Source organism: Lygodium microphyllum, chromosome 28, assembly GCF_053477565.2.
Source record: "Lygodium microphyllum isolate KBCC chromosome 28, Lygodium_microphyllum_v1.1.10, whole genome shotgun sequence".
Taxonomy (NCBI): domain Eukaryota; kingdom Viridiplantae; phylum Streptophyta; class Polypodiopsida; order Schizaeales; family Lygodiaceae; genus Lygodium; species Lygodium microphyllum.
The window spans coordinates 28,073,658-28,145,746 of record NC_141162.1 but is presented as its reverse complement, the minus strand read 5'-3'; the positions used below and the strand labels follow the sequence as shown (position 1 = coordinate 28,145,746).

Genomic DNA, 72,089 nt, shown 5'->3' with positions numbered 1-72,089 from the left:
ATACATCCAACTGATGCCTTTTCATATCTAATACTTCCTAAGGCTTAAACTAAGTACTAAATAATAATAGATAACCCCTAAGGTTATGCCTCTAACACTGGCACACCCGGTGGATACTATTTTCCCAAAATAGTTGACCCGGACCCACAAAATCCCTTGATCTTGCTGTCTTCAAATTCTGCTCACTTTTCAGTACTAGTTTACTTTTGGTGTATCTTCCATCAGCTGTGCTTCCTCTATGGAGAAATCCACATTTGCCTCCTGCACATTTGTAAAAACAATATCCTGTTGAATTGGTACATTGTAGACATCTCCAACAGGAATAATTGCCAATCTTTCCTGAATCAGATTTTCTTCCTGAATTACTTTCTCACTGTCTTTCATCACTTCCTCAGGCTCCAAAGTATCGGAAAAATTCTTCTCATCAGAAAAATCCAATAACCATTGCTGAATATTCTTCCACTCCTCTGATTCTGACACATCAGTGCTCCCTCTAAAAACACTTCTGTGTTTACTAACAAACTGAATCAGTGCTTTGAATTTGTCTTCATAGTCAGATTGACTACTTTCTGCCTCTTCAGATTTCTTCTGAAACAAATCTGCCTTTCCTCTCTGAACGTTCTCTGAATCCAATTTTTGAATTGTCAGGGTATGTTTTTGCATTTCCACTGTACTCAACAATTCCTTATTTAACATATTCAGATTAGCTTCTGTTTCTGACTCATCCTTAATCTGAATCATGCCATAAGGTTTTTGCATTACCCCTTCCATCTTTTTCTGTATAGAATCCCAAACCATATCTCCATTTTCCAATACTTCATTGATGACCAGATGATTCAAATCATTTCCTGTCAAGAATATTGCATCTACATCGACTTCATCTGAATCAACTGAACCTTTTAATTGATTCTCCACATCCTCCAACACCTTTAGTCTGTCCTTTAGCACACCACATTCTGCCATTAACCTTGTGTTTTCTTTTGACAATTTAGTAAGCTCATTGTCAAAGGTTAACTTCAGATCTTTTATCCATTCCCTCACTGTATTTGCTTTGATTTCTGCTTCTGACAGCTTCCTATTCATCATTACAATGGTCTCTTCTTTTTCAATAATCTGACTTCTGAAAAACTCTCCTAATTCCTGAACTTTTTGTGACAACACATCAAAGTTCACAGTTTTAGCTCTTTCATCTTGCATCATAGACACCAATGCTGTATTTGAATCCTTCAACATCTGAACAGTCTAATTCAAGTTGTGAGTATGAACTTGCTGTTTTTCAATGAACACCATAAGTTCCTGTAGTGATTTAACAGCCAATGAAGCTGTCAAATTCTCCTGATCCTTCTTATCCACATTTACTGAAATGTCCAAGTCTTCAATTTTCTGTTTCCCCATCAAAACATCTGATTTCTTCACTAAGTCCGTTTCAGGCTGTACATTTTGCTCCTCTTTCTGCTTTTTGCCCAATCTGATTGATATTTTCTTCACAGGAATCCCTTGTACTTGGCCTTGCCTGCTAACAGGTCTTTTCAACTGACTTTTCAAATCTGTCCCCCATTCACCTGTTTCTTCAGTCTGAATCTGAACTTCACTGCCCTGATCCACAAATTCTATTTTCTGATCATGCTTCTGACTTTCAACTGTTGTCTCTGTCTTTATCTTCTTGGTTGGTGGTTCTGACTCATCAGGCACAGAAGTAGAGATAGAAGTTCTTCTAGTACTCCCTGCCTTTCTGTTTTTACCCAAACCAGAACTTGACAATGCTAACTGAAAAGAATCCACTTTGGCCCCCTCAAAAATCATTCCTACAATGGCTGGAATTTTGCTATTAGCAGATTGCTTTCTTTTGTCTGTACCATGTACTTCCATAACCAATCTGTTGTACATGATATGTGCCCAATTGAACATAATGCCTGATTCTGCAGCTACCAGTAAACCAAATGTATCTTTGCTCATGTAGTCGAATTTCACCAAAAGTAAAATCCTCTCCATGAACCATGTCAGCTGAATTCTTCTGTTTTTACTCTTAACCTTTTTGATTACATAATAGTTCCTGCTTCCTTCTGCAGCTCCAAACTTAGCAACCATCTGCTCATCTGATGCTTTGCTCCATTCTGTTTCTCCTTCCATTGGCAATTTAAAAACTTTGGCTAAAAACTCAGGTGTCACTGCCTTATGACAGGAAGGTACATCAGCTGACTACAAACAGGCCAACTGAGTGGGTGCATAAATGTTCTGTTCATACTTCTCCCATGGCAATCTAGCATACTCAGTTAGCTTCATCTGCTCCAGCCATAAAACATTATCTTCCTGCTCAATATTCATCTGAACCTGAAAATCTTGTAAATGATACATCAATTTCAAGGCCAAATCTCTCACGGCACGCGGTTTCATTTCATAATTGGTAAGATCCTCCTCGCTAGCATCTGAGTCATTTGCATCAGCCTGTGGTAATTTCTCCTTACCACGAGTAGAACGCCGGACTGGCTCATCAGCCATCTTCTCTGGTGAACTGAGTTTTCTCCTCATAGCGAGCAGCTTCGGAAAGAAAAGAACTCGCAAACAAGCACTGAGAACGAAGTAGAAGTATAGCAGAACGCTCAGCAGAACGTCACAGAAAACGCTAGGCCTTGAAAACGCAGAACGCGAATGAATCCTTTGTGCGCGAGTAGATTCCAGTTTGAACAGCCGTTTGCATGCGCCAAACTTTGGAAAACCCACCTCAGCACATGTGAAGACTTGACGTTTGCCATCATCTCTTATTCTCCTTATAATGCGCTTGTCACCCCAGTCAGTTTCAACAATAGAATAATAATATTGTCCTTCAAAATTAGAACATGAGATCGCTCCCACCAAGTCACATTTGCACATCTCTAGTGCCGTGAAACACACTAGGCAAGAATTTCTTCAACCGGAAACCATTAACAGGTTTTTTAAGCAAATTCCCCTCCAAGTCAGACAAAATAAATGTTCCCTGACCAATGTCCTGAAAAATTGTGTATGGCCCCACATACCTGAGTTTGAGCTTCCCAGGATGCTTGCCCAATTTGGAATTGTACATCAGAACTAAATCCCCTTCCTTCAATTTTTTCTTCTTCAGATATTGGTCCAACCATGCTGACCTCCTATTCTGAATCACCGTTGCCACATAAGGACTATGAAACCTATCTTCATCCAAAGTCAACAACTGATTTAATCTGTGTTGCAATGACTCATCCTATGGCAATCTGTGTTGCACCGCCACCCTCAAAGATGGCACAATGAACTCCATTGGCACTACAACTTCCTTTCCATAAACCAATCTGAATGGTGTAAGCCCTATACCAACTTTAAAAGCTGTTCTGAAAGCCCAAACTGCTGAATTGAGTTTCAGATCCCAATCCTTCCTGTTTTCTGCAACTGTCCTCTTCAAGATCTTGACCAAGATCTTATTGGTACTTTCAGCTAACCCATTTGCATGTGGATGATATACAGAAGACATATTGTGACTAATCATATGAGTTTCCGTCAGTACTCTAATCACCTTATTCAGGAAATGAACTCCCTGATCTGAAACCAGTTCAATGGGACACCCAAATCTTGTCATAGTATTGTTGTACAAGAAGGAGGCTACACTCCTGGCCTTGTTATCCTTCAGAGCCACAGCTTCCACCCATTTAGTACAGTAATCTGTTGCAACCAAAATATACCTGTTTCCTGTATTTTGTGCAGCTGGCTTAAATGGACCCATGAAATCCAAACCCCACTTCTCAAATGGGCCTAATGGCAAGACAGGATTTTGAATCATCCTATCCTTGTTTTTAGGGTAACCATCCCTCTGACACTTCTCACAACTCTTGGCAAACAAATGTGAATCCTTAATAACTATGGGCCACCATAGACCACTCTGAAATATTTTTCTGCTGGTTATTTCACCTGAGAAATGTCCTCTAGCATCTCTTGTATGTGCCTCAGCCAACACTGTAGTTTGCTGACTATTAGGAACACATCTTCTGAGAATCTGATCCACTCCCTTCTTATAAAGATACCCTCCAATGACAGAAAAAGTGCTGCTTCTAAGTACCGTCTTCCTTCTGTAATCTGATGTCATCCCTTTAAGAAACACTCCCTCTGTAAGATAATTCAACATTTGATCATACCAGTCCTCTGATCTAGTTGACTGAACCTGAAATAGATCAGCATAAGGTAAATCATCTGAAATTCCTTCTGGAGGTTCTCCTGTCTCCAACCTGCTCAAATAATCAGCAAATGTTCTCTGCCTGGCCTATGAACAATAGTATAATCAAACTCCTGTAGTAGCAAAATCCATCTTGCCAATCTACCAGTTGGTTCAGGCTTGTTCACCAAATAAATAGAAACCTACTATGCCACTTAATCTGTCCCACAAATCTGCTTAACTCCTTCAGATTAGTTGGTGCTTTAGCCTTCTGAATTGCTACCACCTTTTTAGGATCCACCTGCATTCCTTCTTTTGAAATAATATGGCCCAGTAAAATACCCCTTTTAACTGCAAATGCACATTTGGCAGGATTCAGGCTCAACCTAGCCATTCTGCATCTTTCAAAGCACAATCTGAGATGTTTTAGATGATCTTTTGTCTTTCCAAAAACACTAAAGTCATCCAAAAATACCCTCATAAAAGTTGTCAAATATGGAGCAAAAACCTCCTGAACCCATTTCTGAAATGTGGGAGGAGCATTCTTCAACCCAAAGACCATGACATTACTTGCATACACACCCCATTCTGTCACAAATGCTGTTTTCTCCCTATCTTCCACAGCCATAAGTATCTGATTGTAGCCACTAAAACCATCCAGAAAACTATACATCTGATGTCCTGCAACAGCATCTAGCAATGTGTCCTGAAATGGTAAAGGAAATGGATCTGCTACAGTTGCTGCATTGAGTTTCCTGTAATCCACACAGATCCTGAGTTTGCTATTCTTCTTAGGTACCACCACTATTGGTGACAACCAAGTAACTTTCTCTACAGGATAGATAAACCCCACTTTCAATAACTTGTCCAGTTCCTCCTTGACAGCTTTGGCATAATTAGGATTCATCCTGTACCTTTGGGAGATAACAGGAACAACATCCTTTTTCAAATTAATCCTGTGCATACAAAAGCTTGGATCTACACCCTTCATATCAGTATAAGTCCAGGCAAAAATATCCTTGAACTCCTTGAGTAATTTGCCTAAATCTGTTTTAAACTGTCCCTGTGCATGGACACTGACTTTTACCATCTTAGGCTCCTGTTCAGAACCCAGATTCATATCCTGTAGGTCATCTTCTTGTACCCTAGCTGTTTTAGCCATTTGTTCCTCAAAAGCTTTCTCTGCCTGTAAGATCTGCTGAATATGCATCTTCTCTTCCTCCTCAGATAGTTGCTTATTAAAAACTTCCTCCACGTCAGGGGCTTCCTGTTTAATTGGAACCTGTTTTTCAGAAACTGTAAATTTCCTCTGTTCCTTCAGGTTTTCCAAAATTCTGACAACATCAATGTCAAACACAGGTACAATTGATTCATTCACTTTAAGAAAAGCATCCTCTTCATCATCCTCTACTTCTCCAACCATGTTTATACCCTGTGCATACAAAGCTCTAGTGTCTTTTGGAAAAACAGCACAAGGTACCATATTCAGATGAATTCTCTTCTTTCCCTTCTTGATTGTTACCTTTGCAGCACCCCAACAGGCAAGGCCTTCCCAACAAAAGTGGATAGGGACTATCCCCTTCATCCATCTTGAGCACTACAAAAGTTACAGGAAAGGTCAAACCTGAAATTCTGATTTGCTGATTCCTCAGTATTCCAAGAGATTGGATCCTTCTCTGATCAGCCATCTTCAATTGAAATGGAGCTTCTTCCAATTCAGGGAGATTAAGCTTTGTATATAGAAACTCAGGTAAAATATTCACACCTGACCCTCCATCCAAAAGTGCTCCCTGTATTTCCTGATTTTTGACAAGTCACAATGATTTTATGAACTTTATAGTCCACATCCTCAGCTTCAACTTGACATACATCAGGCTCACCAGCCTAGTCATCCTCCCCAGCAAGGCTTTTAAGCACCTGTCTTTTAAATTCAGGCACTAGACTCAATATCTGATCCATAGTGACTGTGGTATTCTTCAGGACTTCTACTGTTAACTGACCCTCCTTGTCTTCCTGTTGCAGAATCTCCTCCTGAATATCCATGTGCTTGCCTGTCTTCTGACCTTTCAAATCAATACTCTCCTTTTTCTGCTTTTTCTGAATCAAATTCAGACATTCCTGTCTGACTTGTTTCTGTGTATCCCAAAAATGAGGGTTTTTCATCTCCTTATGAGAGACAACAGGGTCGGCAACATACTGTGCCCCTGATTTGGTGACTACCAAAACTGGTGCTGCTTTTTCAGGAACACCTTCCATCTGCATACAGTTAGAATAATCACAATGATGCTGAAATAAGCCATGCCCAGTTTTCTAATTCTCTTGCCATCTATCTTCAGAACTTTGCTTTGACTCTTCCACAATCACAACATTGGCTTGTGGAGGCCTATTCTGCTGCACTTGTGCAGGCTGTCTCTGATTATTGTATCTGATAATAGGTATCCCCCTTTCTTCCCTATGCTTGCACCACAGAGGGCAATTTGGACCTTGCCTATGCCCTGTCTGAGCACAGTAGGTACATGGATCTTTAGGTCCTTGTAGGTTGGGTGGCACCCAATTGTTCCTTCCTTGAAATCTTCTGGGGCCTTCCCCTCCTCTGTTCCTGTCTGGTTCCACAGCATTGACAGCTGGTCCATTAGCTCTCTGTGCTGATGGTCCAGGATTTGACCTGTTATTAGGATTATACCAATAGTTTGCATTTGTATGTCCCTGTTTCTGACAAGTGTTGCAATAGGGTCTCTCTTTTTTAGTGGAAGTAGAGATTCCCATACTCTTCAATGTTGCAGCAATCTCCTTGCTCAAATTTTGCACCTTGCCTTTGGACTTACCATTACCATTCTTATCCTTTCTTGTTTTGCTCCTGCCTTTATGTTTCTGCTTCCTCTTCTTTTTCCTGCTTTTAGTATTCCTGTCCTCAGTATCAGAACCCTCTGAATCTGAGTCAGAATCCTCATCTTCTGAATCTGTGTCTGAGTCAGTCTCTGAATCTGAATCTGACTCTGTATCTGAGTCTGAATCACTATCCTGTTTCTTCTTCTTTCTGTATTTAACACTTCCAATCTTTTCTCTGCTCTTCTGGCAGCTGTTACCAATTCATTGAAGCCTCCTGCTCCCCCAGGGATGTCTGTACTTGCTACTGCAGTTCGGAGAGTGTCTCTCAAACCATTACAGAAATATTCCCCTAACATTTCATTAGTAGGTCTCTCTGCTAGTGCCAGCCTCCCATTCAAGTCCAGGAATTACTGTGCATAATCCTCCACCAGGAGCCTCTTTTGTTTCATTGTTTTCAAATTTTTCAGGATATCAGTTGGAGTCTTCCACCTCCTGAATCTTGACAAAAAAGCTCTCTGCAAAGCTTGTGTGTCAGGAAAATGTGCTGCACCATACTGTATGAACCAGTTCATGGCCTTATCCTCCAGTGTGGTAGCAAACTGCTGCTTCTTCACATCATCCCCATACAATACTCCTAGTCCACTTGCCTCCCATTTTGTGCTAAATTGAACTACATGGGCATCATGGTCTTTCTTCTTGGATTCACCCTTGAATGTGGCAAATTTAACTCTGAGATTTGCTGGGTTAATAGGTTGTGCCATTGGTGCTGGTATTACTGTTGCTGCAGTCTGTTTCCTGATCACTGGTTTAGACAATGGATTAAATTTCAGCTTCCTCCTTGTCTGTTTATGAATCTGAGTTAGTGCCAATGCACCCAAGAATCTGTTTCTGTCCCTTTCTTCTGATCCTGGTGTGAGTGGTATTGCCTGAACAACATGTTGCTGAGAATCCTCTGCATTTCCTGATCTCCGACTTGGTCCTACCTCCTCTGCCTGGGCTTCTTGATCACTCAGATAACCCAAATCCAGGGTATCAACCTGACTTCCACTATTTGACCTTTGATGCTCCTTCTGTTTTTGCTTCTCTTCCTGTTCTAATTTGGCCTGTAACCTAGTATAATAAGGTCCAAACTCCTCACCTCTGTACTTTTCAGCAGACATGCACTACACATCTTCAGGCTTATCTGTCTTCAGTTCCAAGGGAAACAATACTCACAGCAGTGCAGACACACCCATAGACTTTAGACCAAGGCCCCTTTCACTTTCTAGGTGCATCCCTCAAGTCATATGAATGCTGAAATCTGCATAAGCACTGTTCTCCCCAAAACCTTTCCCAGGCTATTTCCAGAGACTTGGTAGGGAATAACTTAAAATGTTTGAATTTCGCCTTCCACACCAGCCCTTTAACTTTTCTGCCAAGGTCTCTAGGCAACTCAGGAAAAGCAACGTTCAGAAATACCGGATTATACAATTGAATCACCTCTTGCTCTGTTTGCCAGTACTCAAATTCATGCAGCAGGGCTTGGGCACATTCTTCAAACTCCTCTTCCACAGTGGTCCAGTGCTTGAATTCCTCAAGCCAAATTTCCATTGCCACCTGCTTGTTGAAACTTAATTCCTGCACTAACACGGTTCATTCTCTGTATCTCCGCCTATCGCCCAATGAAGATTTGCAGGATCGCCAAGTGTTAAGGGCTAATTTCCACCCTTAATATACCAAACAAATACAGAACTTCCATAGCAGATAATTAGAATCTAGTTTTGAATGTTGACAATCTAACTTCTCAGATACACATTCTGATCACGACACACTATTCAATATTCATTATTCATCATCATTAACCTTATCCATGAAATCAGATAATTCAGAATACAGCACAGAGAATTAAATACACAGGCGAAATCAAGTAACAGTCTCTCATTATCAAGAAAGCATAACTGTCTTCTACAGCAGCGCATTCCCATTCTCTCTTCCTTCCACGAATAGCTACATCCAAAAAAGGTTCATGACTCTTCCCAAAAAAATACATCCAACTGATGCCTTTTCATATCTAATACTTCCTAAGGCTCAAACTAAGTACTAAATAATAATAGATAACCCCTAAGGTTATGCCTCTAGCAGTTGTTCTTGATTGTAGGTCACTAGGCTTCGAAAAGCTTCATGCGCTAGTCTCCTCTCCTCTCCTAGGTCTGTTATGACATCCTTTGACGTCCTATCCTGATGGTCTGTCTGGGCTTGTAAGTCGTAATTGGCAACCAATCGTTGGATTTTAGTTGGTAGACCTCCTAGGTCAAGCTCCTCATCCCATCCGTGGTTTGTGCTTGTCTCTGCCATGTTCATGGTCTCTCTCTCCACCAAATTTTCGATGAGATTGATTAGATCAGGTAGATCCACTCCTCCAATGTGACTGTTCCTCTTGGATTCCATGCTATATCTTCTACTTGGTCCTACACTTGGGGTTTCAACCACCCGACTATGTTTTCAAATTTCCTCCTACTAGTGGATCAATTCTTGGGTTATGTCTAGGTGAGTTCCTTGTTATTTACAAGCAATTCTCAATTTATAGTCACTTGGTGTATGTGGGTGTACTCTTTTCCATGCACTGTGTGCAGTCAGAGGCTTTCAGCTCTTACCAAGTGAACTTCAAGTACTAGAAAACAATATGAGTGCAAAGACAAGATGACTATTTAGCTTCTACACTCCCTCTTGTGCTCATGACCTAATGGGGCTCTAAGCTTGGTTTCTGGCCTTCCTAGCCACCTGTTAGGATCTGCATTGAGTTGTTCAGCTTGTTCAAGGTCAATTTGGGGTCTTACAGTCAACCTACAACACTAAGCATGCCAAGTTTGTTGAAATGTGCATTAGTACTATTCCTGGCTGTTCGGCTACGATTTCTAGGTCTATAACTGTCTGTAAGGCATTCGGTGAGTTCTCATGGTATGGGTCATGCTCTTCGTTGGTCGAGGTTTGTCGAATTTCTAGATTTTGTCACTTGAGCTATGTCCGATTTACCAGAGTCTATTTCTGAGAATCAAATGTGCGATTTAGGATGTGTCCGATTCTAGGAATTGGACAGGGTCAGGTATAATTGTCACAATCGGATAGGATATGTCCGATTAGACAGTGTGGGGTGGTCCGATTTGAATATGTCCAATTTTAGGAATCAAACAGGGGTGCTTGGTCTGATTAGGGTTCGCGTTTAATCGGACAGGTCATTGGGTCTGATTCTATGGTCCGATTATTGTTATGATCAAATAGGTCGAGAGCATCCGATCGGACGAGGTGGTGTGTCCAATTCCCTCCTATCCGATTCTTAGAATCGGACATAGGTGGATTGTGTGAGTGGTGACATGGAAAGTTCGATCCTAAGTGTCTAATTTTGAAAATTACACAAGGTGGTCCAAGCGTTAGATTTTGAAAATCGGACACTATTACAGTCGTTTAATTCCAGCAGCCGAAATGACAACTTGAGCACGATTCAATCAAAAGTTACTGGTATGAGCAATTCTAGCACTCTAGATTTTCTATAACACAAGTAGGAAAGTAGAGGAAGGGTCTCATATACCTGGATGTCACAAAACCTCTGGTAGCTCAATCGATCTGTTGTTGCCAAAAAGTAGGGGCCTCCAAGATCTCTCTCTCACTCTCTCACACAATGTTACAAATGAGGCTTTTCCTTGCCTCCCGGGGTCTTAAACCCTTGTTGAGTATAACCTGAATTTCACAAATCACTCCCCTTGCTATTCCAACACATCTAATCACTCTTTTTTTCCATTTTTTCTCTGTTTAGGCCTGTTTTACAGCAGCAAACCTTAAGCTTTCCGCTTCGATTTCTCGAGCCTAACCTACTCTAAATGCAAAAAAAATCAAAAGCAAAGTATTGAAATGGTTTCTCCTACTCAAGTAATCATCTAAAACCAAAAATTCTTACTTGTAGCATGGAGTAAGAACCCAAAATCTCCTATACATCTCTAGCTCTAATTGTTTGGGGATGAAACCCTTACCTTTCGATGCTCGATTTGAAGCGCGCAAGTGCTCAAGCTTGAATTTGTTGGTCTTGACCTCGTCTTAGCAATGGAACCAAAATGTTGGGAGCTCACACTCAACCACCAAGACCCACAGGCCGCTAATTGTTCTAGCATTTCAAGCGAGTACTAATGGCTGCCTCTCACACAGCCAATGCGCTATTCCTCTCTACGAGTGTAGTGAGCTTATCTTGATGCCTGATTGAGTTGCTTCCTCTCTCAAGCACTTCAATAGCTCCACGATTCGTGATGCAAGCTCATGCATCCTCAAGCCTCTTCCTCCAAGCTCCATCCTCCATAGCCACGTGTGAGACAAGAGAAAAGAAGAGAAGAGAATAAGAAGAGAGGAGATGGTAGAGGGCTTCACGTCTAAGATCCCTCACCCTTACACACTCACTTCCTCACTCACTCACACTCCCTCCCTCAAGCACTCACAAGCAAGCAAGCAAGAGAAGAGAAGGAGAGAAGAAGAAGAGTCCACTTTGCCACACACCAAAGAATGAGCTCTTCATTCACTTTTCAACTTTATATACAAAACCCTAAATCCCTTTTGGGTGATCATTCCCTTATTCCCTTTTTTATATAACCGGGCGTTGTGGCAAGATCATTCTTCCATTTTCTTATTTGTGCCTTCTATTTGCATTATTTCTTACCTATGCCCACCTACCTTTTACAATTTGCACAGAAGGGAGCCTAATGCTCTTTTACAACAGTTTTAGGGGCACCTTGTGTTTAAAAATGCACTTTTTCCTTTGACTTGATTTTAGAGGCCAGCCTTGTGCTTTTAGTCATTTTTCATCCTGCCTCTTCCACTGTGTCTGATTCCTTCCTAGGCTACCTCTTTTAGGTAACTCAACTTGTGCTTTCCACTTTTTCTGCTTTCTTCTTGTGTGTTGAAGTTAATAAACCTACACATGGGATGCTCTAAATCTTTATAACCTATTGGTTGCTCCATATGCATCTCTTCTTATTCACCATGCAAGAAGGCATTCTTAACATCCATTTGCTGCAAACTCCAACCTTTGGTTGCTAGCAAGGTAATCACGTATCTAACAATTTCCATCCTAGCAACTGGACTGTATGTCTCTTCATAATCTATGCCATATGTTTGGGCATAGCCTTTTGCAACCAGCCTAGCCTTATACCTGCTAACCAAACCATCTGCATTATGCTTAACTTTGTAAACCCACTTATAGCAGCCAATAGCTTTCTTGCCCTTAGGCAAGGGTAGCAAATCCCAAGTCTTATTGGCTTCTAATAATGCAACCATCTCCTCATCCATTGCTGCATTCCAATGACCATGACCAATATCATTCTCAAAACAAGTGCGCTCAACATCCTGAACTACCTTCACCACATATAAGCATAATGGTCAGCTATATAACTTTCAAAGCCAAATCTTTTAACAGGGTATTTGACCTTGCTAGACCTATGTACCATTGGATCACTTAGTGGAGCCTTTTACATTACTATGTGCTCTCTATACACCTGGTGTCCTAATTGAAGGAATACCAAGCTCATCATCCAAACTCTCTAAACCACTAGAATCTCCATCAAATTCCAAGTGACTAGTAGATGCATCATTACTATCCAACACCTTCTTCTTTCTTTTGTCTTTACCTGTAACACTTATAGATCCACTTGAAGATGTGGTGCTACTCCTTAGTCTCCCAAACCAAGGGCTAATTGTGGGTGTAGCACTAGAAGATGTTTCTAGTCCACTAAGGCTCCATGATTCTTGCTTTTCTTTCTACACATAGCTAACATGATCACTATCATTAGATCATAATCTAATATATCACTAGCAAGTGTATACCAACTACTCATGTCATAAAAAATAACAATAGTGCTCACTCTAAACTCATCTCTGACAGGGTTATAACAACGTACCCTTTTTGCTCTAAAGAGTATCTAGTAAAAATTCATTTTTTAGCCTTTGGATCAAGCTTCTTTTGCACCTAATCTAGCACATGAACATATGCAATATAGCCAAATACTTTCAAGTGTGATGCATCGGGCTTCTTGTCTATAAAGCATTCTTCGAGGGGTCATCCGATGAATTGTAGCTGTGGGAGTTTTTTTCATAATTTAGACAATAGTATGAATAACTTTAGACCAATAATGTTTTGGCATATTCTTTTCAACTATGAATGCTCGTGCAACTTCTACAATATGCCTATTTTTTCTTTCTACAACCCCATTTTGCTATGGGATATACCTGTAAGTAAATTGCCTCTTTATCCCATGAGACCTCAAGAAGCCACTAAACTCATTAGAGAGATACTCTTCCTCTCCATATAATCTCAAGCACTTAACTTTCAATCCCGTTTCTATTTCAACAACTGCTTTGAAAGATTTGAAGTGCTCAAATACATCACTCTTTTCCTTCATGAAATATACCCATAGCTTCCTTGAGCAGTTATCACTAAATGTGACAAAGTATTTGCTGCCACCAAGAGACACATTATGTGTAGGCCCCCAAACATTTGTATGCATAATATCAAGTATATTTTTGCTCACTTCACTATCATGCAAAAAGAGTTATCTTATGTGCTTACCAAACTGACATGCTTCACACACTTTATGAAATGCTGAAACTCTAAAAGAAGGCAACCCTGTAACCAATCCTTTGGACTGCATTAGTTTCATCCTTTGCACATTTGCACGTCCAATATGTTTATGCTATATTTCAATGTCTACAACCACTTCTTTTCCTTTAGCATACATAGCAGCATTCATTGCAGGAATTCCAACATCCAAAGTGAACATGCGACCAACTCTACTTCCTTTTATGACCAACCTGCACTTATCATTAAACTCTTCTACAAAACAACCTTTTGCATTGAATTGAACCTGCAACCCTTGCTCTACCATTTGGCCAATAGACATTAAATTCTTTGTGATCGATGGCGCATGTAATACATCTGTCAAACTCTTTGTTTGGACGTCATGAAAGGACAAATGAATCTTTCTAATGTGTGAAATTGGGTGGCATGAATCATCACTTGTCTGCACATAAACTAGATTTTGTAAGTCATGCATCTCTCCAAATTATTCAACATGACTAGTCATATGATAAGATGCACTTGGATCGACATATCATACATCATCATATGTCCCCTTTCTTGCAATTGCATTTATCATATGCTGCATAACAAACAAAAGCTTATTTTTGTCTTTATTCTATCATAAAGACGATGTATAGTTTCCTTGCTGCAATTTACCATTACGAATATCATCCTTCTTAGCATAACAATGGGATGCAATATGACTTGCTTTGCCACGATAATGGCAAATAATAGCAAGATTTACAAAACCTCTATTTTGTCATTTATCTCTTTCTCTAGAGCTCTCCTTGCCTCTAAATTTTTCTCAACCTCATGAAATCTACATTTCACCAAATTGCTGATGTAACCTATTTTGTTGGTTATCACCAACATGTCTATGATGGGCCATAAGAACCCTCCCCTAGAATTTTAAAAGAAAAAGATTTTTTTTTCATTAAGTTCAAATTTTTTTATTCCCCTCTCTCTCCCCCCGACAGCACGTCGGGGGGGGAGAGAAAGAGAGAGAGAGTGGGAGTGGTGGATGATGGGGGGGAGGCATGCAACCTCCAAGTGGAGGGGTGGCCATGCCACCTACCTCTTCCCCTCCCCTATATAAGGAGAGGCTTCTCTCCTCCCCTGGCAGAGAGAGAGGAGGCTACGCCCCTTCCATGCACGTCACTGCCCCCATCGTCAGCAGCAGCTCTGCAAGGCCTTGAGGCCGTCGACTGACAGTTTCCCTCCCTCCTTGCTCGGTGACGCTGCATACCCCTCCCCTGGGCCTTCATCCATAGTCGCCAGATGCTACCTAGGGCCCTTCGAATGGCGTTGTCCCCCTGCGTTTTTGCTACAACGGCAGCCGTGGGTTGACGTACTGTGCAGCCACCCAGGCGGACGACTCACCCCACCTTTTTCCCCCATCGTCCTACTGAAACGGGCCTTGGGCCCTCCGACCTTAGTCACCCCTCGTTGACTAAATGTTGCGGGACCCTCCCGGGCCCTCCAAACAAGCCGCCTCCCTCCCTAATTACCATCCAACTCGGCCAGTGAGAAGAGAAAGTAGGAGTGAGAGAGAGAAGAGGAGGAAGAGGGGGAGAAGGAGAAGGAGGAGTAGGAGAGAGAAGAGAAGGAGAAGGAGAAAAGGACGAGTAGGAGAGAGAAGAGAAGAAGAGGGAGAAAGAAGAAAAGAAGAAGAAGAAGTGGGAGAGGGAGAAGGAGAAGAGAAGAAGAAGAGGAGTGAGAGAGAGAAGAGAAGAAGAGGGAGAAAAGGAGAAGGGGAGAAGAGAAAGAAGGAGAGAGCGAAGGAGAAGGAATGGGGAAGAGAAGGGAAGAAGAGGGAGAGAAGGAGAAGGAGAGAAGAGAAAGAAGGAGAGAAGAGAAAGAAGGAGAAGGAGAGAAGAGAAAGAAGGAGGGAGAGAGATAAGAGGAGGAAGAGGGAGAGAGAAGGAGAATGTGAGAAGAAGGAGTGGGAGAGAGAAGGAAAGAAGTGGGAGAGAAGGAGTGAGGAGAGAAAAAGAAGGAGTGAGGGGAAAAAAGAAGAGGGAGAGAAGGAGAAGGAGAGAGGAAAAGAAGGAGTGGGAGAGGGAAGGAGAGAGAAGAAGAAGAGGTAGAGAGAGAGAGGAGAGAAGTAGTAGAAGAAGAAGAAGAGGAAGAAGAGTAGAAAGAGAAAAGAAGAGAAGAGGAAGAGAAAGAGAGGGAAGGAGCAGAAGGAGAAAAGAAGTGGGAGAAGGAGAAGAAGAGAGGGAGAGAGAGAAAGAGAGTAGGAGAATAAGTAGAGAAGAAGAGAGGGAGAGAGAGAGAGAGAGTAGGAGAATAAGTGAAAAGAAGAAGAAGAGAGAGAGGGAGAAAGAAGGAAGGAGAGGGAGTGAGAGTTGGTAACCGCATCAAGCCACACCCAAACCACTCCCTCGGCAAAGGACCCCATTCAACGGTCTTTCCTACCAAACCCAAACAACCCGAAACCTGTTAAGGTCCGGACTACCCAATCTTTGCGAGGCGAATGGCTCCCAAGAAGAAAGTCGCGGGAAGCGTAGGCACCTAAGCTACCGGTAATGTTGGAGAGGCAAGCGGAGCGACCAATGTTGCACATACAAATCAAGCCTAGGTTCTAAGCTTTAAGATTAATTAGGAATTATTTCTCGTGGAAGGGATGAAAGGATTTATGGCGTGCATGGAACAAGAACGAGTCTTGGGGTTTTGTTTACTCTAAGAACTAAGTTGCATGTGCAAAACGGAAGAGTTTAGAATTCACATGAAATGATAGCTTCTACACAAATAAAATGATAAGGTTATCGCCTTACTTCATAAAATGATAGCTTTTTAACCAGTTCAGTGCATGAATAGTCATTTAGAATTCACGTTTTGCAATCATGGTTTAAAAAAACACATGAAATGTTAATTTCTGTTCATGAGATACACTTACATCGTTAGACAAAACCCTAGATTTTCATAAATGCAAGTCACATGTGATCTGGTGCATTAGGTTGAGTACTTGTTGCCAGGAATAAAGAGAGATAAAAGTCATTTAGGAGGTACAAATATACTAAACACAGAATGTGCATGATGGTTAAGGTTGATTGGGAAATCCTACATAGAACCGCACTAAGACAATTGGAAGGATCGCATGCATCTAGACTGCATCTTTAAAGTCTCAACGAAGAATCATGTGTTGCCATGTGTGTTATCTGAGCTTGGTTGGAATTAGAGATTAAAAGACCCTTGGTTGGGTTGCGAATAAGGCATGTTCGTTCCCTTGACTGACCGGTGTGAGTTAGGGACTAATATACCCTAAGGTGAAACCCAAGGGAAAAGGGCAAGTATAATTCAACTTACCAAGACCATTTGCTTTCGTAATCTTGTTGAAATTATTGGGATCTCGCCAAGTCGCGAAAAGACCCAAGATCGGATGCTGGGAGCATCCGGGAAAAAAAGGAGTCACACCTTAGTCTCACAAACGACCTCTGAAATGTTCGTGCTTGTACTTAGGCACATTATTTGATCTCTTTGCTCAAGGAACTAATTCAAGGAAAACACTTAATGCTTTAGGTTAAAAGCCTAGAGGGAGAGGTAGGAACAGTTACATCCAACTGTCTGCCTGGCCCTATCCGAGGGAGTTGTTAGCCTTGCCGGGTATATGGACCTAAGCCGCTGTGAGAGGTCTCTTCGTGGGTGCTGCTTGGAGCGGGAGGACACTTGGCTGCAAGGGTATGGTCTTGCTGTAAATCCCTTCCCTCTGGATCCCGTACAAGAGGCCGACGTGACTCAAGATGGGATCTCGAGGCCCGTGTATTAGTCAACGGGCGGAACTTGGATCATCAATCCTGTAGATTGATGGGGTAGCCTTTGGGCGTGATATTGGATGTACTCCAAGATTTTATAAATAAAGAGCAGTTATTACAGAAAAAAGGAACTTGCTTGGCATTGTTTTTGTGACGGTGCCTAAGTTACGTGAAGGAACCCGTGATTAATTTGTTTAATTAAGGAAGCTAATTTTGCATGTCAAAACATAATGTATTAGGTAATTAGATAACTAAAGCAAACTGAGGAAAGTGCGGTGGATGTGACTTAGGTCATCCTACGGAAGGGTGGTCCCGGTTAGCTGGGAACTTTTCTCAAATGATGAGATAATAAGACAATGAAGACCTAGTATCAGTAGATGTAGAATTTCTGATTTATTCTATTTTAAGGGAAAGGAATGGGACTATGCCATATGGTAGAGAGGTTGACCTTCGCATCCCTCTTGTTTCCCATTCTCCATGAACCAAGTGCAGCTTGAATCCGCTTCGACTCTATTGTTCCTACGCAAAGTAGTACATCTGGAGCTCGACGCTAGCTCCTTCCTAGGGACTTTGTTGATAGGAAAGGAACCTTGACCTTAGGTCGCCCAAGTCGGAATGGTTGGACACTTCCGCTCCGGGCAGACTTGGGAAGACCTAGATCGCAAACCCTATGTCATTCCCTACGAGTGCCAGGTGGAGCCTTCTAGACACTCCTCTCGATGGGCTATTAAGGCGTGTCCCACAAGCGGACAAGTGGGCACGTTACAGTTGGTATCAGAGTGAACCAACGGGATCTAAGATTTACAAAGGAACTTAATGGAGGAAAGTAAAGGGAATAAGGGGACAACCAGGGGAACATGAGTGGAATAGAGCAGTGTTTTCTATTGAAAACATTTCCTTACTCACTTATGGATGCTGGGGTGCAGAGTCACGAAGCGTGGAATAAATTCTTGGTGTTCCAGGTTATGTTTATGACTGTGATGCATGCTTCAGATTATCCCAGAGGCTAGCCATGATCAATATTCTAGACCGCATCTATAATCCTTCACCCCTGAATGCGAAACGGAGTGGATGGGAGAATCAAGAATATACTACATAGCAGCCCACCAACTTGCGTACCTTCAAACCAACTTGAAGAGAATCAAGTGGATGGAGGATTTAAAGATTGTGAAGCTGTTTATCTTTGTCGAAGCTCACGCAAATGCAATTCTACATGCTAGCAGTCGGCAAGTCAAGCAGAATAAGTATGTGTATGAAGAAGTGACTCAAGTGATCCCTGCTGACAATCAAAGTGCTAGGGCACTATGAGAAGAACATGTATCAAAGGAAGGGATACCCCAAGCTTCCTATGAATTATCGATTCCTGAAAATCCATGACCCCACTCCATATTATTACTCAGTCCCTGTAGCCGATTGTAACACAATCCTATTTTCCCTAAACTGATATACTAATAAGCTTGTTCTACTTTCCCAAAATAAATGTACTCAAAGGGCTATGCCCTCATGAATGAACAAGACTTTTACTATTGTCTATCCTAATTGTAAACATAAAGAATCTTATTGTCCAGACGCAATCCCAAGTTCAGGTTCCAAGTCCGACCCCTACACCAAGTGCAGTTGTGATTCAAGAGAAGAAGTTCCTTCTCAAACAAATTAATCCACCTGAGTTCGATGGCACACCTACCTACCACACACAGAAGATGAACAAATTCTATGAATTGAAGCAGCTTGGACTATCCCTTGATGCATATTATTCAAAGTTCATCTCTCTCTTAAAGTATGCACTACCAATGGATATGACACAACATGTGTCAAAGTTTTTTGTTGGGTTAAATCCATCCATAAACACCCGCTTGGAATCAATGTGCCCAACGGACCTACAAGACGCACTCATTCAAGCTGCACCAATAATATAGGAGGTGCAAACCAAGTCTAGGAACAACAGGACTTGGCTTTACAGGGATCAGAACAAGGGAATGTATAGGGCTCAGACTAAGAGAGCGCAGGGTCAGAATCAGGGACAAAGGAAGAAAGCTAGGACCAATACTGTCAACAACTTTGTTCCTACACGAGGTAACGACCGCAATCTAGATTTGCTTCGATTGCAACGAGCCCAGACACTTCAAGAGGCAGTGTCCCAAGCTTAGCAAAGGACATCGCCAAGGGCCATTCCAAGGAGCCGCCCATGGCCAAGGAGCCACCGTCATGGCCAGAGGGAGAACCTCCAGTGTTTTCACTAAGGAGCTGGGTGATGAAGAAGATCCATCCATGGATGCTAACATTGAGAGGGCAACGGTTCACACCGCTCTTCACAAGAAGGGTCCGAATTACCATTTCTCGGTGATCCAAACTCCATCGGATTATGAAGGTAAAAGCTTCAAAATCCTAATCGATTGTGGCAGTACACATTCCTTCATCTCACTGATCTATGCAAAAAGGCTAGGTATAACCACAATAGATGCACCTACTTTACTTGTGGAATTGGCCAATGGTCGTGAGGTCTCTTATATTAGGCAAACTGCTAAGGTGAAATTCCTACTGGGTGGAAAGCCGACTTCGGTGAGATTCAGGGTAATGAACCTACGTTTCCACGAATGTTTGCTCGAAATGGATTGGCTAATATCCAATGATGTCCACATCCACTGTGGAAAGGGCCAAGTCTCCTTCTGAAATTCTGAAGGGGAACTAGTTACAACTCAAGGAGAGGTTGGTAAGCCAAAAATACAGCTGGCAAAAGCAACACGGATTATAAAAGGAGTTAGAAAGGGCCTTCCTGTCTATTTGATTAAACTGAATAAGCTAGATCAGAATCAAGAATCTAGGGAAGGACCTTCATGGTTAAAGGAATATGCAGACGTATTTCCTGAAGAGCTAACAAAACTTCCTCCTCAAAGGAAAGTCGACCACAAAATCAAGCTGGCACCAGGAGCTGCACCAGTCGCGCAAAGAGGCCGTATAGGATATCCATCCCAGAAGCTATTGAACTGAAAGAGCAACTCAAGCAACTATTAGACCAAGGCTGTATCCATCCTAGTAGTTCACCGTGGGGAGCTCCAGTGCTGTTCTAAAAGAAGAAAGATGGAACGCTTTGGCTATGCATTGACTACAGAGGGTTGAATCAATCAACCATAAAAAATAAATACCCCATTCCAAGAATAGATGAATTACTTGACCGTCTTCAAGGTGCAAAGATCTTCTCTAAGATAGATCTCACATCTGGGTATTATCAGATAAGGATCAAGGAAGAAGATATCTCGAAGACTGAATTTAGCTCAAGATATGGACACTTTGAGTTCCTAGTGATGTCATTCGGGCTAACAAATGCTCCTGCTACCTTCAACAGGTTAATGCAGGATATCTTTAGGCCCTATCTTGATGACTTCGTACTCGTCTTCTTTGACGATACCCTAGTCTACTCTAAACAGGAGAAAGATCATGAATCCCAGCTTTGCATTGTTCTTGAAACAATGAGAGCACACAAGCTTTATGCCAAGAAGAAGAAGTGTGCATTTTTCAAGCAATAGATTGAATATCTGGGATTCATTGTATCAGCGGAAGGAATTTCAGTAGATCCAGCCAAGGTCAGAGATGTTCTGGAATGGCCAACACCAACTTTTGTCAAAGAAATACATAGCTTTCTTGGATTGACAGGATGGTACACATGATCTTCATCAAAGATTATGCTTTGATTACAGCGCCTCTGACTGATCTACTAAGAAGCAAGTAGCAATTGTATGGTCACCTACTACTGAACATACCAACTTTGATAAACTAAAGAAAAGATTAGTATCAGCACCCATCCTAAAACTTCCCGACCTTAGTAAGGAGTTTGAGGTGGTAACTGATGCTAGCGCACTTGCCTTAGGATGTGTGCTTATGCAAGAAGGTCACCCCATAGCATATTCCTCAAGGAAATTGAAGAGCCATGAAAGGAATTATGCTACCCATGATTTGGAGCTGTTGGTTGTCATCTATGCTCTCAAACTTTGGAGACATTACCTGCTAGGTAATAAATTTTCCTTAGTGACGGACCACAAGAGTCTTAAATGGATTTTCACCCAGAATGAGCTCAACATGAGGCAATGCTGATGGATTGAAGTGCTGGAAGAATATGACTTTGAAATCAAATACAGGCCTAGAAAAGAGAATGTAGTTTTCGATGCACTCAGTCACAAGGCATTTCTAAACTCTCTTATTTTGCAAGATCCATCAATAGCAAGGTCACTAGCCACAAAGGTATCAATGCCAAACAACCCAATTCTTAAGCTAGCTAGAGAAGAGGCATGTCATGACCCAATCTATCAGAAGTTGCTAAGGGAGATCCCCATCAAGGATCAAGACCCGAAGCTAAAGACAAAGTATCAAGTATTCTCTGTCTCAGTAGTGGACTTGTCTACTTTAGGACAAGATTATGTATCCCTGCAAGCCAATCTCTCAAGCAGAAGATACTTTGGGAAGCCCATGACTCCCCTTTCTCAAGACATCCTGGCTATGCTAAGACCCTTAATGCGGTCATGAAGAGCTATTATTGGGATAGGCTCAAAGGTAATGTTCTCAAATATGTCATGGAATGTTTGTCTTGTCAATGCATTAAGGCGGAATGTGTCAAAATGCCTGGGAAATTGCAACCACTTGACATTCCCCAAATGAAATGGGAATTCATTAGTATGGACTTTGTTGTTGGCCTACCCCAAGTTCAAGAAGGATACAACTCTATTATGGTTGTAGTAGATATGCTCATCAAGGTTGCACATCTCATCCCTATCAAGACAAACTATAAAGCCTCAGACATTGCAAGATTATTCATCAAGGAAATATTAAAATTGCATGGGTTACCTAGAAGAATCATTAGTGATCGTGACTCTCTCTTCACATCACACTTCTGGAGGGCTATCTTCGAGGCCATTGTGACTCAACTCTATTTTAGTACAGCTTACCATCCCCAAACTGATGGTCAAATGGAATGAGTCAACCAAGTCATTGAAGATATGCTTAGGGCATACTGCTATCGCGAACCCAAAAAGTGGATTCAATATTTGCCACTGGTTGAGTTTTCCTACAATGCTTCTTACCAACAAAGTATTCAGATGACCCCTTTTCAAGCATTGTATGGGCATGATTTTCATACTCCTTTGAGCTTCTCGAATCCAACCTTGAGGGTAGAAGGTTCAAAGTAGATGCTGGTAGACATGGATGACCAAATCAAATCAATAAGACAAGACATCCAAGCCGCCAAGGATAGACAGAAGGCTTATACGGACTTGAAACAACAAGACAAATCCTTTGTTGAAGGTGATATGGTCTTCATCTGCGTACGCCCTAAAAAGAGTTCACTGTCCTTGGGAGAGTACAAGAAGCTAAGTCCAAGGTGTAGGGAAGAAGAGGGAGAGAAGGAGAAGGAGAGAAGAGAAAGAAGGTGGGAGAGAGAGAAGGGAAGAAGAGGGAGAGAAGGGAAGAAGAGGGAGAGAAGGAGAAGGAGAGAAGAGAAAGGAGGGAGAGAGATAAGAGGAGGAAGAGGGAGAGAGAAGGAGAAGGTGAGAAGAAGGAGTAGGAGAGAGAAGGGAAGAAGTGGGAGAGAAGGAGTGAGGAGAGAAATGTTAGATATGATCAATGCCCCACCCTCATTAGGTGCTACCAATGATCCATGGTGTTCAAAGTTGTAAGGCCCCCATTATGAGGAGAAGCCAAATGTGAGCCCGGACATTGGTTGAGTCCTGAATTGTATATCAGATGAGATCTATGTGACCGGATGGCAAAAAGGTGGCTGTTGTGGGTCTAATCTTTGGGTTAGATGGAGTGGTTAAGCTGGTAGCAACTCGAGGCGCATTTGCATCGAGTTGGTCCGATGGTAAAGGGAATATTCCCTGGCCGACTAGTGGAGGCTCATATGGTAGGTCCGACCTAACGACCTTCGCAGCCATCACTCACTCATCTTTCACTCAGTCGGAGTTGTTGTTCCAGCTAGCCTTAAGCTCTTCACCTATCTTCTGTCTAGATCGCCATCTAAGCTTCACACAGTGGAAGCGCACGGGTGGATAGAGCCATCTTTGTATCAGTTGTTTGAAGTTAAAGAATTTACTGATTCTCCTCTTATCTGTTGTGTACTCTCTATCTCTTTCTCAGATTCTGTTCGCTGCGCCGTGTAATATTTTACAAGAAAAAGAAGTAGTGAGGGGAAAAAAGAAGAGGGAGGGAAGGAGAAGGAGAAGGAGAGAGGAAAAGAAGGAGTGGGAGAGGGAAGGAGAGAGGTAGAAGAAGAAGAAGAAGAGGTAGAGGGAGAGAGGAGAGAAGTAGTAGAAGAATAAGAAGAAGAAGAGTAGAAGGAGAAAAGAAGAGAAGAGGAAGAGAAAGAGAGGGAAGGAACAGAAGGAGAAATGAAGTGGGAGAAGGAGAAGAAGAGAGGGAGAGAGAGAAAAAGAGTAGGAGAATAAGTGGAGAAGGAGGGAGAGAGAGAGAGAGAGAGTAGGAGAATAAGTGAAAAGAAGAAGAAGAGAGAGAGGGAGAAAGAAGGAAGGAGAGGGAGTGAGAGTTGGTAACTGCATCAAGCCACACCCAAACCACTCCCTCGGCAAAGGACCCCATTCAACGGTCTTTCCTACCAAACCCAAACAACCCGAAACCTGTTAAGGTCCGGACTACCCAATCTCTGCGAGGCGAATGGCTCCCAAGAAGAAAGTCGCAGGAAGCGTAGGCACCTAAGCTACCGGTAATGTTGGAGAGGCAAGCGGAGCGACCAACGTTGCACATACAAATCAAGCCTAGGTTCTAAGCTTTAAGATTAATTAGGAATTATTTCTCGTGGAAGGGATGAAAGGATTTATGGCGTGCATGGAACAAGAACGAGTCTTGGGGTTTTGTTTACTCTAAGAACTAAGTTGCATGTGCAAAACGGAAGAGTTTAGAATTCACATGAAATGATAGCTTCTACACAAATAAAATGATAAGGTTATCGCCTTACTTCATAAAATGATAGCTTTTAACCAGTTCAGTGCATGAATAGTCATTTAGAATTCACGTTTTGCAATCATGGTTTAAAAAAACACATGAAATGTTAATTTCTGTTCATGAGATACACTTGCATCGTTAGAAAAAACCCTAGACTTTCATAGATGCAAGTCACATGTGATCCGGTGCATTAGGTTGAGTACTTGTTGCCAGGAATAAAGAGAGATAAAAGTCATTTAGGAGGTACAACTCTATTAAACTCAGAATGTGCATGATGGTTAAGGTTGATTGGGAAATCCTACATAAAACTGTGCTAAGACAATTGGAAGGATCGCATGCATCTAGACTGCATCTTTAAAGTCTCAACGAAGAATCATGTGTTGCCATGTGTGTTATCTGAGCTTTGTTGGAATTAGAGATTAAAAGACCCTTGGTTGGGTTGCGAATAAGGCATGTCCATTGCCTTGACTGACCGGTGTGAGTTAGGGACTAGTATACCCTAAGGTAAAACCCAAGGGAAAAGGGCAAGTATAAGTTAACTTACCAAGACCATTTGCTTTCATAATCTTGTTGAAATTATTGGGATCTTGCCAAGTCACGAAAAGACCCAATATCGGATGATGGGAGCATCTGAGAAAAAAAGGAGTCACACCTTAACAGTCGGTTGCATAAACGACCTCCGAAATGTTCGTGCTTGTACTTAGGTACATTATTTGATCTCTTTGCTCAAGGAACTAATTCAAGGAAAATACTTAATGTTTCAGGTTAAAAGCCTGGAGGGAGAGGCAAGAACAGTTACATCCGACTCTCTGCCTGGCCCTATCCAAGGGGGTTGTTAGCCACGCCAGTTATATGGACCTAACCCGCTGTGAGAGATCTCTCCGTGGGTGTTGCTTGGAGCGGGAGGATGCTTGGATACCAGGGGAGGCTCTGGCTGTAAATCCCTTACCTCCGGATCCCGTACAAGAGGCCGACGTGACTCAAGATGGGATTGTTGAGATATCAAGCTCCACTCCTGATATGCCAGGGTGACCGTTGTGCATTTATGTCACTGACTCATCAGTTGCAGATGCGGTTGATACACCGCCCATGAATAATAGCTAGATGATAGCTATCCTTATCTACTCTAGTTCGTGGCTCAGTTAGTATGCCACCTTAGTTAGTTGAGTTTGGTTTGAGACCCATATATAGGGTTCTTCTATTTCTATGTACTTGAGTTCTTTTGGCTTCCACAACTAAGAAGAGGAAAACTGTTTTCAGCCTCCACCTCTGTGTGTATTCCCCCATTGTGCAAGCAAGAAAGCTACAAGTGAGACTCCTTCCTTCTCTCCCAAAATCTTGACATGGTATTAGAGCCTTGTTCGTGGTAAGGAGCTCAAGAAAGCAAACCAAGTTCGCGGTGTTCTGGTAAGAGGACCAGTGTTGCTTTCATTTTTCTGTTTTGGGAGCAAGTCTCTGCAGGTAGCACAGCTAGAAAGCGCAAGAGTGTATTATCTCAGATTGAGACGCCCTTCGCGGTGTAGCAAGAGGGTAGTATATTCCGCGGGAGCGGGCTTTAGCCCATAGTTGCTTTGTTTTTTTAAATTGAGGCCATTTCGGGGCCTGTTTTGGAGGCGGAAGTTTTCTGCATGCACTTAGGAAAAGACCCTGTTTTATGCTGTGCGACCACTGTCCTACAGGTCGGTGAAAAGTTACTGTAGAAATTGCATCTTATGCCTGTGCGCAGAGACATTGGGAGTTACAGAATCATCCTTGTTGCCTGTTGATGCAAAATTGTCACTAGGAAGTTACTGTGTGGTTAAATACCACTTTCGTCAGTTTTGCAGATTTGCCCTTGTGAGGCTAAAGCTGTGTTCTTTGCAGTGACAGAATTTTTTGCAGTGTTCTGTAATGGCATCTGATTCTCTTTCACAGATTGTCACTGAAAAGCTTGACAAGAACAACTTCCAAGCATGGAAGTTTAGAATGACGAATTTCCTTATGGGAAAAGGATATTGGGAATTCGTTGTAGGAAATGAAGAAGAACCAGTTCTTCCTGATGTTCCCAATCACAGCAAATGCATGCATTTAAAGCATGGCATGAGAGAGCCATGAAAGTTATGTACTGGGTGTCTATCAGCATTTCAGACTCTATGATTGTGCATATTCAAGATGCAAGTACGCCAAAGGAGGCATGGGATACTTTGTCAAAAATGTATAGCACAAATACGCAAGCCAGGAAAATGCAGCTCAAACAAGAGTTGCACAATGTGCAAAGAGAAAGTATGAGCATCAATGACTACCACATGAAGGCTTGCATGTAAATGCTTTTTAGGAGGCCATAAAGATGCATGAAGTCCTACTACCGGTAGTAGCATTAGGAGACATCATGAGGAAGGGATTGTAGGACATACGAGTGGGAGTTAGTGTGCTTAGCCATGTAGTCCTACAAGCATGGGGTAACCCATCGGTGGAGACCACAAGGTTTAACATCACATTGGCTAATGGCATGAAAGTTAGGCCATTTAGAGTGCTGAAGGACTAGCCCTTGAAAATAGCAAGTGTCCAATTCTTAGTAAACTTCATAGTTATGAGAAGGGAGTAGACTATGACATTCTGCTAGGCCAACCTTGGATGCAGAACGCATGAGTAATCAAAGACTGGGGTAACAGTCTTATATTCCTAGGTAACAGGTTGGATGCAGTAAGAGTTGAGATGGACACTTGGAAGACCACACTATAGATGATTTTAGTGGCTATATGTCACCCAATGGCTATACTTTTAATTTTTCATATTTTTCTTCAAAACTCGAGTAGGTTGAGTTATAACTCCAAATTTTTTTATTTGCCAACATTTCTAAGGTATATCAAGATTTTGAAGTCTCTTTTGCCATTCATGCAAAAAAAATATTGAAAGAAATATATTAAATTTGCCACAATATTTATAAGTTATGGGATATATATAGAAACATTCACCACGTGTACATATCCTGTACATATGTACTCATACACATAGTACATACATAGACACATATCACATACTACTTATCCTTGCTCCTTGTTTACATACTCATACACATGACTCATACACACCCCTTCGCACACACACATTACCCAGCATTACATCTACTCTTGTATTCATACATACATATACACAATTCTTAGAACCAAAAGGTTTGAGGTACTTATGGTCCCAGGGAGTCCACCTTATAGAAAATGTAAGATACCACGTGAGCTCAAAAGAAAGGGTATATTTATTATGTTGACTTATATTTTTCTAAAGACAGAAGGGATGTATAAATGTGCTTAATGTAAATTCACGTTATGGGTGTTTTTATTTGAAAAATATCAGAGGCACAATGGGGGGGAAATAGAGGGAGGGGGGGAAATGTGCATGAGATGTGTCTATTTGAGAGCCCCAAATAAAAGTCATGTCTCCTTTACCACCACTTTCTCTCTTGGTATAAAAAGTGTTGGTTTGTTTTCAAATCACTAGCCTGTTTGGTTGGGATCTCCCTACTTCATAAAGAGCCTATGCCTCTTTCAACATCCACTGTTAGCTATTAGTTTGTACCTTTCTCATTCAAACCAAAAGAATCTGGTCTATAAGAAAAAAACTAGTGCTTTCTCTTTGTAATCTCCTCAATGGAAACCCTCAAATAGCATTGTACCTTCCCTCCATAAAAACACAAAATAAAAAGCTGTGCCTACAAAATTGTATCATACAGTTTTGTTGAAATAGACCTCACTTTTACCAATGGGTAGATGCTTTCTCTTCTAATCACCTTATCATCATCTACATGCTAAGACCACTTGCTTTAACCTATGAGGATACACCCTCCTCCATGATCTCTATAAGGATCAAATTGAAGATTGAGACCCAATATCCTCCTCATAGCTAGACTTGGGAGGGCTACTATTGCATATCAAGCCCCCCTCAAGTCTTTGGGTCCTTGCTTTATCTTTTGATCTTATGCAGATGTTGAAAATCAAAAGTATGCTTGAGATATGAACTTCAAGCTCAACCATATTTTTTAGAAGAATACAATATTTGAAAAGAAAAGAAAAGCATTCATCAGACACTCTTATGTTAGGCCACCAAATATGGATGCAATGAAAACATTTAGCTAGCTTGGTCATGCGTGTCATGAATGGTACACAAGACTCATTGATTGAATTTTATCTTAAAGGACTCCTCTCACCCCCAATGAAAAAAGAGAATAATCTTCACTCTATCATGTGTTCTGAACTCTTTGAATGAATTAGATTAAAAGACGACTTGAATTTTGTGGAGATTGCTTATTTTGCAAAGGGAAGAGAGGGACAGTGTGCCCATGTGTAATTTTTTGAAAATGTGTTATTTCATGAAAGTGGAGTTAGAGTTAGAGTTAGAGTTAGAGTTAGAGTTAGAGAGAGAGAGAGAGAGAGAGAGAGAGAGAGAGAGAGAGAGAGAGAGAGAGAGAGAGAGAGAGAGAGAGAGGAGAGAGAGAGAGAGAGAGCGTGAATATATGGCAAGCATGGCATAGAGAGAGGGTCAGCACAATCCTAGTAGGTCTACCTTCCCTAGAGCTAGCATGGTAGAAAGGATCTGAGGTATTGTCATCATCATCATCCATCAGATCATCATTCTTACTAGAAATATTTCTTTAAGTCTTAGTAGAGAGTTGGTCTTGCAATCCATAGCTCCCCTTTGCATTCAATAAAATCTTAGGAAGGCAAAGGTGGAGTCATTATGTATGTAATACTTCAAAGATCCTTGCAGTTGTGGGAGTTGAGACAATTGTAACAACAAGGTACTTTGCTGCAATATATCTAATTACAACATATTCAACCTTTACATCTGATTATGATGTATTCAACCTCTTCAAAACGCATACAATAAGCCTCAAAGCTAGGCTACAACAAAGAGGTAAGTCCTTTCTCGCTACATCTCGATATTGATTTACATTTATCATTTCTTGGATAGTAAAGGTAGGTGTAATTGGTTTTATTAGAGCATGAGTTGAGGTTGTGTGTGAGAGGTAGTCACAAATGTATGTGGTTTGAAGCTCTTAAAGGAGTAAGAGTTAAAACCATGAGTGAAGCACAACTGTACTCTCCTAGAATGTGACATGTTGGAACACTAATAGATTCTTGCATCTTATATATACTTATCAGGAGAAAGGGAAAGTTAGGATGCACTTTGTAGGAAACATGGTTTATTGATATACTACATGCAATTGATCAATCATTCTTGCAATGCTTTGCATGGCATAGTTGCCATAAAGATTCATCATGAAGGGTAGCAAGATTAAATAGAGAATATGTAAGCCAATGGGCTGATGACTGACCCTTCATATCAAGGTGAGGATTATCCTAGCTATCATGGGTTTTGACCACTCTCCAATCGATGTAGTCTTAAAAATCACCTCCATTTCAACTCAAGGTATCCTTCCTAAAGAAACATAAATTCATTGAGTAAACCAAACAAGCTTTGGCTTAGGCTGGTTGAAGGCAAGTTGAACGTGCTCTTAGATTAGAAGGCTCCATGTTTTTATTAGATTGCACTTTCAAAGGAAGATGACAGAGATCAAATTATAATTAGAAGAAAACATATGGTTGGTGTTTTTAGATGTAAAGAGTTTATTTTGTATGATATTGTTCTTAATCATAAAGATGCTATTCTCATGTGACTCCTAGTAGAACATATTGAAGATTTTCTTATAGCTCAAGAGATGAATAAGATTGAAGTTTTGAAAATCCAATTAAAGGGAAGATGGTTGATAGAGGGAGGTACCCCCATCCCTCTCTTTTTTTCAATACTCTTAAGATCAAGTATAGAAAAGAGATGACAATCATGATGAAAGAGGAGAATGGATGCTCTCGTTTTGATGGCCTCCACATGTTTTCTAGGCCTCTGCTGATACTCTCCACAACTTTCTTAATCATAAGGGAAAGTGGTTGTTAAAATAAAGAAGAGGGTGGATTTTAAGAGGAATGACAAAACAATCATCTTGAAGTCAAAACACAACTAGAATAACTTATACCCACAAACTCTTAGAGAAGAAAAAGTAGGCTCTTAGATGTCTAGCAAGCTACCCCTCTACTAGACTGAATGTGTTTATTTGGAAGATATTGGCTAGAAAGCTACTAATGAAATATGCACTTGCCAATTTTAGAAAGTTTCAGTACTATATGCATTTATTTGTTTTAGGGAGACATAAAACTATCCTACACTTGTTTTGGCAATGCCCAATGGCAAAGTCATTGTAGAATAAACCAAAAAATCGGGTCTCCCAAAGCGGGTCTTAATGCTTCTACTAGCATGTTTCTATCACTTTTTCAAGGACAAAGGTGCCTTGGATGGAAAAACCCTCAAGCTATGGAACATTGTAAGAGCTGTGATTTGAAGCACACATGGTTTTGTAGAAACATGATTCCTATGTAGAAAGATAGAGACCCATAGGTGCAACTTTTGTTTAGATCATGTATATTTCAAAACCTTAGCCTTATTGAAAACCTTAAGCAGTGCCCCATGCATCCCCCCAACTACTGCAGTGAACTGTATACCAAGATAATAATGCAAATGGCTAAGATTTGTAAAATCAAATGAATGTTGTGATTTGACCTTCAAGGCCATAATACACATCTCGTTGAGCCCAATCAATAGCATATTGTCCACCTAAATAATGATAATCAATAGAACATTTGCATTTATGTGGACAAAGAGTGTGCTCTTAATGTGAGTGAGTAAAACCAAGAGCAGTCAAATGAGTGTGCATCTTGCCATAGGTGCTTGTTTCAAACCATATGAGACCTTATGCAAACAACACCTTGCTCTTAGTATTTGAGATATCATTCGAGCTACTCTCCAAAGCTAGGGTGATGGTTTTGGGGTAAAACCATTAGATATTTCTTGATGATGTAAATATCCAAAAAAGGCACTCAAAGGAATTGCAATTTTCAAATGCAAAGCTCATTGCATTTCCATTCCTTCACACAAGAGAAAATTTAAGCAAAAATTTCATAAAACTTGAGATTGCACAAGATCGTGTGCATCTCTATTGGTGTGTGTCCATGTGGGGCATCATGAGCCAGCACTGTGCCCCCTGCATCTAATCCTCCCTCACAATGCTCATCCAGTAGGAGCAAACCAAGCCCCGACATTCATCCACTGCCCACAAGCAGGTTGCAGACCCGCCCCACAACAAAGATGAGGACAATAAGAATGCTTCCGCAGTGAAGATTGACTTCAAAGCTGCTTACCTTAGATCTCAGGTTCTTTGAAAGGACCCTGGTCGCCTAAGCTAGAAGCAACCTACCCAATATTATCATCCTTGGTCTCGTACTTCTCAGTGTCCTCATCCTCATTGTCATTTGCAACTGCGGTGACTCCTTGGCCTTTCTTTGTGTACACAGCCCAAAGAGTGCCGAGAAGAATCCATATCCTGAAGTAGACTTCAAGAAAGTGCACAGAGTGGCAGATACTAGGAAATTCCATGTTGTCAAGGCAAACAAATGGATCGTGGTAATAGTCTCTGACTCTTTCACGGAGCAAGTTCAGGCTATTGTGAAAATGTAGGGATGGCAAGTTGTTGCCGTTGGAGATAGAGACACATCAAGTGATTAGGAAGTGAGAGGAGCCATTTTCTTGTCATTTGAGTAGTGAGTAGCTCTTGGTTATAGGATCCTTGCCCACCTTCCGTATGTTTCAAATGTGAGGAAGAGTGTTGGATATTTATTTGCAATCTAGCATGGTGCAAATGTGATCTATGATACAGATGATAATGCATTCATAATAGGGGGGATTTGAGCAACCACTTTGACTTGGAGCTATCTAATAATAGGAGCAATAATTTATTGCAGTATTTTTCATTTCATAATAGAAAAATTGTCAACCCTTACATTCACTTTGGCTAGAGATCTGTGTGGCATAGGGGCTTCCCTCTAGAATTTCTAAGGAACATGAATGCAAGTTTTGTTATGGACATGTGCCAAGTGGAAAACAGTCTATTCTCAGCAAGGATTATCCAATGGGTTCCCTGACGTTGACATTGTTTTTTTATAAGACTTGAAAATCAAAATCCGAGATGTTTGATATTAAGTTTGATGCACATGCCCTTCTGTAACGTGTCCGTTTGTATCATCTAGAACACATCTTAGCAGTCCATCAGAAAGGATGTCTAGAAAACTCCACCCGGCACTCCCAAGGAATGTTACAGGTTTTGTGATCTAGGTCTTCCCGCATCTGCCACGTAGCGGAAGTATCCTGGCCGTTTCCCACTTAGGAACGACCGAAATTAGGGTTTTCCTATTTGGTCATTAGCTAACAGCAAATGGCGTCAGACTCGAGCGAACTACTTTACGCAAAAATGCCAGGTCCGAAGCGGATTCACGCTGCACTTGGTTCAAGGAGAATGGGAAACGAGAGGGATGCAAAGCTCAACCTCTCTACCATAAGGCATAGTCCCATTCCGTTCCCCTAAAACAGCGTAAATCGGGTAAGACGTAACTTTAGGTCATCGTTCTCGTTATTTGTTTTGATGATGATGATCATTCCGCTGTTCTTCGAGATTTTTGAGAAAAGTTCCCGGCTAACCGGGACCACCCAACCGGACCCATGGCCCATCCTCCGCACTTTCCTCGGTTTGTTTTAGTTATGTAATTATCTAACACATTAATTTGACATATAATAATCAGCTTCTTTAATTAACCCTGTTAAGCACTGGTTCATTCACGTAATCTTATCACGTGACATAGAAAAACAATATCAAGTAAGTTCTTTCTTTACATTTCATCATTTTATCTTTGAAATACCAGGAGTTCCACCCATAGGCTTATCCATAATCCGCCCGAAGGCTATCCAGTAATCTCCAGGGATCACTATTCTAAGCTTCCGCCCATCAACTAGTATGCGGGCCCCGAGATCCAATCCTGAGTCACATTAGCCTCTTGTGCAGGACCCCGAAGGCGAGGGATTTACGGCCAGAGCCCCCCCTGGCACCCAAGCATCCTCCTGCTCCAAGTAGAACTCAACGGAGAGACCTCTCGCGGCGGGTTCAATCCACGTTCCCGGCGTGGTCAACAACCCCCTTTGTTAGGGTTAGGCCTCTCCCTTCAGGCCTTTAACCTGAAGTATAGGTACTCATTTAATTTGTAATTCATAATTCAAACAGAGCTCTAAAATCTCTAGCAAGCACAAACATTTCCGTTAATCAACCGAGTTATTTGGCAAACTGCTAAGGAAGTGTTCTTTCCTTTTTGAGTGTATCAGCACTCGTTCCCAAGGTGTCTTGTAAAGTGGAAAGACCCTTTTACATTCCGGTGTTAGGCATACCCAACTTGGTTAACCCTAAAGTGCTTTAGATATGCTAGTTTCCGGTTTACAGCTTTCCTTATTTAGAAGGATATCCAAAAATATGTCTTTTTGCAAGATAACTTGCATAAGGATCTGCCGTCCTTGATGAGGGTTTTTCCCCTTTCTCCTTGTGAATCAATCACAAGACTAAATGATTTCATACATGTTGCGCAAGTCCTGCGATGGAATAATCTGTTTAGATTCTTTAAGCCGTCGTATGTCAGGCCTAGGGTTTCTTCTTTTAAGAACCTTAGGGACAAACCCTAGTTTCTTATCTTTATGAATTTATTGTCCCTACGGTAAGGAAAGTAGTCAAGTGTTTAGGGTATGAATGTTTCTATGTTTAGATTGGTTCAGTTATCTTTTGGAAGGTAATATTAATCGTCTTGTCACGGTTTTACTATCCTTGTGACAATTTACTTTCCCAATCAATACAGTTTAATTTGGCATATAGTCTAATGCCAAGGTGATACAAAGAGCGACAATACTCCTTGGGACAAAAAGGCCTAGCTGTGGAATTGGTGTATACACACTTTATTAGTCCCCAAGTCCTCAAATAGCAAGGGAAAAGTATTAATAGAGTGTCATCCAGCAATTCCCCATTACATTTTCTTTCCAAATGAGTTCGTATATCTAATTTTTATACTTGTTAATTCCTAACATTTAACTTCCGTTTCCTTTAAAGATGAACTCATGCCAAATAACAACAATTGCCTTGCTAAGATGTGCAACTAGCAAAGATAACTCCCTAGTAATTTGAGCATCGAAAGAAACCTTTCATGAATTTAGCCATTTACCATGATTCCTTGCGAAAGGAATAAGACTAATGGTGCAAGATATAGTTTCTACACCTTAAGATTTAACTAACATATATTACTATAGTAAATGGATAATCTTGCTCGTAATTTATAATGCTTGATGCAATTTGAAGAAAGCTAAGTTCTATACATTGTCATTCCTAAGCTAAACTCCTTCGTTACAAATAACTCGAACAAATATATCCTATCCTTAACATTTTTCCTTTGCCTGATTGACTTAAAACCGAATTAAAGCCAAGAGAAAAAAACCTGGTTTTGGGGTGAGATATCCACATGGATATCGGGGGATGACCCTCCTGCAGCTACACCTTGGACTTTCTTTGGCGGCATCGTAGTTCGAATGTGAGATAGCCTTTTCCTCTTTCTTCTGGAATTCCACCGTCTTCTCCTTCCTTCCCTTTCTTTTGTCTTTTTCCCACTCTTCCTCCTTCACTTCTTCTTTTCACTCCCTCTACTTTCCCTCCCTTTCTTTTATCTCATGGCTATTTTCCCCTTACGGGATACCATCCGAGGCCATGATGGTGGTTTGGATTTTTAGGTTCGGGGGGGAAAATAATAATGGGGATATGGGGGATTAGGAAAAAAAAGCTTAGGGAGTTGTGGGAAAATGAGAGTTATGAGGGGGGGGGGGGGGGGTTGAAGAAGGGTTAAAAGGATTATAAGGGGGTGAAAAAGGTCTTAGGGGATTTAAAATTGGGGGTAGGTTCCCAAAGTCTAAGTGGGGCTTAAGGGGAAAAGGGAATTTAAAAATCCTAGGGGGGGTTTAAAACCGGGGGGGGAAACAAAGGGGGTTTAGGGAGGATTAAACCCGGGGGGGGGGGGGGGGGGGGGGGGGTAAAAAAGGAAGCTTAGGGGGGATTAAACCCAGGGGGGGAGGGGAAACAAAGGGGGTTTAGGGAGGATTAAACCCGGGGGAAACAAAGGGGGTTTATAATGGAAACCGGGGTTAAAGGACTTTTAAGGGAATATCAATGAGAAAGGGGCTTAAAGATCCCTCCTTAGAAGCTTCCAAGAAGCTTCTTGGAAGCTTCTGAATGTACGTGGAGTGTGAAGGACAACGAATCCCTGACGGCTCTTCGTGGACTGGTTGGCGATGGCAGCGGCAGCCTCAGGATGTAGGCGGCAGTAGCCTTCCGTCCTCCTCCCGCAGCTCGGTGTTATGGCGGCACTCTCCTCTTCGCAATCACGACAGGGTTGTCTCCTTCGGCCTCTATTTCTCATGGCTCAGCCTCCTCTTCTCCAGCAGCCCCCCCCCCCCGTTTAAATAGTGGAGGGGAGGGGGATCTTCCCTCCCTGCGTGTCATCACGCATGGTCCCCCTCCCTCCATAAGGCTCCACCAAGGAGCTTAATAGCTCCTTCTATTCCCCTCCCCCTCCAGCTCGTCAGTCGGCTGGAGGGATAAGGGGGGATTTTTTTTTTTCCATTTCTCCCATTTTTTTAGATTTAGTTGAGACAGGTTCACGCGTTTAGTAAAACGGAATGTTACACCTTCCTCTTGAACTTCCCCAAGATACCATGGCTCCCATTAATCATCTCAATACATTGTTCCATTCTCAGGCTTTCTGGGTGCTCATGCTTCCTCTATCAGTAAACCCTTGAGTTTTAGACATAATGAGGGGATATTGGGTGCAAAGACTCTTTTGGGAGATTGGGGGTTATGTGACACTATATCCACCATCGATTGACTGGCAAGATACCTTGAAGCCACATTTCTTTGAAGATGAGAAGGAATTACATGATAGTGTTGACATGCTGGCTGAATTTTTGGTGTCTTAGAGATCAAAGAAGGAAACCTTGTTTAAACAAGTTGATGATCTAAGCTATTCTATGGCTCAAGCAGGTTTTTGGATAGCTCAAGATGTGGATTATATTGTGGCTTGGCTTCAGGATCTTTTCAGTGGGGTGTACCCAACCAAGAATGTTCACTCTAGAAATCGACAGGGGGAAAGCTCTAATAGATCAATCAATATGTTGGGAGTTCATGCCTTTGGCACTCCCCTCCACACACCTTGGTGTGGTTGAAGCTTCAACAATAGGTTTTGAAGTTGGAAATTTTCTCAAATGGAGAAAGTTTTATGGGGATGTTGTCTTAATCATGTTCTGTGATTGGCCAGTTAATAAAATAGCAGTTGGATGGAGAATGCTTTATGGCAGATTTTTCAATACTGTGGTTATACTTTTCAAACAAAGTGATCTAGCTTTTGGATTTGAAGTGGTTGAAGAATGGCAAGCATACAAGTGAGTGAAAGAAATACTCTTTTACCTCAATGTGGATATACATGCTGAAAGTTATCAGGACATTCAAATAGCTTGTGTTTGTAGTTCATATCATTTGTTTGTGAAGGTCTAATCCATAAACAAAATCTTGCCTTGATGTCTTGGGAGGATTTTTAGTTCACAGGTTTATGAATGACATAATTATTGAGAAATGCAGCTATTTTCCTAGGGGGTGCCTTCTCTTTGGGCTTCTTTAGTCCATCTTGTATTGGTAGATTTTTTCACAACTAAAGCTTTGAAAGTGGTAGGTTCTATTATGTTGCAATGTTAATGCTTTTAAAGCATACTAGGATGCCTTCAAAGACATGCTATGCATCAGCAAACTGAAAGCAACTAAAAATAAAAATAGGAGTGGATGTCTAAAACGGGCCAGTTTTTTTACACTAGCTTCATTATACGAATTGCCAAAGAGTGGAGTGATAGAAACTTGCTTTGATGATGTTGAATCATTAGGACAATTAGAGGAGAACGACTTTATTACCACACAGAGTTGTTGACCCATGAGCCATGCAAGCATGCTTGGATGATGTTATTAGATGAGGAAGAAAACCCATTAGCCATACTCTTGCCATTATGACATCGTGCCAATACATCTTCAAGTCTTGTGGAAATGATGAGACTTGGAGACAAAAGTGCTTCAAGCACTATTGAGTAGGCCCTTTTTTGTACTTTTACCTCTGTTGCGATTGCCAAATTTTGTAGAACCAATTATTAGCATTCAACTCTTTGGCCACCAAGGGATTAATATCAATCAAAATACATGATCTATATATCCGAAACATTCCCTCTAGATATTGTTCTTAGAAAACCAATATCAAGTAGCTAGCTGGATGGATGATTCTACTTTTTAATGCACATTTGAGTTTTGTTTATTAGCCATCACTTTTTCTTTTGCAAATGACTTTATTAGATCTTTGAGCATTATCCAAAAGCAGAGGGGTTCCTGTTTATTTAATATCATGTTATTTTGAAATATTGGAACTTACTGCAAGCCAATAAAACTAAATTTTGGAATATATAGAAGGTCAGTTTGTCAACCTTCTAGCTTGAAAATTAACTCCTTTGTAAGTTTGACTTAAAAAAGATTATGTTCCTGTTTTTTAATTTCATTTAATGTATATTTTATGTGAGGATCAAGAGTTTGGTGTGGGGTACAAGCTATTGTACAGTATATAGATGGAATGATTTCATTAAGCCTTTTTTAAATTCCAATGGTTAAGACACATAGTGTTGGTAGCTGCCATTCACAAGATGCTATAATGTTCAAACACCTGCTACTCTCTTTGAACTATAAGCACATTGTCTAGTGAAAATGGCATTATAGAGCTTATTCAAACTAATTTGAATGGACAACAAAGCAATTGTAATTGATATATCCACTTTAGTGAGGTTGTTCCTTTCCAGTTTATTGTTGCAAGAATTATCTTGAAAGCACGCTAAAAATAGGCATCATCTTCTCTAAATAGGAGGAATCCTGCCTATCTCGCAGATCAGAATAGGATGCTTGGGGTGACCACCACGAGCTTTTGTATAATATATTCCCTTCAATTCTTAATTATTCCTACTACCACATTATAGAAGATATCAAAAACACAAAGAGATATTCATTATCGGTAGAATCTGAAGTTTGAACGTATGGTCAACAAAGACGCTTAGGGTCTTCACCAAGAAAAAGATCCTTACACCATTGAACATAATCAGATGATATTTTATCCTAGACCATTTGATCTTATGCTAAGGAATCGGAGGAACATGTAGTGAGCTTGCTGCAAGTTAACGTTCATGTTACATGCTGCATTTAAGTACCTTGATTGGAGAAAAGGATTTGTATAGTTGGCCCTATAGGTTTAGGAGTAGCATCAGCAAAAGGAGATCAGATCAGCCCACTCACTATCATTCCAGACTTACTATCATTCTAGGCTTAACTTGGAGCAATTTTTTTGAGTTTTACAACTTCATCAGCTACAAACAAACCAACAATTCAAGTTTCATCTTGAAGACCAATTTGAACTCCACCATACATGTAATGTGCTGCTGGTACCATAGGTATATGATACTTCTTGAGCAGCCTTAGCCATAGCTTGCAACATCAAAAATAAATGCCAATTGCAACATCAATCTCAACATAGCTACTTTGAAGGCCTTCAATAATCTACTCAAGATTCAACAGACTTACAAAATTGTCTTCCTTCTTATGGTTGCTTTCTCATGGAAGTCCCAGAATTGGCAGTGGGTTATGTCAAGAATCACGTGGTGGGAGGACTTGCTTGAGCTGCTACGCTAAACACACACTGTATACACAAGAGGAAGCTCACTCAAGAACACAAGAAGAGAGATGGAGGCCAAAACGTTTTCTTGCTAGTTTCTTCTTCTTTTTCACACAATATACAATGTACACAAAGTATAGATAAGATACAACATAAAGGAAAGTGGCCTACTAAGTCAAACAAGGCATAACCGGCTATACTAATCGACTGGTGCTATGTCTTTGCCAGCTGTAGTAGCTAGGTGTAACAAACTAAATATAATAAGTGATAAGTCAATGGCCATGTTGTTACGAATCGCGTGGTGGGGGGACTTGCACAAGATGCTGTGCCGAACACACACAGAATGCACAAGGAGAAGCTCACTCAAGATACAAGAAGAGAGATGGAGGCCAAAACGTTTTCTTGCTCGTTTCTTCTTCTTCTTCCACACACTTTACAATGTACATAAAGTATATATAAGATACAACATATAGGAAAGTGGCCTACTAAGTCAAACAATGCATAACTGACTACACTAGTCGACTGACTCTATAACTATGCCAGCTATAAATAGGTGTAACAACCTGAATATAATAAGTAATGAGTCAATAGCTATGTGAGAGTCATAATGACCACCAATGTGCTAAGTGTAGTTGTGTGGGCCCATATAAATAGGTGGTCCATCATTAATGTCGGCATGTGTTGAGCTTGCCATCTCAACACTCCCCCTCAAGCTCAACTGCATCTTTGCAACTCCAAGTAAGCTTCGAAACTTTTGAAGCTTCTGTGTACCCAATGCCTTCGTGAAGATGTCAGCTATTTGATCCTGTGTGCTGACATACACCAAGTCAGTCTCACCTGCTAGTATCTTCTCTCTCACAAAGTGGTAATGTACCTCAATATGTTTTGTCCTGGAATGGAACACAAGGTTCCTAGCCAACTGTATACTGCTCATGTAAAATGACAACTGGACCTTCCACTTGCACATCTAAATCAGCCAATAACTTTTGTAGCCATACTACCTCACATGGTGCAACAGCAGCACCTCTATACTCACCCTCTGTACTCAACAAAGCAATTGTAGATTGCTTTTTTCTGCTCCAAGTAACTGCTGCACTACCAAGAGAGAACATGTATCCGTTGGTAGATATTCTATCAAACATACTACCAACCCAATCTGCATCTGTGTATCTAAACGCCTGTACATCTGTACCTGCCTCATAGAAAAGTCCATAATGTAATGTGGACTTCACATATCTCAATATGCATCTGACTGCATCCAAATGTGGCTTTCTAGGTACTTGCATAAACTGACTCACAAGACCAACAGCATAGCTCAAGTCTGGCCTTGTAATGGTCATGTAGATCAAACTCCCCACTATCCTCCTGAACATAGTAGGGTCTTCTATCTCATCCCCAACATCAGCACTCAACTTTACATTTTGCTCCAACGGGACTGAAAGTGGTTTGCATGCTGTCATACCATACTTGGACAACATATCCAAGCCATACTGTCTTTGGGACAACCATATACCATCATCACATCTGATCACCTCAATGCCAAGGAAGTACCTTAGCTCACCTAAATCCTTCATCTCAAACTTCTTCTTCAAAAAGTCCTTGACTTCAGCAATCCCACTATCACTATCACATGTAATAATCAAGTCATCCACATAGATGACTATGATGACCAAACCTGCATCTCCCTTTCTCACATAAAGTGAGTGATCAGCATCAGAAACATAAAAGCCAATATTGACAAGATACTCTCTGATCTTGTCAGACCATAGTCTAGGTGCTTGCTTGAGCCCATAGAGCTCCTTCTTCAACCTGCACACATACATGGGATACTCTAAATCTTCATAACCTACTGGCTGATCCATATACACTTCTTCCTGCAAATCACCATGCAAGAAGGCATTCTTCACATCCATTTGCTGCAACCTCCAACCTTTGGCTACTGCCAAAGAAATCACACATCTGATAGTTGCCATCCTAGCAACTGGACTGAAGGTTTATTCATAATCTATGCCATATGTCTTTGCATAGCCTTTTGCAACCAGCCTAGCTTTGTACCTACTAATAGAACCATCTGCATTGTGCTTAATCTTATAAACCCACTTACATCCAATAGCTTTCTTGCCCTTTGGCAATGATAATAGATCCCAAGTCTTATTGGCCTTTAATGCAGCCATCTCCTCATCCATTGTTGCATCCCAATGAGCATGACCAACAACCTCCTCAAAATATGTGGGCTCAACATCCTCAATCAGTTTCACCATATAAGCATAATGGTGAGCTGCATAACCTTAAAAATCAAATCTGTTAATAGGGTATCTCACCCTGCTAGACCTGCGTACCACTGGATCACTCAATGGAGTCTTTGCATTGACGCATGCTCTCTGCACACCTAGAGTTCTCATTGAAGGAATGCCAAGCTCATCATCTAGGGTCTCTGAGCCACTGGAGTCTCCATCAAGAACTGTGTCAATGCCATCTAACACTTTATTCTTTCCTTTGTCTTTACCTGTAGTGCTACTAAATGCACCTGAAGATGTAGAGATACTCCTTAGTCTCCCAAATCAAGGACTACCAGATGATGTCTCTAGTCCACTAAGAGTCCGTGATTCTTGCTTTTCAGCCTGCACATGAGTGTCATGATCATCATCATCATCCAATGCATCACCACTAGATGCATACCAACTGCTCATTTAATCAAAGATGACATCCCTGCTCACTCTGAACTTACATAGGCTAGTCATATGATTGGATGCACCTAAATCAACATATCAGACATCATCATATATTCCCTTTCCTGTAATAGCATTCAACATATGCTGCATAACAAACAGACGTTCATTTTTGTCTTCATTCTGTCATGAAGACGATGCATAGTTTCCTTGCTGCAACTTACCACTGCGAATATCATCTTTCTTAGCATAACATTGGGCTGCAATATGACTTGTTTTGCCACAGTAGTGACACACAATACCAGAGTTGTTAGAACCTCTGTTCTGCCATCCATCTCTTCCTCTAAAGCTCCCCCTACCTCTAAAGTTACCACGACCTCCTGAAACCTGTATATCACCAAATTGCTAATTCAATCTGTTTTGCTTGTTGTCACTACCATGTCCTGTACCATGGCCTCTTGAAGAGGACCTGCCACGTTCCCTTCCTAAACTGGAGTAGAAAGCTTGGGCCTATTCACCACTTTTTTCAGATGTCTCACTCAGCATGTTGATCTCTTCAGTGATCATAAGGGAGACCAACTCATCGAAATTTGGAAATGGCTTTCTGACATATACGGAAGTTACAAAAGACTTCCAAGCCTTTTCATTGTTAAGTCCACCCAAGGTAGACGACACCAAATCATCATCATCTGGCATTGCATCAATCGCTGCCAAGGCATGTGCAATGCTCCTTACCTTCAGTGCATACTCATTGATAGACATCTTCCCTTTCTTCAATGTATTCAACTCTTGCTTGAGTTGAATCTTTTGTGCCTTTGTATTTACGAAAAACATACTTTCAAGTATGGTCTAAGCTACATATGAATTCTTTTCATTTCTAATATGTCCCAGCATATTATTGTCAATTACTGCAGGCAGCCAATACATGACCTTTTTGTCTTTTGCATTCCATTCCTTCCGTGCCTTTGTCTCTTCTGCAGTTGGAGGATCACTCACCTCCGGCTCCTTTTCTTCACCTGAAACAAACTCGTAGAGGCATTTTCCAATAAGGAAGTTCATGACACGGAACTTCCATGAAGGGTAGTTGTTCTTGTCAAGCTTCTCAATGATGGGGTTTCCACTGTTCTCTGCCATTATCACAAAACTAATACCAAACAGCAAGCAAATCTTCTGCAACCCTCGGCCTCTAGTGCACAACAATACACCAAACAACCTTTTTCACTTTTTGCTTAACAATACATGCAATCTACAACCAGTTTGTAGATAAACCTTGTATTTATTCACTAATAAACACCTTTGAACTTATAGATCTCAAAACTATAACCTGTGCTCTTGTATACGGTAGACACGACTGAAATTGTAGGATATCTGGAACTGCTGTCCGCAACCTTGCGAGTCTAAAATAGGGCCTGAAATCTTCGTGCACACCAAATCTCACTGTAATCTGAGATTTTTGCTTTGCCTTGCTTCCAGTGCCTCCACAGGCACTGTCCAAGAGAAGAAGTAGAGAATGGAAGAGCTTCTTACCTGTTGCTTGCTTGCTCGAATCCTTGGCTCCTCTCCTTTTCTTTAGCCTTCAAAACCAGTCTCAATCAGTGGTGCAGCTCTGATACCATGTCACAAATCGTGTGGTGGGGAAACTTGCTCAAGATGTTGCGCCGAACACACACACAAAATGCACAAGGAGAAGCTCACTCAAGAGACAAGAAGAGAGATGGAGGCCAAAACGTTTTCTTACTGGTTTCTTCTTCTTCTTCCACACACTTTACAATGTACACAAAGTATATATAAGATACAATATAAAGGAAAGTGGCCTACTAAGTCAAACAATGCATAACCGACTACACTAGTCGACTGGCGCTATAACTATGCCAGTTGTAAATAGGTGTAACAACCTGAATATAATAAATAGTGAGTCAGTGGCCATGTGAGAGTCATAATGACCACCGACGTACTAAGTGTAGACATGTGGATCCATCTAACTAAGTGGTCCATCATTAAGGTTCGCATGTGTTGAGCTTGTCATCTCAACACATGTGAGTATCATAATGACCACCAATGTGCTAAGTGTAGATGTGCAGACCCATCTAGCCAGGAGGTCTATCATCAATGTCTACACATGTTGAGCTTTCCATCTCAACACTCCCCCTCAAGCTTAACTCTTATCTCTGCAACTCCAAGTAAGCTTCAGAACTTTCGAAGCTTCTTTGCACCCAATGCCTTTGTGAAAATGTTAGCTATCTGATCCTATGTGCTGACATATACCAAGTTGATCTCTCCTACAAGTACCTTCTCTCTCACAAAGTGTTAGTGCACCTCAATGTGTTTTATCCTAGCATGGAACACTGGATTCCTAGCTAGCTGTATGCTGCTCATGTTGTCACAATGAATGACAACTGGACCATCTCCATGCACATCCAAATCACCTAATAACTTTTACAGCCATACCACCTCACATGCTGCCATAGCAGCACCTCTATACTTAGCCTCTGTACTCGATAAAGCAACTGTAGGTTGCCTTTTGCTGCTCCATGTAACTGCTGCACTACCAAGGGAAAACATGAATCCACTTGTAGATCTTCTATCTGACATGCTACCAGCCCAATCTGCATCTGTGTATCCAAAGACCTGTACGTCCTTACCTGCCTCATAAAAAAGTCCATAATGTAAAGTGGACTTCGCATATCTCAATACACGTCTAATTGCATCCAAATGAGGCTTTCTAGGCATCTGCACAGCAGAAATTGATTGAAAAGGCCAACAACATAGCTCAAGTCTGTCCTTGCGATAGTCATGTAAATCAAACTCCTTACTATTCTCCTGAACATAGTAGGGTCTTCTATCTCATCCCCAATGTCAACACTCAACTTCACATTTTGCTCTAAAGGTACTGAAAGAGGCGTACATGCTGTCATACCATACTTGGACAACATATCCAAGCCATACTGTCTTTGGGACAGCCATATACCATCATCACATCTGATCACCTCAATGCCAAGGAAGTACCTTAGCTCACCTAAATCCTTCATCTCAAACTTCTTCTTCAAAAAGTCCTTGACTTCAGCAATCCCACTATCACTATCACATGTAATAATCAAGTCATCCACATAGATGACTATGATGACCAAACCTGCATCTCCCTTTCTCACATAAAGTGAGTGATCAACATCAGAAATACAAAATCCAATATTGACAAGATACTCTCCAATCTTGTCAGACCATGCTCTAGGTGCTTGCTTCAGCCCCATAGAGTGCCTTCTTTAACCTGCACACATATGTGGGATGCTCTAAATCCTCATAACCTGCTGGCTACTCCATATACACTTCTTCTTGCAATTCACTATGCAAGAAGGCATTCTTAATATCCATTTGCTGCAAACTCCAACCTTTGGCTACTGCCAAGGCAATTAGACATCTAACAGTTGCCATCCTAGCAACTAGACTGAATGTCTCTTCATAATCTATGCCATATGTTTTAGCATAGCCTTTTGCAACCAGCCTAGCTTTATACCTATTAACTGAACCATCTGCATTATGCTTGACTTTGTAAACCCACTTATAGCCAATAGATTTCTTACCCTTAGGTAAGGGTACCAAATCCCAAGTCTTATTGGCTTCTAATGCAGCCATCTCCTCATCCATTGTTGCATCCCAATAAGCATGACCAATAGCATCCTCAAAATAAGTGCGCTCAACATCCTCAACTAGTTTCACCATATAAGCATAATGGTGAGCTACATAACCTTCAAAACCAAATCTTTTAACAGGGTATCTGACCCTGCTAGATCTACGTACCACCGGATCACTAAATGGAGCCTTTACATTACTATGAGCTCTCTGTACACCTGGCATCCTGACTGAAGCTCATCATCCAAACTCTCTGAACCATTAGAATCTCCATCAAATCCCAAATGACTGGTAGATGCATCATTACCATCTAGCACTTTCTTCTTTCCTTTGTCCTTCCCTGCAACACTTATAGATCTAGCTAAAGATGTGGGGCTACTCCTTAGTCTCCTAGACCAAGGGCTCACTGTAGGTGTAGTACTAGATGATGTTTCTGGTCCACTAAGACTCCGTGATTCTTGTTTATCTTTCTATACATAGCTATCATAATCATTACCATCATCCAAAACATCACGAGGAGGTGTATACCAACTTCCCATCTCATCAAAGATAACATCCCTTCTCACTCTGAACTCACCTATGACAGGGTTATAACAGCGATACCCTTTCTGCTCTAAAGAGTATTCAATAAAAATACATTTTTCTGCCTTTGGATCAAGCTTCTTTCGTAGCTCATCTGGCACATGAATGTTTGCAACACAACCAAATACCTTCAAGTGCGATACATCAGGCTTCTTGCCAGTAAAGCATTCTTCAGGAGTCATCCCATGAATTGCAGCTGTGGGAGTTCTATTCATAATGTAAACAACAGTATGGATAGCCTTAGACCAAAAATATTTGGGCATATTCTTTTTAGTCATTAATGCCTGTGCAACTTCTGCAATATGCATGTTTTTTCTTTCTACAACACCATTTTGCTATTGGGTTATACCTGCAAGTAAATTGCCTCTTTATCCCATGAGTCCTCAAGAAGCCACTAAACTCATTAGAGAGGTACTCTCCCCCTCCATCTGATCTCAAGAACTTTACTTTTAAGCTTGTTTCTATTTCAATAGTTGCCTTAAAAGATTTGAAGTGCTCAAACACATCACTTTTTTCCTTCATGAAGTATATCCATAACTTCCTTGAACAATCATCAATAAATGTGACAAAGTATTTGCTACCACCAAGAGATACATTCTGTGTAGGCTCCCAAACATCTATATGCACTACATCAAGTATTTTTCTACTCACTTCTCTATCATGCAAGAAGGGTTGTCTTACCTGCTTACCAAATTGGCATGCTTCACAGACTTTATGCAATTCTGCAACTCTAAAAGAAGGCAACCCTGTAACCAATCCTCTAGACTACATTAATTTAAGCCTTTGCACATTTGCATGTCCAATACATTTATGCCATATTTCAATATCTACAACTACTCCTTTTCCTTTAGCATATATAGCAGCATCCATTGCAGGAATTCCAGCATCTAAAGTGAACATTCGGCCAACTCTACTTCCTTTTGCGACCAACCTACACTTATCATTAAAGTCTTCTACAAAAAAACCTTTTTCATTGAATCGGACCTGCAACCCCTGCTCTACCATTTGGCCAACAGATACTAGATTCTTTGTAATTGATGGCACATGTAATACATCTGTCAGACTCTTTGTCTGGCCATCATACAAGGACAAGGGAACCTTTCCAATGTGTGAAATTCGATGGCATGAATCATCACTCGTCTGCACATAACCTGGGTTTTGTAAGCCTTGCATCTCTCCAAACCATTCAACATGACTAGTCATATGATTAGATGCACCTGAATCAACATACCATACATCATCATGTGTTCCCTTTCCTGTAACTGCATTCATCATATGCTACATAACAAACAAATGCTCATTTTTGTCTTCATTTTGTCATGAAGACGATGCATAGTTTCCTTGCTGCAATTTACCATTGTGAATATCATCCTTCTTTGCATAACAATGGGTTGCAATATGGCCTGTTTTGCTACAATAATGGCAAACAATAGCAAAATTTCCAAAACCTCTATTCTGCCATCCACCTTTTCCTCTAGAGCTCCCCCTGCCTCTAAAGTTTCCTCTGCCTCTAGAAACCTGCATTTTACCAAATAGTTAATTGAACCTATTTTGCTAGTTATCACTAGCACGTCCCATACCATGACCTCTCGAAGAGAATCTACCACGTCCCCTTCCTGAACTCGAGTAAAATGCTTGGACCTGTTCAGCATTTCTTTTAGACGAATCACCCTGCATATTGATCTCTTCAGTAATCATGAGAGACATCAGCTCATCAAAATCTAGAAATGGCTTCCGTACATATACTGAAGTAACAAATGATTTCCATGCCTTCTCATTGTTAAGGCCACTCAGAGTGGATGAAACCAAATCATCATCATCCGGCATTGCATCAATTGCTGCTAAAGCATCTACAATGCTCCTCACCTTCAATACATACTCATTGACAGAAATTTTTCCTTTCTTCAAGGCATTCAACTCTTGCTTGAGTTGAATCTTTTGTGCCTTTGTTAATCTGCAAAATATACAGTGATCTACTTGCACACCAAATCTCATAGCAATCTAAGATTTTTGCTCGACCCTGCACTCCTTCACTTCAGCCTTCGAAATCAGCCTCTCTCAATGGCACCGCTTTGATACCATGTTAAGAATCGCGTGGTGGGGGGATTTGCTTGAGCTGTTGCACCAAACACACACTGTATACACAAGAGGAAGCTCACTCAAGAACACAAGAAGAGAGATGGAGGCCAAAACGTTTTCTTGCTAGTTTCTTCTTCTTTTTCACACACTATACAATTTACACAAAGTATAGATAAGATACAACATAAAGGAAAGTGGCCTACTAAGTCAAACAATGCATAACCGACTACACTAATTGATTGGTGCTATGTCTTTGCCAGCTCTAGGTAGGTGTAAAAAACTAAATATAATAAGTGATAAGTTAGTGGCCATGTGAATATCATAATGACCACCAATGTGCTAAGTGTAGATGTGCATACCTATCTAGCTAGGCAGTCCATCATCAATGTCCGCACATGTTGAGCTTGTTAGGGTAAGTCATCACTTGAAGCATCATATTTGCAAGTCTCTTTGTGCTAATCTAGATTTGAACACTATTTCTCTCTTCTTGGTATCTAAAGACTACCAACAAAAAAAAGATCAATGTACTCCTATTTGATCTCTAGAAATTGTCAAATAAACGTTCGTTCCCCACCCTATGCATAGCAATGTTCCATTAATACACAGATCTTGGATCACACATTAAGGTGGAAACAAAATTGAGTCCGTGGCAAGATAGTAACCTTGTCATTGCTAAGAAGGCTTCTGATAACTGGATCATTAGTAGTTGTAACCTTGAAGTAGTTCCTATTCTTGAATTGCCTCAAATGCTGCTCACTCTTTGGATTCAGAAGGTCATAAGTCTTATCATAATATTCAAAATCACCACACATGAGAAGGTCCTCTGACTCTCCAACATTGAAGCTAAGCTTGGTGAATGTAGTAAAAGGGATCTAATCTAACATAGTCCATTCAGGCTGAATGTCAATGGAACTGCGAAAGACAACAGCCTCAAGGTATTGTGTGTATTCCAGATCTGATTGTAGAGTCGATTGTGGCAGAGTTTCTCTTTCTTAACCTCATGCTTGCTGGAGAATTAAAAACTATAGAGCTATCTTGAAGCTTAATAAAGCAGCAAAAAGATGAGCTGCTCAAGTAGGACTACCATTTTGCTGGACTACAATTTTTTTGTGAATACCTTATTGCCAACCATGATGACCTCCCCTCCATCATTGCTGAAGTGCAAGGAGAAAGTGAAAGTAGAATTTGATGTTCGAAGGGTCATAATAGGAGTTGCAGGCTGCAAGGGAAAAGCTGGCGGGAGAGCACTAACAATGTTGAAGTGAAGATGAGAAGAGGAGTAGGTTGTTGGTTAGTTGGGTTGAAAGAGGTAGCAGATCCAGTGTTGCAATGAAGGTGAGAAGAGGAGTAGCATGCTATTGGTCTCAATCATTTGCTAGGCTAAAAGAGGTAACAGATTTAGTGCTTTTTGAACAATATTTTAGAAGGGGGATGGGGGTTTTTTAAAAAACCCTCCATGTGGCCTTGTTTTTTGGTTAGTGTCGTGGGCACCTTCTGGAAAACTATTTCCTTTTGGAAATCCTTGCTAGAAAAGCTCCCTGGTGTGGGAGAAGCATATGCCATGCTTGCATTCTGAGAAATCCAAGCAATTGAAGACAATTTCTCTGATGGCGCTTGCAACAAGTTTGATATTGGGGGGACAAGTCAAGCAATGGGGAAGGGGGAGGCAGCAGTGTCAGGACCTAAAATGAGCATGACATTGGCTCTCTAGCACTAGCCCGGACCTTTAAGACACACAAGACACCCCACACAACCTCGTGGCCAAGAGCATCTAAGGCTCACACTACACTAAAATATAATATCGATTTTTCATTTGTAATAGGACATAGTCCAATGTTTACCTTCCCATGCTCCTCAGAGGGAGATCCCATAATATATGGTTATAATACCTCATATCACATACACAGGAGGCAACCCCTCAGCTGAAACATCGTGGCCTCATTGCAACTCTCCTACATCTCAGGGAGGCCCCAAGATATGCTGCCTCAACATATAAAAAACACAATACATAGTCCACTCTTTGATTTATCGAAGGATTCAGGAGTTTATATTTCCTCACTAAACTTATCCCAAGGAACCGCTCGTCTAACCTACAGCAAAGTACTTCCTCACACTCTCAGCGTTGGTCAATGTTCGGCATACAAGTGCTATGCATCCAGGAGATTATACCATATGGCATGTAAAATGAAAAAGTGTATGCCTATTGTGCACAAATAATATTTATCAAATCAGCATTTTGTGATGTGCAAAAACAACCATTTCATGATCTTCACTTAACGTATGCTTCGATGTATGGAGACTAGCACCGATTCCTCGTACTACTAGCCTCTTAACACTTAAATAAAATATTTTCCTATATGATGTGCACAACCAAAAGATCAGACTTTACTTCATTCTCAACACTTAAATGCTTCCACAACTCTTTTTTCACCCTACCGCTTATGTGTTGCATTGTTGCATAGGTGTAGGGTTTTATTTTTTGTCATTTTGGATGTGTGAAGCAATAAAAACACACTAAAACATACAAAAAAGGGTGACTTGAGGCTATATCTCATGCCTCAACCTTGCCAAATATCCAGGGACATTACTCATATTTTTTCTTATTTTTCGGAGCACAAAAATCCATTTTTCTCCATTTTTAACTATTTTTTACTATTTATTAATGCATAAAATAGGTTAAGTTTTAATCTATGATTAGTGACTAATTATGATAGCTAAAAAATGATTTTTAAAAGAATTTCATTCCACGCGCATCTCTTTTTCCCACCCGAAGCCAACAAAATCTTCATTTTTACTCTAAAAAGTCGCTTTTCGGGTTGTAATTTAATTATTGCGACTATCATATCATTATGGTTCTGCATTTCCTCTATGCACAACCCTCAATCATAATGCAACCAAGATCCAAACAAAATTTTGTTCCATATGAATTTCATTTAGACCATCAAACATACAAAAGAAGCAAATTTCCTTTGTAAAAATGAGGCATACCACTTATATGCGTGTTGCGGGTTTTTAAAATCTGACTCGAGATAGAAAAATAGTCCAACATTGATGATGAGTCCTTCTCCACTCATCCATCTTCAACCACACTCGTTTTGGAAGCAATCTAGTACACCGTCGGGACGAGCATTCACCAATCGGGCTTCTTCCACATGAATTGCCTCCTTAGGGGAGAGAGAGGGAGGAGAGAGAAAGACTAAAACAAGATCTTCCAATCCGCAGAGCCATCTTGCATGTGAAGCCTGGCATTAGAGGGTGAAAAGATTTAGTAGATGATTGGTGCAATTAGATCAGGGGGGTACATTGAGGTTTGATATGGCTAATGGCCCCCCTTCTCTCCATTTCGTCGCTTGTTGCCACCATGGGGCCTTCTCCTTTTTTTTCTCGCTAAAAATAACAATCCCCCCTCGATCGCATGAAAAATTTGGGGGTGGCCCCAAACGTCACACCCCCTCTTACCCCTTAACTCTTTTTAGACTTGTCCTATTTTGGTCTTGGCCTCGGGCACTCCCATTTCCGTGTACGTCCTCTGATTCGACTCCTAAAAATTACTGCATGTCCATCTCAAAGTCCCCCACTACCTGGCTCTTGTTGGGATCCAATCTAGCAGTCAAAAAAATTATGAAAAAACCATAACCGTCAGTTGGTGGGTTTTTAAAGCACTTTGGGAACTCAGCGGGCTGCTTGTTGCTTAAAATCAACCTAATTGCCTATGCCACCTTTGACCGAGTTTATTTTTCCCTTGAAATTTGGATTTTTTTGGCAATTTTTGAGCACTTTTCTGGGCCCAAACTCCACTGCTGATTGGCCTAATCAAGAAATATTTTCTTTTAGCACATTTTTCATTTTAGGCCTTTATGTTTCCATACTCGGGCATGTAAAAATGAGGGAGTTGAGAGTAGTGACTCAAGGAGAGTAGAGCATTGGCCTCAGGTCCTATCTCGGTACCTAAGAACCTATCAATCCCTCACAATATGACACTGAACCCTTTTTTTACACTTACTTTTATTTTCGCTCTAATCTTCCTTGAATCTTAATTTTTAGCTAGATGCCACCCCCAGGAAGACAAGGACTCGTCCCTAGGAACGTACCAGGTCTTTGGAAGGCAATGAACAATTGCTCAAGGATTTTTCATTCTTTTTTTCCATATTTATAGGGGTTAGAACACCTTTTTACACACCTCCGTATATGTATTTTTTGATAGCTTCAGAACTTGTTCGTCTCGTGATATGTAAGGGCATGCTTCTCTAACTGCCTCTCACACTAATAGGAACTCCTAGAACGGTCACCTATCACGTCAGCAGAACAGGATCATTAGAACTTCCTTCTAAAATAGGTCTTTTAGTGTCTGACAATGCCTTTATAGAAGGCAACAACCGCTTAAACCTCCCACAGATATACCTAACCTAAACGTGGGACTTCATGCCTTGATTGCCGGTCCCTAACAAACAAAAAGAAAGTAACCCTCACATATAGATATATCATTAATTACTTAAGGGAAAAGGAAAAGACTCGTGAAAGGGATGAAACCACCTGGAATGGCCACAAGAAGCTCCTCTGCAGCAAAGGCTCCCTCTAGTGACTTTGTCAACCTATATGATGCAATCACTAAAATAGAAACCACTAAACGTACCTACACCAAACAGACATATGGCCCTCTTGGCCTAAAGAAATAGCACATTTTACTGCAAACTAACTAGCCCTCTTGGCCTAAAGAAATAATCATGTCACTGCAAAACTGACTGGCCCTCTTGATCTAATGAAATCAAACATTAAAACCTGACGAAAAGGGCCCTCTTGGCCTAAAGAAATCAAGTAAACCATCTCATATATATCCCTCCTTGGAAAATTTATACATAGGCAACTAGATGCTCTAGCCCAAGGAGGAAATAGGGCTCCTGCCCTAAACTAAATGCATCAGATTGTGACCCGTACCTCATTCATAAATAGCAAGAGGCATACGCATAACATCTCATTTGATCGACCTATGGGTCCCAGATAATAGTGGTAGATGGGTCTTGGCCACTCTTCGCATTACCCATATCAACCATCGCTTGCCATATAATGCGTGGTCTGATAAAATTCCCCACAAACGACCAGGTCTTGTCTCATTATCAATAGCAACATCCAGATTAGGACCACATTTGAAGAAGAGGTCCTCTTCATAAGCAAAATTTGCTAAGGAATCCGCAAACTGATTCGAAGAATGTGGAATTAGCTGAAGAGATACACTCTCAAATTCATCAAATAGGGTCATAGTAGTTCGATGATACATGCAAAGGATGGGATTTCAGACTGTGTATGTCCCATTTAGTTGATTTAAGATCAGCTCGAAATCCCCTTTTACTAACAACCCGCAAATACCACCTTTCTTGGCAATGTTCACTTCCATAATCAAGGCTCTATACTCCGCCATGTTGTTAGTGAATCCTACCCCAAGATAAACAGCTAATTTCATTGTAACTCTACGTCGGGGATCTCAAATAACTACTCCAACACTCCCTTTTTATTAGGAGCCATGGACACTCCATCAAAGTATAATGTGTACGTCCACAATGGGTTTACACAACTAGATCAGGAACTCCCCTATTCGTAATTATGATAGTCAAAATTCAACATGCTTAGAGGATGAACTGACAACTCCATCCCACTTTCTTCATTAAACTCAACAGGGATGCTTGTCAAAATTTTTAAACAATGATGGGGCAGAAAAATTTGATTTTCCACACAAAGGTTCCGTCTTCTTGCTCAATCACTTTGTATCCTTTGCTCCACCAAATAATCTTCCCTTGATGATATCTTTGCTCCAAGTATGGATGTTCCAAATAGGGAAATAACTGCCCCATCAAAACCAGCTTAAGCTCTCATGCAGGTCTCAGATCAACCCCAGCATGGATCTGCAGTGCATTTATCATGTTAGCATATTCAAAAATAATAAGGTTTAATCTTATTAAGATTAACCTTATTTTTAAATCCTACTCCCTGTAGATGAGCTAAATAAGCCATGGACTTATTTTTACCTATCTTAACTATCTCTGAACTACATCCATGCATGGAAATCTTATTTAAACTACCAACACTATGCAAAAGGTCTCCAAAGTCAAAGGTTCTTTCTTGTCCCACCATACCTGCAATTTTACTAAAATAAAATTCACTTGCATCTAATCCAGTGAGATGTAATGGACACTTGAGAGTAGGAAAAAGTTTATGATACATCTTTATGAGAAGTACAACAAAATGGCATGAAATTTGAATATCCATGTAGGTCTCCCTAGTTATGAAGTTTTTGTTCAAGTTATACGTGGCATGTTGATGTAGACATAGCCGCCAAAGCTTGAAGAAGAAACTAACCTTGGCTACCATCACCACACACTCCTTCAAGTTTAGATGTGGTGACAAGAAAATATCAATATAATTAGCCACAATATGCAAATATGCCATAATTCATTATATGCTTCTCTCTTTCCTCTGTATTTGTCTCACACAATGTTGCACTTGTCTGTTTATAGTCTTCTAGGGGCAGCTACCTAGTTCTTACAGTCATTTCTTTGTGTATCTCCATCTCTAGCTTGCCTTGTTTGATGGAAAATGAGTTGTAGACCATTGTAATATGATTGAGTCTAATCCAAATGTTACCAACTGCAAGTTGTCAAGTAGGGCTCTGGAGTGGACCAACAAGCTTTTTTCCATAGTGTATAAAGGCTTGATCATGTAAACCATATAGATGTCCTTCCACAATTCTCCCTTTCAATTTCCATCCACACTAATTAATAAAGAACTCTTCCTTGTTCTTCCCAATGTAATATTCAATCATATGCTTGTGCCATCCACTATCCCCATCTGAAGCATGTCCAATTACCGAGCCCTCCAAGGTTGATATGGATGGCCCTCCAAGGTTGGCACTCAAAAAGTAATCCAAGCATGGCCCATTCCAATGTTTAATGAGCTCAAACATGGTCTTCATAGACTTGAAGAATCTTTGTGCCTACTTGGCTCACACTACATTCCTTGCTACATCTTGAACAAAGTCCCACAAGGCTAGTTTACCTCTGAAGCTAGTTTACCTCTGAATTTACCTTGTTGATGGGCCTCAACTATATTATTACAAAAGCGTCACATGTCCTTCCTACTTAGGGATTCAAAGTTTTCTTCTTTTAAGGAGTTGATCCTCATAGAATGCACAACAACTCTTGCTCACAACCACCATAGCTTCCTCTTGGCCTCTTTCAAATGTTTGTTGGTCTCAATTGTCACATTTTTTAGCTCTTCACCACTAAGATAATCTAATTATCTTCCTCCTCCTGTGTTCCTAGGCTTCTCTTCTCGATAGCATCCGTCTCTCCATACACTCTCATGCAAAAATCATCATAAGCGGGAATTTTTTTGCAATATTCACAAGTGAACTTTTCAAAGGATTTTCCACCATACGAAATACAAGGACAATTCACATGGCTATAGCATCTATCTACCTTGGTTTCAATAGATCCATCATATAAGGTAACTTTTGTGTATGGCTCTAGATACCATCCATTCCCTATTTTAAGGTCATGTAGCATAGATTTTAATTCTGAATCACAAGCTTTGTAAGTTACAGTTCTTTGTCATAATCCCCAACAAAGAAAATTCAACTCACATGAAGGAGACATTGTTGGAGTCACCTGTACAAGTAGAAGGTGTTTCCAAATCTCTGTTGTTGGTGTTGCACTTTTTTGGGTTGATTGGAGAAAGGCACCCAATGACTTTTGTTGTGAATCCACCTCAATAATCTTTCTTGGTCATCCTTGAGCATTTGCTGAAACTACTTGGTTGGTGGATGATTTTTTGGATACAACCATAATGTGAGACTTTGACTTTACATGCTCTATAAGGAGTGTTTGCAAGTTTGGTCTTCGAGGACACAAGTGCAGCCACTTCTCATCATACTTATATACAACTCTTACTCTTCCTTTGTCTTTATAGTCATGCAAGGTTGCCTCAACAAAGCTCAAAATCAGATCTTGTATGATTTCAAGCTAAAATTCACAAACTAATATCAAAGGGATTAGGGATCAACTCTAAAATTCTTGCACATGCGATTGTTAAATGAATCCAAATTACATCCCTTTCCTAAACTAGAAATTGCTACATATAAAAAAACATTTTACTCAAGGTCTCAATTAAAAAAAAAAAGTGGCTACCTTCATGAGTGCTATTGAAAATATTCATCTCCTCTACATAAACTAAAATCACCATCATGTTATCTTCATTGCTTTCTTCTACATCCTTTGAGCTAGATATTGCTTCAACCTTCAATCCTCGGTTCATTAGATACCTTCTTTGATGTGCTTGATTCTCTAATACATGGGTTTTCATGAAATTGGAAAGGCATGAGTACAAAGATCGCCTGCCACTTACTCTCGATCCATAAGGAGATCCACATACATGGCACCATACTCAAACCAAGGGTCCACCATCTAGATCTTTCATGGTAAGCTCAAACTTATCATCTCTTGGTGGATTGAGCTCCCTCAACTTCTTGCGAGTACTCTCACATTAGGTTAGCCAACTTTCAAGTGTAAACTTTGAAAGCAACATGCTCTTGAGCTTATTTATAGCTTGCTTTGGGTTATCAACTAGATTGTGCATAGTTTTACCACTTGCTTTGAAGCTTGTAACTTCTATAGTATCATTCAAGTTTTTACATATCCATTTTGTGGGCCCCATCTCTCATCCCCAATCTCGTCTACTATGATTAAATCCCTCCTTATAGTAATAAATTTGACATTTTCTATGTGCCAATGTTCTTCTTGTATTGGGTTTAGTATGCAACATCCACTATCTTCATCTTCATCTCAATTATAAATTTGAAAAAACCAATCATATTTATTGCACCATATGTGGAATCAACTACAACTAGGACATACCCCAAATCACTTTCTCACTAGATTTATGCCCAAAAACCTTCATGGAAGTCTTTGAATCCTTGAGTTCTTGGCCTTGTATCTAAGTACATGATAGAAAAAGAGATGATAGTAATCAATAGCTTCTTAGGGGTAGGAAACATGCACTTACATCTACATAACACAAATATGATTTGTTGGGACCTAAAAATGGACCGGCACTAGCTATGGCACTAGCCGAACCTCATGCACAAAATAGACAACCCCACCACATGAAAATCAAAAATTCAAGGGAGCCCCCAAGAGTCACACTCTTTGGCAGTTCCAAAGTCCATTTCCACTTAACCTTTGGCCCTTGGCCTTTCGGGCATCCCCATTTCTGCATCCGGCCATCGAATTTGAGGTTTGAAAAATTTTGGGTGTCCGTCTCGAAATCCTCCACTGCCGATTATCTCCTTGAGTCTTGATACACCGAGAAATTATGAAAATTCCCCAACCACCATCTAGTGGGTCTTTAAAGCACTTTTGGGGCTTTGTCGCTTAAAATCATACTATTGCAGCTGTCGCCTTCGACAAAGTCTATTTTTCCCCTGAAATTCGCATTTTCAAGCTATTTTTAAGCACTTATCGGCATCAAAAATCATTTGTCATTGGCGACCATGGGATAGGGCGACTTAGAACGTTAGATCCCATGAATAGATCTGCACATAAACACAACCACACAAAGCATAAAGCTGATACAAAATACATACACATCAAAACACATCACAACTCACACCCTACCCCCTATCAAAACCAAGGCATGAAATCCACAAGGAGTAGGCCTAGCAAAATTAGACAAAAAGCCTAAAGCTAGTCACTAACCAACTGATCCAACATGGACAAGCTAAAAAGAACTATCAAAGAGGTCATCCTAAGTGGTGGTTTGAACTACCTACCTAACTCAGGACAACTCAACTAGGAACTCCTACGAGGCGAGGACTCCTATAGCCTAATCAAGAAATATTTCCTTTCAGCACATTTTTTCCTTTTAGCTTCTAATTGTCCATACTCGGGCGTGTAAAAAGGAGGAAGCCAAGTGTAGTGACCCAAGGAGAACATGGCATCGGCCTCAGGTCCTGTCTTGGTATCCAAGAACCTACCAAGCCCTTGCAAGGCGACACTTAATCCTTTTCTAATGCTCACTTTTATTTTCGCTCCAACCTACTTTTATTTACTTTGTTTTTTCAGCTAGTTGCCACCCCCAAGAAGACAAGGCATCGGCGCCCTGAGCTTATCTCGTCCCCAAGAACCTACCAGGCCTTCGCAAGGCGATAAAAATTTGCTCAAAGATTTTTCTTTCTTCTCTATTTTTATAGGATTTAGAACCCCTTTTTACACACCTCCGTATACTCATACATTTTCTTTCGGATATTTAGAGTTTTTTCCTTTTGGTTATTTTTAGTAGGCTTCTATAACTGCCTTACACTAATAGCACCTCCTAGAACAGCCACCTAGCAGGTCAGTAAAACAAGGTCACTAGGATTGCCATCTAAAACAAGTCTTTCAATGCCTGACAATGCCAGTACAGGAGGCAATGACTACTCAGACCTCCCACAAACATACAAAGCCTAAACCCAGGACTTCATGCCTTGATCACCGGTCCCCTAAAAAAAAAAAATACCCCTTACAGACACATACATCAGTATATGCTTAAGGGAAAAAGATTCGGAAAGGTGACATATGATTTTTTATGCCGAGAAGTACTTAAAAATAGCCAAAAATTACGAATTTCAAGGGAAAAATAGACTTCGTCGAAGGCAGTGATAGTGATCAGTATGATTTTAAGCGGTAAATCCCTAAAGCACTAGTGCTAATTTTCATGGAAAATCAAACAGTGGCAGATGGCCGATCTGGAATTTTCCTAGATGCAAAACGACATCAGGAATCCAACGCAAGTCTCGGATCTCAATTTCGAGGTTGTTTGATCCCCCATTTAATCCCCACAAGGTTCAGGGTTGTGAAGCAGCTACTAGATCTGGAAGCTGAGAAGAGCATGACGGGGCCCAGCTTTGTAGATTTCGATGCCACAGAACCACCCATCTAGACGGATCTCGAATCCAACATCGTTTGCCCCTCCAAAAGCGAAAAAACCACTTGTCAGAAGTATGAAAGCAAAAGTCATGAACTAGATAATTTGGGTTTTAAGCTTAAGCTCTAATTAAGAGCTTAAAGAAGCTCACGAAATGAAACGCCATGGGGGGGCGTCAGTTTTTTTATGCCCCATTTTTTCCTCATTTTTTATCATTTTCTGATTAGTCTGAGGCATGAGGAATCCTCTTGGCCCTGAGATGCTTCTATCCTTCGCCCTCCATCACCATAAACGAATCAAGGAATGATGACTGAGCAAAGAGATAAAAAACCAGTCTTTCTCTCTCCTCCCTCTCTCTCCTGCATAGAGGCAATTCATGTGGCAAGGATCAAGAAGAGAATCGGGTGATGGATATTTGTCCGGGAGGCACCGGATTGTTCCAAGAGTCTGAGGAGGCTGAAGGTTGAAGATCTATGTTGAAATCCATGGCTGGTGGGTCGATACACAGTCCCAATTAATTATTCAAAAAACCCGAAACATGCAAAAAGGCGGTATGCTCTATTTTATGAAAGAATTTTGCTTGTTTTTTATTGTTCATGGTCTAAATGGTGTGCACATGGGTTGAAATTTTATTTGAATGTTCCTTGCATTATGTTTGAGGGCTGCAATCAATGTTATGCAGAGCCCGTATTGATTTACAACAATTATAATTTTCAAAACCCGAAAAAACACTAAATTTGATGGAAAATGATAGTTATTTTGATTTTGAGTGGGAAAAAATGAGTGGACATGGGATAAAATAAGCAAAAATGCTAAGTTTTAGTTCAAATGATCAGTCATCAAAGGAAAACCAGAAAATATCCCTTTTTTATTAAAAATAAATAGGAAAAATAGAGAAAAATAGAGAAAAATGGGTTTCTTGTGTTCGAAAAATATGAAAAAATAAGATCTATGTATGTGAATGTCTGACGAGGCTGAAGCATAAGGTTAAAATTTATTTTGGCCTTGTACTTTGTGTTAGAGTGCATATTTATTGCTTTTACAGACAAAAAATGACATAAAAAACCCTCTACACCTATGCAACGTAGCAAAATCTAAACGGTGAGGGGGAGGATGATGTTATACAACCATTTAAACGCTGAAATAATACGAAGTCTGGTTGTTTTCTTTATGCATAACATTTAGGAGGCGGTTTATTTGAAAAATGATGAATCTAGTAGCAGGAGGGTTTGCCTTGGTGCTAGGTTCCTACAATGAAGCATTGCGTATTAGTGGAAATTCATTAAAAGGGTTGTTTTCACATGACACAGGCTGATTTCAAACCATAATTGTTTGTGCATAATCATCCGCCATTGCATAAATCATACTCGTGGTATATATTCCTGGCATGCATAGCAATTGGTTGAATATAAATGACCCACGCTGGAAAGAGTAAGGCACCCAAGCTGTAGGTCTAGACGGTGGATCCAAGGGGACAAGCACATGAGGACTGGTACATTCTTGGAACGATATAATATTGGTACTAAGAGTGGAGTCTGTTTCGTATGTGTTATATGTGTTAGCGACACATCTTGGGGCTAATCCCTAAGGTGTAGGAGAGTCACAGTGGAGCCACGACAATCAGTTGTTGGGGGTGCTTCCTTTGTGTGTAATACGTGGTACTTATTACCAATATGTGTGGGATACCTCCTCGAAGGGGTTTTGGGGAAGGTGATGTAGGACTACATATCAGCTACAAATGCAATATTAGAAGTATCTAGTGTGTATTCAGTTATGACATATGCTCCTGAGAGCACGAGGCCATGGGGTTGTCTTGTGCATGTTAGAGGTCTGGCTAGTGCTATAGCCAATGCCGGCCCATTTTAGGTCCCATCAAAAGGGGACGAAACCACTTGGAATGCCCACAAGAAGCTTCTTCGCAGCAAAGGCTCCTGCCAGCGACTTCGTCAACCTGTATGATGCAATCACTAAAATAGCAAACCATTAAACGTACTTGCACCAAATAGACATAGGGCCTCTTGGCCTAAAGAAATAGCACATTTCACTGCAAACTAATTGTCCCCCTTGGCCTAAAGAATTAACCATTAAACTATAACACTGACTGGCCCTCTTGGCCTAAAGAAAGCAAACATTAAAACTTGAAAGCAACTGGCTCTCTTGGCCTAAAGAAATCAAATAGAACAACACATATAGATCCCTCCTTGGAAGAAGGCAGATATACCAAATTACACTCTATTCCAAAGGGGAAAAATAGGGCTCTCAGCATTAGACTAAATGCATCAAGTTGTGACCCATACCTCCTGCATATATAGCAAGAGGCGTACGCATAACATGTCATCTAATCAACCTATGGGTCTAAGATAGTAGTGGTAGATGGGTCTCGGCTACTCTTTGCATTACCCATATCAACCATCATCTGCCATATAACGCATGATCTAATAACAGCCCCCACAAGTGACCAAGTCTTATCTCATTATCAATAACAACATCCAGACTTAGACCACAGTTGAAGAAGAGGTCCTCCACAAGTGACCAAGTCTAATCTCATTATCAATAACAACATCCAGTCTTATCAATAACAACATCCAAACTTAGACCATAGTTGAAGAAGAGGTCCTCCTCATAAGAAAAATTGGCTAATGAATCCACAAATTGATTCTAATAACTTGGAATCAGCTGAAGAGAGATGCTCTCAAATTCATCAAGTAGGGTTATATAGCAGTTCGATGATATATACGAAGGATGGGATTCTGGATTCTATATGTCTCATTGAGTTGGTTTAAGATAAACTCGGAATCCCCTTTTACTAACAACCGTCGAATACCACCTTTCTTGGCAATATTTAGTCCCATAATCAAGGCTTTATACTCTTCCATATTGTTAGTGAATCCTCCCCTGAGATAAACAGCTAGTTTCATTGTAACTCTATGTCAGGGATCTCGGATAACTACTCCAACACTCCCTTTTTTATTAGGGCCTAATAAAACCAAAGTGGAGGGAGTCCGTGAGGCCAATCAGATGGGAAGTTAGGAGCTCAATGTCATCTTCTCCTCCATTATTCTTCTCTATTTCTCATAGTCCACACACACAAAAATGGTATCCTCAAAAGATAGATACCCCAAACTTAAAGACACTTTACATATGGTTGTACTTTAGATACATACAACCATAGGATATGACATATTTATCAACACTCCCCCTCAAGCTTAGAATGAACTTGCACACATAAGACTCCAAGTGCACTCCTAAAATACTCAAACTTATCTTTACCTAATGCTTTGGTAAAGATATCAGCAACTTGGTCATTTGTTTTCACATGGACCAAGTCAATCTCTCCATCAATGACTTTTTCTCTAATGAAATGATAGTGCACTTCTATGTGTTTTGTTCTTGCATGGTAGACTGGGTTCTTTGCCAACATAATGCTATTAACATTGTCACAATACATAATGACTCCACCATAAATCTCTATCCCAATGTCATATAAGATCAATCTCAGCCATGTCTGCTCACATGCTGCCAATGCAATGCCTCTATACTCTACTTCAGTGCTTGATAAAGCAACTGTAGGTTGCTTCTTACTGCTCCAACTTACCATGGCTGATCCAAATGAGAATGCATAGCCACTAGTAGATCTTCTATCCATAGAGCTACCTGCAAGTCTGCATCTGAGTATCCAAACAATGTAGGCTTGATTCCTTTTTCATAAAACAACCCAAATCCAGCTGTCTTCTTCACATATCTAAGAACTCTTCTCACTACATCCAAATATGAATTGCATGGTTTCTGCATAAACTGACTTATCAATCCAACAATGTAACTCAAGTCTAGTCTTGTAATGGTTAATTAGATAAGACTACCAACCATCTTTCTGAACATAGTAACATCCTCAACATAAGATCCATCATCCATCAACTTAGCATTTTGATCCAATGGTGTATCAACCGGTTTGCATCCTGTCATGCCATATTTTTCCAACATCTCCAATGCATATTGCCTTTGTATCAGCCATATACCATGAGGTGTGTCAATAACCTCAATACCCAAGAAGTATCTCAACAAACCAATGTCCTTTATATCAAACTCTTTATGTAACCCATGCTTGACTTCAGTAATCTCCTTCTCAAGTGTACCTGTAATAATGAGATCATCAACATAGATGACCACAACCATACCATCTTTTGTATGTCTCACATAAAGTGAATAATCAGCTTTGCTCTGCTGAAATCCCATACTGCATAAGAATTTGCTGATTCTATCACACCATGCTCTTGGTGCTTGCTTCAGTCCATATAAAGCCTTCTTCAACCTGCATACATAATGTGGGTATTTTGGATCCACATAGCCCTCTAGTTGATCCATGTACACTTCCTCTTCTAAGTTGCCATTCAAAAATGCATTTTTCACATCGATTTGATAAAGCCCCCAACCATAGATAGAAGCCAAAGCAATTACTGATCTCACTGTCGTCATTTTAGCTACTGGACTGAATGTTTCTTCATAGTCCAAACCATAAGTTTGTGCATATCCTTTTGCAACTAGCCTTTCTTTAAACCTTTCAAGAGAACCATCCGACTTACATTTGACCTTATAAACCCATTTACATCCGATGGACTTCTTGCCATAAGGTAGTTTCACCAAATCCCAAGTCTTGTTTTTCCTTAGTGCATCCATCTCTTCATCCATTGCTTGTCTCCACTCTTTGCTCTCTACTGCTTCTTCAAAGCAAGTAGGCTCCACATGTTGTACATAAGAAACCATGTATACATAATGCATCTTCATGAACCCATTATAAGTCAATCTATCAACTGGATACCTTACCCTTTCAGACCTTCTCAATTGAGGTGCACTACCGTGTGTCTCATCTCATCTAGCATGTGGTGGCACATACTTTCCTGCACTTCTAGTGCCAGGTGTTTTAACATGCGAAATGCCATACTCATCATCTATAGATTCATCTTCTGAACTTTCAATCATTGGTCTCTTACCTTTTGCAACTTCTGCACTCCTTTGTGCGTTTCTCAATCTACCACTCCATGGGCTGCTGCCACTACTTTCCACATTCTCTTGAGGTCCTGAAGCATCTTCCACATGCTGATTTTCAGCCTTGTTGTTTGCTGAAATTTTCCTTCCATAGCCATCATCATCATTGCTTTCATAGGAATCAACATCCACTGCAATTTTGGGCTTGCACCATGATTCATATTCACTAAATCTGACATCCCTGCTTATGTATACTTCCTTACTCACTGGATCATAGCATTTGTATCCCTTCTTCTCATTAGGATATCCAAGGAAAATGCATTTTATAGCCTTAGGTTCCATCTTCTTTCTCAAATCATCCAGAACATGAACATAACAGACACATGCAAAGACTCTAAGGTATGCAACAGTGGGTGTCATGCCATACATTCTCTCATATGGTGACATATTATGAGTCAAGGCTGTAGGTGTTCTATTCATAATGTGAACTGCAATATGCACTGCTTCTGCCCAATATGACAATGGCATGTTCATTTGGTTCATCATTGCTCTTGCAACCCCTGCAATAATTCGATTCTTCCTTTCAGCCACACCATTTTGATGAGGTGTATACCTGCATGTCAATTGCCTTTTGATACCATGATCTCTTAAGAAGTCACAAAACTCATATGACATGTACTCTCCACCATTATCTGACCTCAAACATTTTATGTAGCATCCAAACTGTTTTTCAGCCCCATAAATTTAAATTCCAAGAACTTTTCAAATGCTTCATTGCATAAAGTACACCCAAGTCATCCTGCTAAAATCATAAATGAAAGTGATATAGAATCTACATTTTTCGCTCATGGAAACATTCTAACATGGGCCCCAAATATTTGAGTGTATTATTTCCAAAGGATAGCTGCTTATTCTCCCCCTCTTTGGAAATGGCAATCTGGACTGCTTGCCAAATTGACAAGCCTCACATACATGATCAAAATTCACATATCCTAAGTGCGGTAGACCACGGACTCTATCTGTTTTGTTTGCATTTGCTTCAATCTTTGCAAATTAACATGACCAATCCATCTATGCCATAATTCCACATCCTTATCTTGCCCATGTCCTCTCTCAACATACATAGATTTTTGAATCACTGGAGTACCTGCATCCAAAGCAAACAATCTCCCTTTCTTTCTACCATGAGCAATCACCTACCAGTTCTCCCATTATGAAACTCTTCAATGAAACATCCAAACTTATTGAATCTCACCTGCAATCCTTGATCTGTCATTTGATGCTAAATTCTTGATCTGCCATTTGACCAACCGATGCTAAATTCTTAGTTATTGTGGGCACATAAAGTACATCACCAAGCTTGTTCTCAATCCCATCTTTAGTAACAAGTGGCACACTACCAATATGAGTAATTTTGTGTAAAGTATCATCACCAGTGGCAACATATTCATCATTCTGCATTTGCTCCTTGCTATCAAACCACTCAGCATGATGAGTCATGTGGTTTTAGCTCCTGAATCCAAAAACCAGTCATTCTCACGAAGAGGATGAGCCATGCTCCCAAGCACATGCTCCATAGCAAATAGGTGACCTTTAGGTGATCCACCTCTAGGTCCATAACCTGTACCACCATAAGTGCTTGCATAGTGGCCATATTGGGTCCTTCCATGACCCCTAGACATGGCATTCTATTTCTGATAAAAATCCCTCTCAAAGTGACCAAACTTCCCAGAATAATGACAAGTGCCATCTCTTTGTGAAGAAGGACTAGACCGTCCTCTACCTCTAGGGAAAGATCTCCGCCTGCCTCTATGCATGAAGTCACCAAGACCAAAGTTACCTCTTCCACAAGCAAAACCATAATTACTACGACCAAGTGAAGAGCCTCGAGCTCTAGATGAGTTGCCATGACCTCTTTGGTGAAAGAAAACACTATCTCCACCTTCATTTTTGCCACTGCTAGATGCATTCAATCCCAGCTTGATGTAGCAATCCAATAAGCTCCTCAAAGTCAGGCATAGTGCCTCCTCTAATGGAAATAGAGGTATCCAAAGATTTGAAAGCTGGTCCAAGTCCATTTAGTGTCATTGACACTAAATCATCATCATCAACAGGTGCATTAATGGATGCAAGGTCTTCTGCAATTTGCTTGATTTCCACCACATAGTCACTGATACTGCGATTGCCTCTCCATGCACCATGTAATCTCTGCTTGAGTTGTACATTACGAGCCTCTATACATGTTCCATACATTTTTTCTATTATTTTCCATGCCTCCTTAAAGTACTTGCCTTTTTTATATGAGGAATCAATGTTTCTGAAATACATATGGAGATCCAATGCAAAACCTTCCTGTTCTTCCCTGTCCAATCCTTGTACGCTTTCTTTTGCTCTTCAGTTGGATGTTCAGGAACTTCTGGACATTCATCATCACCTGTTATGAGGTCCCATAGACCTCTACCCATGAAAAAATTCTCCATCTTGTAAGACCAAACACTATAGTTGTCTTTGGTCAATTTGGCTCCCACGATCTGAGTGATGTGTGTAGTGTCAGACATTATGACTACTGCAAATTCAGAAGAAAACAACAATACAACCTATCCATAAATGGTATTCAGCAATATGCCCCAATGACCAAATCCTGTGATGGAAGTGTATCACACACTTCTCACACTTTTGCAAGCACAACACATGTAGCACCTAGCACATCAGATGTTGTCCATTGTACTGAGGAGCATTGTCCCAAAACTCATCCCGCATTTGCATCAATTGTCCACAACTGAAGGTTGCCTTGTGGCCAGCACTAATCAAGGCTTCAAAGCTATCTCTCTTTCTGTGCATGTGCTCTAGCCCGGACTTCAAGAATTCCATCTCACCAGTGCCCAAAGGAATGAGATTCTCAGACACAGTAATCCCTCTATGATCTAATTGGGCCTTTTACATGCGTGCTAATTTATGCCCCGCTGTCTAACTTGAAAAAAAAAAGCAACAAATATTCTGCCTGTCCTTTCCACACAGAATGTGGATCTCGGGTCTTGCCAAACCTTCATGCTTGCACTTAAGCAAAGACTCCCAGAAGCTCCTCTGTATCAGTGGATGCTCCAGAGGCCTGATCAATGATAACTCTATGCCCCTTGCATCGTTTTGCTCGTATGATACGACAGATTCATCAGTGTTGACTGATTAGATTCTTTCCAGCCATGGTTTCTTTCCGGTATTTTTTCTTCTCTACGACTCTATCTGATCATACAGCTTATCATGAAGGTTATATACTTCTAGATCCTTCTAAGCCGTTTGTAGCTCCCTGTTTAACTGAGGAGATAGCCTGCTGGCCTGCTTCTATTGTCCGTGTCCATTTATCTAGAACGAAGCTTCTTCTTTTTTCGAAACAAGGACTAGTTCTGCTCGGAGGAACACATCGCTCTCCTGTCATCTCTCACACATAGCTCCATTTGGTGGTGGAGATTACATCATGACTCCTCAATGCCAAAAGTTCTTTGATTACCGAAAGGGAAAAGCATATCCAGGTCTGCCATTGATGGGTGGAAATGTCTTGGTCATATGTAACCCATCTAATTGACACAATTACTCTGTTTTTTTGAGATTGTGGATGCCCTTCTGAATGCGAGTGTACCAGTGAATTCTTCATCTGTGCTATCGGCCCTGAAGGGATCTGGAATTGGAACTCCTAGCTTCACAGGATGCACGGGACTAGTAGCAATTGATCCTCAAACAGGATCACAGAAAATTTCAGACGATCAGCCAGCTACATATGATCTAGTTTCTCTGATCACCTTCGGCTCTAATACCATAATAAAACCGAAGTGGAGGGAGTCCGTGAGGCAAATCAGATGGGAAGTCAAGAGCTCAATGTCATCTTCTCCTCCATTATTCTTCTCTATTTCTCATAGTCCACACATGCAAAAATGGTATCCTCAAAAGATAGGTACCCCAAACTTAAAGACACTTTACATACGGTTGTACTTTAGATACATACAACCATAGGATATGACATATTTATCAACAAGGCCCCTCGATGCTCCATCAAAGTATAATGTGTACGTCCACAATGGGTTTACACAGCCAGCCATCAAGAACTCCCCCTATTCGTAATTATGATAATCAAAATTCAACATATTTAGAGGATGAACTGATGGCTCCATCCCACCTTCTGCATTAAACTCAACAGGGATGCTTGTCAAGATTTGTAAATAGTGATGGTAGAAAACTTTAATCTCCCACACAAAGGTACCATCTTCTTTCTCAATCACTTTGTACCTTTTGCTCCACTAAATAAGCTTCCCTTGATGATATCTTTGCTCTAGATATGGGTGCTCCAAATAAGGAATTAACTGCCCCATCAACTAGTTTAAGCTCTCTCGTAGGTCTCAAATCAAACCCAGTATGGACCAGCAATGCAGTTAGCGCGTTAGTATACTAAAAAATAATAAGGTTTAATCTTTTTAAGATTAACCTTATTTTTAAATTCCACTCTCTCTAGATTAGCTAATAAAGCCCTAGACTTATTTTTACATATCCCAACTATCTTGTAAGGGCCATCCCATCTAGGTTCCAACTTTCCTGGAAATAGCTCCCTACCGGCATCGTAGTATAGAACTAATTGTCCTTTTTTAAAGGTACATTTCTTTGCTTTTAGATCATGCAGCCACTTCATCTGATGCTTAGCTACCTCCTAGTGCAACAAACTCTACAATTTAAGCTCATCTAAGTGGGCTATAGTTGTAAATTACTCGAATAGGGTATCTTCATCACCCAAAGAATGATTGATTATGAATCTTATAGTCCGCAACTCAATTTCCAAGGGCAAGACACAATCCTCCCCATAAACTAATTTAAATAGGGTGTGGCCAATGACTCTTTTAAATGTTGTGTTATACGCCCAAACTGCCACATATAATTTTGTATCCCAGTCCCGTTTCTTTTCAGAGACTATCTTGGATAGGATACCCACAAGCTACTTATTGGTACTTTCAACTTGTCCATTGGCTTGTGGATTATAAGGGGTTGCCTTATTGTGCTTAAATTTCCAAGTTTCAACCAAGCTTTTAATCACCTTATTCAAAAAGTGTTCCATGGTCCGACACTATTTCCTTTGGCAGACCAAAACGGCAAATGATCTGCTCAAGTAGGCAATTGGCAGTCTCTTTTGCATTGTCATGCCTCGTCGCCCTTGCTTCTGACCACTTTGTAAAGTAATCGGTGGCTACTATAATGTATCTCTTCTAAGTAGTATACGATGGGGTAATAGGACCCACAAAGTTGGTGCCCCACTTCTCAAATGGAAGGATAGCCATAATAGGCATAAGTGGTCACTTCCTATACTCTCTACTATCATGTCTTTGACATGTATCACACCTCTTAACATACTTTAATGAATCTTGAAAGATGGAAGGCGAGTCATGGCACTCCTCCAAGATAAATGGAACCTCGGTAGGCATCACACATCAGCAATAGATATCATCAACACCCTGCCGATATAGTGTTCTTGCGATCAATGAAAATTTCAATGCCTGCTATTTAATTTTTCTCTTCTCGGATTTGGATAAAGTATTTCCAGTCTCTCCCATAGATAAATAGTGTGTTATAGCAAGATACCAGGAGGAAATAGACACTGTATCAACTGCTACTGCTACTGCCGTTTGATTATACCTTGCAAAGCAATCCATGAATGAATATACTTCCCTACCCGCTAATTGATACAAATTTTGGTCAATAAAGGGCAACGGGTAGTAGTCCTTGACCATTTGCTTATTTAGCTCTCTAAAATCTACACAAAGATGGATTTGATTGTTCTTCTTCTTTTTTATCACAACCAGTGAACACCATTCAGTATGCTAAACAGGGAAGATCAAACCCACTTTTCGCAACTTTTGTAGCTCCTCAAACAACCCATCCCTTAGTTCAAAAGGCATACACCTTACTTTCTGATGTATAGGGTGGGTTGCTTCCTTTACAATAATAGTATGCATAGCTAGACTAGGGGGAATGCCCCTAAGTTCATCATAGCTCTAAGCAAAGATATCACAGAACTCCTGAATCAGGGGCACATAGTCCTCTCTCGCTTCCAACTGAGCATGGAACCTAATTTAATTGGCCACGAATCATTAGGCATACCAAGGTCCAACTCAATTACATCCGCGTCTCTTATTCGATCTTGAAGCTGTATCAGCTCATTCAATGTTATCTGATAAATGTCCTCTGTAGTGGACCCTTCTGTAGATCCATCGCTCGATGACGTCTCACTACAAGATGGATCATCTACTGTTTCTAGTTTAGTAGAGGATAAAGGAGCCCTCTCACTCTGAGGCAACTCAGGGTAAGCATCCACTATTACACAATTGGCACCTCTACCTAGAATCACTCGATTAGTGGGTATATTGACTTGGTAGTGTGTTTGTAAGATCGATGGTCTACCTAGAAAAACTCGATAGCTAGGACATCCTGCAAACCTTATTACCCTAAAGTCTAGATAGCATTCCACGCTGGCAACTGTAACGTGGACTTTAGTATGCAACCTTCTGGTTTTCTTAGACTGTCATCCGCCATCCTAAGAAGTGTGGAGCTATCTTTTTGTATCTCGAGACCTAGCCTCTCCATCAAGGCTGAACTCATGATATTTACAGAGGATCGAGTGTCCACGATAGCATGATCTATTAATATTCCATCCACGTATGTTGGAACCCTAGGGCAATGCTTTTCAGCATGATCAAACCAATCTTCTCCCACTCGTGTGATGCCCAAAGGTTCTATGAGATACCCAATATGCAGGATTTTTTTGAATTCCTTGCGTACTCCTAGAGAAAGTTTAATCAATTGCAGGAGATTCACGTCTGGTTTAACTTTGCAAAGGGAACTTGCTAGATCAAAGTCGTGGTAGTTAGCCAAAGTTCTCATCTCGCGCCAAACCATTCTCTCCTTTGGTCTTTGAACCAACTTTAGTGCCTCTTTTTTAACTTTTTCCTTCTTTCTCAGCAATCCCTTATCCTTCTCAAGATCAACTTTACTATCAAAAGGCCTTAAAGGCCCCCCTTCCATACCAAGATTCAGAACTTACTTTCCCCTAGCGTCTTGCTTAGGGTTTCCCTCGACAGGTTTTACAGTTCCTTTATCACCCTCTTTGATCTTTTGACCTCTTGTTACAGCTCATAGATTAGAAGTTTCAGTGTCATTGACACATACAACCTCAATAAGGCTGACTCCACTACCATGAGGCAACTCCTCTACAATAGCCTTTCCTCGTTGCAGTATTTGTCTTGGTCCCTCATCTTGTTAGAGGTTATTCCCTTGTGCGTGATGCTTAACTGGACTTGGTAGTTTACTCCCTTGTTGGATAGAACTAATCTCACTCCAACAGGTAGCAGCTAAGTGGACAGACTTCCAAAAATATCGCATTTGACATTCGGACAATTCCTAGGGAAATGTTGGCCACCAGACCACTTACAATTGAATCTTGGGGGGGCACCCTCTTCAGGGCATCGGCTCCCTATCAAATTCTACTGCTTCTTAAGAAAATTGACATCCACAACTATTTGTCTATATTGTTCAAAAATCATATTGGTATAGTGCTTCATCATGTCCTTAACTTCACCAAGGACATTAGAGGCACTCAACTCATAGCCGCGATTGTCAGTCTGTCATTCCATCGACCTAACCACATGATTAGGAATTGGCCGTGGACCTATTGGGACAACATTAGGATTCATTGTTTGGCCTCCACCATGTAGTGGGCCCGTTTGACTAGCCATAAGTATAGTCATACTATTGGGAGGAGCTGGTAACATAGGTAGATTCGGCATGATACTCCCTCTTCCATTCACATTTGACATGGGGTCCCCTTGACTCTCGTTGGTCAATGCCAAATTATCACCATTCCAATTTATCCTTGCTACGTAAGCCGCTTTCAAGTGTGACTCTACTCCTTCTGCTTGGGTAATAGCAATGTCAATGTCGACCAAAGTGACACTTTTGAGCTGCACCTGGATATTGAAATCCAATCCATGTAGGAAATATTGCAATTGTGCAGCCGATGGAATGGGGATATAAGTATTCAGTTTTCGAAGAACTTGCTTTAGCTTCTTGGCATAAGCCTTGACATTCTCATTTGGTTCTTGGCATGTTACATTCAAGACACACAACCAATACTGTCCACCCCTCTCAGGAGAAAACTCTCTACGAAAGGCCATGAAGAATTGGTTAGTTCTAGTTATGGTTTCGGCCTCTAGA

The 72,089-nt window shown here is 40.7% G+C and overlaps 1 pseudogene; it reads left to right on the top strand.

Moving 5' to 3' along the window:
- The first annotated feature begins 13,916 nt into the window (after positions 1 to 13,916).
- Positions 13,917 to 37,733, top strand: LOC148011279 (putative glycosyltransferase STELLO1; annotated as a pseudogene).
- Positions 37,734 to 72,089: the final 34,356 nt, after the last annotated feature.